General features: G+C 38.2%; 3 protein-coding genes and 1 non-coding gene across 4 annotated transcripts; all 4 read right to left on the bottom strand.

The window, feature by feature from the left end:
- Window positions 1-2,765: 2,765 nt before the first annotated feature.
- OR6X1 (olfactory receptor family 6 subfamily X member 1) lies at window positions 2,766-3,704 on the bottom strand. The gene has a single exon (XM_017661150.3). The coding sequence runs from the start codon at window positions 3,702-3,704 to the stop codon at window positions 2,766-2,768; it is 939 nt and encodes a 312-aa protein (XP_017516639.2).
- A 47,458-nt stretch (window positions 3,705-51,162) lies between these two features.
- Window positions 51,163-51,266, bottom strand: LOC118967385 (U6 spliceosomal RNA). Its single transcript, XR_005054373.2, has one exon. It is a non-coding gene; the product is annotated as a U6 spliceosomal RNA (small nuclear RNA).
- A 518-nt stretch (window positions 51,267-51,784) lies between these two features.
- On the bottom strand, window positions 51,785-52,732 carry OR6M1 (olfactory receptor family 6 subfamily M member 1). Its single transcript, XM_036992611.2, has one exon. It carries the CDS (start codon window positions 52,730-52,732, stop codon window positions 51,785-51,787), a length of 948 nt encoding a protein of 315 aa, XP_036848506.2.
- An 11,759-nt stretch (window positions 52,733-64,491) lies between these two features.
- Window positions 64,492-65,463, bottom strand: LOC108397633 (olfactory receptor 6M1-like). The gene has a single exon (XM_036992610.2). It carries the CDS (start codon window positions 65,461-65,463, stop codon window positions 64,492-64,494), a length of 972 nt encoding a protein of 323 aa, XP_036848505.2.
- Between the last annotated feature and the right edge of the window lie 6,626 nt (window positions 65,464-72,089).

Raw genomic sequence — 72,089 nt, 5'->3', positions numbered from 1 at the left:
TTTTGCAATGGTCATTGCTCTGGTTTGTATCAGTATTTAAGGGCACAGTTCCTAATAAAGCCATGATGATATTGCAGGCACTTCATATACAAAGACTTGAGCTGGAAAATGATTTCCGAAAAGATTCTGAGAAATTGAGTAGTGAAGGAGCTGCTTAACCTTGTCTAACTCTGCATGACCCCCAATTTGAATACCGAGCCCTTCTTCCAGTAACTAACGTATTATGGAACACATCTTGGAAACACTGCCTTACTTAAGTGTGTACATTTTCAGGAACAAATTAACTCAAGAGCTCATTGCCAAGGATTTGGCCCAGATGTATCCGGGACAACCTTGTCATTAGAATTACCAATGGTGAGAAAGTAATTAACATCCAGGGATCCAAGTAGGTGGTTTTTTATGGTATTGTTGGGATGGGTCCTGATAATTTCTTACTCTCTTGGAGCAGGTTGGGATATGTACGTTTTGGAAAGACATTTGGGTTCTAGAACCCTAAGGTACGATGTGAAATCTCAAGCTCTTCATGTTGGCCCTGCGGCCAGGGTCCTTTCCCTCAGTGCAACTCTCCAGCTCCTGCAGGCACTGCAGGTAGACAACACTCTCCTTCGTGGCTTTGCTGACTCTCCTGTTGGTGAAGGAAAGTCAGATCTAAGGCAGGGCTGCCTACAAATCTTGTAACGCATTTCATTCTTGATGCCCAGGTGTTGAAGCTTCTCCGTTGGACAGACTTCTTAAGTCCGGTATTTCCACCTCCCACAGCTGATTCTTCAGCAGACTACAAAAAAATGTTTGTCTTTTTTTCTAGCAGAATCAATACCAGGCACACTGCTTGGTACAGGATACCAACACATCAATAAAACATGAGAAATGCATGAAAAAATGGTATCTATTTTGAGTTTCATGAATTGAAGTCCAATGGTACTCTTCACATTTATTCTCTCCTTTATAGAATTTGATAAGGTATTTTTATGTCACCCTCTGTCTGCCATTAAACAGGTAATGCTTAAGACAATAGGCTAGACCCAGGAAAACTAATGCTTATGAAAGTTGGAGGCAAATTTAAAAAATATTTTTAAATATTTAAATATAAAATATTTAAATAATATAACCCATGTGTTCCAACTCTGAAGATCTATGTTCCTTGGAGTCCAAGCCCAAGTCACTGAGAGTCTGAAGTTCTTCCTAAAGTTTCTGCATATTCTGTGGCCATTGCTGCGAGCTTTTCTATGGGCTGTCTCTAATCAAGTGACATCATTCCAGACATGAAACTCAAGTCTTTCTTCGCTTTCACATGCAACACACACACACGTGCACACACTCACAAATGTGTGTGACATAGACATACTGTTCATATACATGTTCAGCAATGTAGGAGACTTTGCTGAGGGTTTGGGGGGAAGACAGATTAACATTGTAGAATGAATATTGATGGCTTCAAATTGAGTATTAGGCATCCCCTCTCTTAAAATGCTTCTTAGGCAACCACAGCTTTGGAGAATTTCCACTGGCTTCTTCTCATGCATTTTTTTTGCTGTATTCCATCTTTTTGGCTCCTTTCTCCTCTTTTTTCTGCTATTTTCATCTTGGAGGAGCATTAGATATTACCCTTTTAAAAAAAACTCACTCAGGGCAATTTAAGCCATTCTTTTGATGACAGGGCTCTTGTTAATACTCATGTCCGTATGGTCTTTCTCTTTGCCTTCTAATGATGGGATCCCTTGCCCAGCACCAAGACATTTCTCTCTAAGAGAAAATCAGGTAGATGGTTTAGATAATCACATTTTCACCTCATTACCCTCTGTTTTGCATTTGCAATTTTCAGTTCAATATTAAAGGAATGTTCAACAATCCTTTTTTTAAAAAAAATCATAGTTTTAATAGGCTTTTAATGGTAGCCTTTCTGTGCTGTTGGAAGAGGGACATGTATAACCCTCATTGTTGCAAACTGTGACTCCTGCACCATCATTCTATAAAAAACGTTTTCCACCAGATGTCTTGCCAGAGAACAAGGTTAAACCCATAGGTTTGTCACCTGCCTTGAGGGACCTTACATGCTAGCCCTAGTTTCACGCCCTGAACTTAATATAAACTTGGGACTGAATTTTCCAGCAAGGAAGCCCTCCTAGTTCTATAGGCTCTGAGAGTCCTGTTAGTTTTTTAGGCATGTGGCCCATCTAGACTGAAGCACAGAAGCTGGCATAATCCAATAGGAAATTTCCTCTTGGATTGATATTATCTGGACATAAACACCTTTAGGTGTATCTAAAAATTTGCACTGTAGTCCCCTTGAGATGGAACTACCCTTGAGGCAATCTCAAACAAAGACCTGATTCCTTTCAAACATTTTTGGAAGACCATTAGAAATGGTTAACAGACTCCAGGGGCTTTCTCCTACTATGAAGAAGATGAGGACTAAGATCAGGTGTGGGATGCCATATGCCTTTGAGAAGGAGATGAGGCAGAGGGAGTTGTTCTCAACAAAAGGGAGATGAGTTCCCTTACATTTTTTTTTTAAGTCACTGACAGTTGTCCCTGACTTCAGTGATGTCTACTTTCAGCTTGTGATTGAGAAAGTCCAGAGTTCTACCTCATGCATCCAAGGGTATTCTGGGATTTCCCGGTTTTAGAATTAAGCCACTCCTTGTTGTTATAGGGGACCCTGACCTTTGTAGGCCACTCTCACATCTTTATCTTCTCCCCAGTCCTCTCTCACATTTACTTAACTTCTGTATCTGCATTAAGTTCATTTTGATGTGTTGGATGTTTTAGTCTTGATGATGAGTGTTTGCACAAGACATCGCCTTTCTTAGGGCTCCTTGCACCTCCTTGTTTCTAATTGTATAAATAAAAGGATTCAGAAGGGGTGTGAGGATAGTATTTAGCACTGACACCATCTTATTAATCTTAAAGAAAGAGTGTGTTGTCGGTCTCAGGTACATGAACAAAACAGCCCCGTAGAGCAGGGAGACGACCGTCAGGTGAGAGGCACAGGTGGAGAAAGCCTTCCGGCGGCCAGCGGCTGAAGGAATCCGTAGGGTGGTGGATAAGATACAGATGTAAGAAATCACAGTGAAGAAGAGTGACCCTGGGATCACCAGGATGGTTGCCAAGAGACCCAGGAGCTCCAGAATGCTTGTGTCTGCACAGGCTGCTTTCAGGATGGGGCCAACATCACAGTAGAAATGATTGATGACATTGTTGCCACAGAACGGCAGCTGGATGAGCAGCAGCGTCTGACAAAAGACAATGGTGAAGCCCACCCCCCAGGAGCCGAGGGCCAGCTGCAGGCAGAGGTTTCTAGTCATGATGATGGGGTAGCGAAGGGGCTTGCAGATGGCTAGGTAACGGTCAAAAGACATGACGGTGAGGATGAAGAACTCAGTGGTGCCCAGGAAGAAGTGGAAGAAAGCCTGCAGCAGGCAGCAGGTGGTGCAGATAGCTGTTCTTGCCACCACAAAAGTTTCTAGCAGTTTGGGCATGACCGTGGTGGTGTACCAGATCTCAAGAAAGGATAAGTTGCAAAGGAAAAAGTACATTGGAATCTGTAGCCTGGGCTCAGCACAGACAATGGCAATGATGAGCCCATTGCCTGCAAGGGTTAGTACGTAGATGGAAAAAATCCCTATAAAAAGAGGGATTTGTAGTCCTTGGATACCAGGAAAGCCTAAGAGGATGAACTCTGTGATTGCTGTGCCATTTCTCATGGCCCTTGATGTACTAGAAAGACAGGCAAGAAGGTAGTCCCTTAGAATCTCACACTAAATACAGGTCCGCCACACACACAAAAACGAGGATTCTGATTCTATTTAAGGTCCTGCAGGGCACTTCCTTCCTTCACATACAGCTACACACCAAGTACTCCTTTCTAACTAATGATTTGGCTTGTTCCTCTGTCAGCTAAACCAGCTTTGAATGGACTTTGAACGTACTAGGTACACTGAACAATCAATGCAATGTGATGGTTTATCTGTCAATAACTCTGATGATTATTTCAAATGAACAATGTGTATATAATAATCTGTCTACATAAGCCCAGTTGTGGGTTCATAAGAAGTTCATCCATACTCTCAAATTCTGGAAGAAAATTCTCGGCTTATGTTACAGATATGTTTAAGAAAGCTGATTTTATACATATATGTGTGTGTATTCATATAACTAAAAATCATTGCTGTTATAGATTAGTGGTAAGATGCAACTTAGATGTTTTTCTGAAGAATCCACTTCCAAATTCTAATTCAGACTTTTTTTTAAAGTAGACTAAAAAATATTCAAAACTAAATGGATAAAATTGCTTAGCGAGTAGGGAAATGTAGTAAACTTTAATTCAAAATTCTAAAACCAGGCAAATTAGGGGCTTTCTATAGAGAAGCACCTAATAAATGTACATTGGATAAAGAATGGTAGTCACTATTCTAAAAAAGTGGAAAGGTTAGCAAATAGCAAACTGGAAATCCTAGAGCATACAGTTCTAGCTAAAGCTTCCTTTGTGACTAAATATCTTTTCATGCCAAATAAAGCATTCCTAGCTGGATATGCAAATTCATAGGCTGAGAACTTTCAGCCTACTAAAAATTCACTAGAAAATAGTAAAAAATACCTCCTATCTTATTGAAGATATTCTGCCATATGGTTCTTCTTTGCAATGGGTAAGATAAATTACTGTGAAATGAATTGTTCAGTTTTCAAAATATATAGGAAACTTAGCATGAAAGAGGCAGCTCATAGTTCATTGACATGTTGCTTACTTCTCTTTCGTATGAGAGAACACTAGTTCTCTGAAATACTTCCATTTCCTCCCACCTCTTTTCTAGACCAGGAAAAGATTATTTTTTGTTTATAATGTCACAGCCCCAGTTCTTTCCTGTGAAGCTAAAAGAGGCAGAGAAGTATTTGAGTTTGTTCTAATGGTCAGTATAACTGGCCATGAGCCTGGTCCCTTTAAATGGGGCAGATACAGATTCATCTTCATTCCCCATGCAGGGGAGAGTGACCATCTCTCTGGGCCAATGCAAAATCTTTAAGGGCTAAACATTCCACCGTTTCGAGAATTATCTATCTATTCCATAAGCATTTATTGAAATCTTATTAAGTAGCAAGTCTTACAAGAGGATTAAGAAACTTGTTTAGATAAACCATATGTAATAATTACAATAAAATGCAGTGGGTGAAGCGTGGAGTTGTGCACAGATTGTTTAGGGAGCACCCAGAAGGGACCCCTTAGCCAGTCTGGAATGTTCTCCAGGAAAGAGGTACCTAAGTTGAGTCCTAGGGGACTTCAATAGGAAAAGAGTGGGGTAGGGAGGGGAAAGGCAGACAAGGACCCAATGTTTGTGAAATAGAATTAGGGCACAGAATCCAATTTGCATTGAAGCTGGAAGTCAGGTTTGTCTAGGCACTTCTGATGAGCTAACAGGTGGGGCACGCCTCCTGTGGGTTAGTTTATAAGATGGATTCATGAAGCTTTTGGAGGGTAGAATCTTGTGTTAGGGAGTTTGCTAACACGGGGCAGGTGTATGTGTGTGTCAAATATGGTGTCAGCCTTCTTCCCCAACACCTGTACACAGTTACCTATACGTTATGGAGGAAGGGGCTGCATGTGGTGACTGAGCTCTTGTGAGAGTCTGGTCAGTGACAGCGCTGGTATCCAGGTGACAAAGGGAAGGCACATACAAGGAGATACAGATTCTACTTTTGTAAGGAGTGGGGTTTGGCTTTGGCACCATGAAAACCCAGGAGTAGCGGCAATGGTGTGAACAGAAACCATACCCGCGGAAGTGGCAGTAGGGCCCAGCAGGAGGGATGGAGAGCGAAAGAGAGGTCGTGGGAGCCAGGCTAGTGTTCTGGACAGATGCCTGGACTCGGAGGTGAGCAGATGCGAAGTTGTGTGTGAATTTTAGGGGACATTAGATGTCTGAAGTTTAGCAGGCAGGTAAAAGAGGTACTTAGAGAAATACAGGAAAGTAACCTCAGGAAGCAAAGGTTATAGAGTTGAAATCCTGGATCAAGCAGTGTGGTCTATATGCGCACCCCATTTAATTGCATATTCTAGACTCTTGCTTCCTGTAGAAGAGTCACAATATACAGTCAAATCGTGTTCCTCCTCATTTCTCCATATCAGTCAGTTACCTGGCCCTGTTCATGGACCTCTTTATTTGTCTCCAGTCTTTTCCTTCTTTCTATCTGGCGTAGGCTGCTTTTGTTCATTCCACTGTCTTTCATTAGGATCAGAATACAGCCTCCTGCCAAAGTCTTTCCTGTTCATATTTCAAACAGTAGCAAGGGCGGTCCTTCTAAAACACTTCTGATCGTGTCACTTCCAAGAATCTTGAGGTTCAAACTCAACATAACATTCAAGGCCAGTGAAGATCTGGTCTTACCTACGTGATCTTCCAACCTGATCTGCCATTTTCCCATCCTCTTTCCCTGTTCTATTAAATCCATACGTATTGAATTATCCAGGTTCCGACTTCAGCATACTATGACCCCGTTTTGTAAATAAAGTTTTATTGGAACCACAGTAATTAATTTACATATTGGGTACAGCTGCTTTTGCCCTATACTGCACATTTAAGTAGTTGCAAGAGAGACTGCATGGCTCCTACAGCCTAAAATGTTTCCTATCAGGCTCTTAACAGAAACAATTTGCTGACCTCTGTTCTAGAAGGTGCCTCCTTTCTTTGTCTCCAATCATTGTGCCTGCTGTTCCCCTTCTTCTCAATCTCTGTGTTATTTGGCTAACTCCTATCTGACGTCTAAATCTCAGCTGAGGAGCCACTTCATGGGCAGCCTTCTCTGCCTTGCATCTCCAGTCTATTTAAGGGGGGCTGTTCCTACACGCTTGCACACATTGGGGCATATTGATATCTGAACACTTACAGAATTGTGTTTAATGTTTGCCTGTCTTCCTCCATAAACTCCCGAGGACAGCAAAGTATCTGTAGGGCCTAAGCATAGGGCTCAGCACAAAATAAATCCTCAATTAATTTTCTTAATGATTATATACATAGTAGTTTGCTGACACTGTGTATTCAGTTACCCATAAGCTTATAAAATGCTACTATCTATTATATTTCAAATGCTGGTGATATGTTATAATAGGGACTGTTTGCTGAATAATCTGTCTCCGAGTCTGCTGCTGACTCCAGCTTTTCTTTATGTACATTTTGCTGCATGCAAACCTTTCTGCTCCTTCTTTTTCTGAGCAGAGATACGTGTTTCTTACTCTTCTGGCTCTTCTCCCAGCTCTCCAGACTTCCTTGAGTACAGACAGTTTTCTTAACCCGCTTAATCACTTAATGCTCAATGGTTCTGAGATGGAGTTGAGTGATTTTTTTCTGAGCTTTGTAGTCGCTATCAAGCCTCCTTCATTTTCCTTAAACTTTTCATAGTCTCAAAAGAAGAAAAAAAAGTAGAAAAGAATTAACACGCTTCTTTTCTGGATTTGGGCTACCGGCAATATGTCCCAAGCCCCAAGCCTTTTTTTTTTTTTAATTGTTGATAGGAGCCAATTTCAATTTTTCAAGACTTTGATCATGTGGTCAATTTGAAGATGCCCAATAGTGTATAACCTCAAAGCAGAGCCAGAACATATACTATGAGATTCACAAAGGGAAGAGCGTCAGGAATCACTAGGTGGGGGGCTGTGCTAAGCTAGAACGTGAATAAAGAGAGTCAGTCCCAAGGGTTGATGGTTCTGGTCAGGAGGCAGTGAATTAAGATTCCTTTTATTCTGGAAGGTCCAGGTCCAAGTCACTGGTATAACTTTTCTGCATGAGATTGAAATTTATTTTTAGGATTTATTTCCAGGCTTCAAGGCATCAAGGCTAGCTATATCTGTTTACTTTGGAGAAGAGCAAAACTTTATTCAAAAGAGTACTCTTCCCTCTCTGTGACAAAGCAATACTTGCATTACTAATGATTCCCAGGGAAACACTTCTGGTCCTGAGGTGTGTTCTTGTCCAAAAGTGGGCTGCGAGAAGAGGAGAGACTGGCTATATATATAAAGGTGGTGTCACTGAAGCAGAAAATTTTCCTTTTTTTGCACTAGGAAAATGAATCTAGAATTTAAGACAAGTAGTGTTGCACATCACTGAATTCTATTCATAAAGCTTTCAAGAAATGGCAAGATTTCTTCAGCGTTTAGGAGAATTGTGTTGAAAGTAAAAAATGAGTCAACTTACACTAGGTCAAGATTTCTTCTCTCAAAATAATGACTTGTTAGTGGGGCACTTTCATAGCTTCCTCTGGGACATCGATCTCCATGGACGTGCTCCAAAGACTCCCAGGAGACAAGGAAGGTCTTGCTAAAAGTTCATTCGTAAGTCAAGCTGAGGAATTTGCAGTTTTCTGAATTCTAATTGGTGCCAATGGCCCTGCACTCCTGGGACAATTAATCAAAGTCTGAGAAGCCATGTTTTTTATGGTTCTCCGTTACTCCAAGAAATCAACAGTATCTTAATAATTAAATGGGATCCTCTAATTAAATAAATCAAATCAAGTATAAGATATTTGATTAACAATATGAAAAATGGCTTGCAGGAGTGCAAGAGTGAACTGAATGGAATTGTATTTGATTTTCTTGTGAACTATCTTACAGTGATAAGTGAAACATCAGGGTCCTAAAGTGTTGAGGGTCATATAGAGAGTTGATGAGTATTGTATGTATAAACTAATTGTTGGGGGAAACTCTCTGAAAAATAAGGAAAATAAAGTTGGAGTTGTAACTTAAAAAAAAATTTAAAGAGATAATTTACATAGAATAAAATGCAGTCATTTGAAGTATACAGTTCAATGAGTTTTGACAGATGTACACACCCATGTTACCACCACTTTGAGTAAGATTTAGGATGTTCTCATGTTAGGCAGGAAAACAGATATGAGCGGTGTGGAAAGAGAATAATTGGCCAGGAAAACCCACTAGAAGGGACTCAAAGAGTTAACCAGATAAAAGTAGAAAGCTCAGAAGGCCAGGAGCAACTTGGCCTAGAAGTTTGAATATTCCCCAGATAAAGAAAAGTATCTCAGCATAGCCTGTATTTTCACTGCGTCAATTAGAATATACCATTGGAAGATTTACTTTAGCACCTGCTGAAAGGCCCAGCTTATTCAGGAAGAATTCTATCTTAAAGCTAAGATTGCATTTTAATCAAACGGACGGTGGCTCAGCCCACCTTGGAGGCAGGGCAGACTGTCTTAATTGATATGCTTCCAGACAGATGCTGATATCCTGGAAAGGAATCAAAGCAGTATATTTCTTCTGTTAAGTTAAAAAAAAATGTCTTAACAAAGATGAACATTTTGGGACAATTTGGCTGGTCCGCACCTGGCCCTGTGTCGCATTCCTGAAAACCTTCAACTGCCTGTAAAACCCCAGACCCTAAACCTTTCAGTGCACTTCTCTCTCTGAGGTCGCCTGCTGCACTTTTTCTCTCTTTGAATTTAAGTAACTTTACATAAAATTTTTACTCTGCTTCACTACTGTGTCTCCCCCCTTCAGTTCTTTGTTGTGGCGGGGACAAGAACCGAGGAAAATACACAACGCTCCCCCCAACACTCACAACAAAAAGTTCTTTTGTACCCAGACTACCTGAGATGCGTCTCTCATACCTCAGCAACCACTGATCTAATTTCTATATCTATAGATTAGTCTTGGCTGTTGTATGATTTTATCTGAATGAAACCATACAGGATGTATACTTTTTTGTGCCTAATTGGTGAGTAGTATTTGATGGGAAACAGGGCATGCTGCCCCAAAATATAACACTTTGGCATGTTGATTATTTTGAATTAAAATTACTTAAGAGATAGCTGGCACAAGGACACTGTGACTGTCCTTTGTCTCCCTGAAAGCAGGGAATAAATCTCCCATGTGAAATGTACCCTCTTTGAACCTCGAGGTACAAAGACATCCTTAGAATCAAAGATGGAGAGTCTAGTGCTGAGGGGGCTGTGTAAACAAACCTTGTTACTTTTATACCCATTTACTACACCGAGTCCAAACTTCGTTGTCTTGTCAATTCCTCACAAATTTATTGTTTCTTTCCCTGAAAGTATAAAAGCAGCCGTTTTGGTCACTTTGAGTTTAATATTTCCATGAGCTCTTATACATATGAAATTAAAATTTGTTTTTTTTTTCCTGTTAATCTGTCTTGTATCAATTTAATTATCAGACAAATGAAAGAATCTAGAAGGGAAGAAAGGAAAAGTTTTCCTCCCATATTCCATTGTATGAATATACCACCCCTTATTTATTCATTTATTAGTTGATGAACTGCTGGGTTGTTTCAGTCTTGATTGCTATGAATAAAGCTGTGGTGAACACTCCGGTAGGAACCTTTTTGTGAGCATATGTTTTTATTTGTTTTGGGTAAATAATAAGAAGGAATTTTGAGTGTATGAAATAAGTATACAATTAATTTTTTAAGAAAGTGCCAAGTGCTCTCCAAAGAGATCGTACCATTCTCTAGTCCTGTCAACAAACATATGAGAGTTCTAGTTGCTCCACATTTCACCAACTTTGTTATTGTCAATAAAAAAAAAGACAATTAGAACATACCATTGTAAGATTTACTTTAGCACCTGCTAAAAGGCCCAACTTATTCAGGTAGGGTTTTCTCATTATTAATTTCATATGAATTTCTGTGATGACTAATGATATTGAACAAATTTTCATATGCTTATTGACTATGTATCATTTATGAAGAATTGATTTAATCTTATGTCAATTTAAAGCATAAGATTAATTTTCCTTTTTTAATTGTTATAAAAATTCTTTATTCCAGGCACAAGTCCTCTGTCAGACAAAAAAATTGAGAATATTTTATCCCAGTCTGTAACTTACTATTGATTTTTTATACTATATTTTGATACACATATGTTTTTGATTTTTGAAATCTTATCATTTTTCCTTCTTATGGTTCATTTTTTTTGTATACAGTTCCCAAGATTCTTCTATGTTTTAGATTTTGAGGTCCATGATTTATTTTGAGTTAATTTTTAACATTACTTGCAGTGAAGGTCTGATGGCAAAGATTTTTCTCAGGTTTTTTGTTTGGTTGAAATTTATTCATATGCCCTTCATTTTGAAGGTTATTTTTACTGCCTAAAAAAGTGTAGGTGGACAGTTTATTCCAACCCCCACCCGTCATGACTCCAAGCAGTTTAAAATATTATTCCATTGTCTTTGGCCTTACAGAGCTTCTAGTGAGACATCAGTGATATATTAGGTATATTTCCATATGGGTGTGTTGTAATGTGTCTGTGTGTTTTAATCTCTGATTGCTTTTAAAATTTTTATCATTGATTCTTGGAAATTTAATTATGATATGTGTAGGTGTAAATTTGTCTTGCTTGGTCTTTATTGAGCTTCATAAACATGTAAATTTACATTTTTCATCAATTTTGAAAAGGTTTTGTCCTTATTTCCTTGAATATTTTTTCTTCAAATATTTTTTTTGCTTGCACCCTGTTTTTTTGTCCTCCCATTATACAGTCATTGGAGTTCTGGATATTGTCCCAAAAGCCATCAAAACTCTATTCATTTTGTTTTTAACTTTTATTCTCTGACCGACATGCAGTTTAGACAGTTTTTATACTTATTCTTCAAATCCTTTTATTTTGAAGTGCCTACTAAGCTATTAAACTCGTCCAGTGAATTTTTCACTTCAGTTCTATGTTATTCAGTTATGTTTCCACTTTTTTATATCTTCCATTTCCTTCCTCATTATATTCACATTAACAAAATCTTATCAGCTATTTCAAATACCTTGTTGATAATTCTATCATCTCTGTTACTTATGGGTGTATTGCTAGTAACTGATTTTCCTCTTCATTTTGGATCACATTTCCTTTTTATTTTTTCTAGTAAGTTTTGATTGGATGCTGGACATTATGAATTAGTCATAGGAATGGGAGAACAACATAGAGAATATAACAAATAGTATTATAATATCTTGGCGTGGTAATGGGGAACTACACTTATCATGGCAAGCTATATAATCATTGAGTCACTATCTTGTACACCTGAAACCAATATAATATTATGTATCAACTATATTCCAAAAAAAATGGTTGAATGTCTGTGTCTTGTTTTTTTTTTCTTTATAAGTATTGTTATTTGTTCTGAAAGGCTGTCAATTTGTTTGTAGACTTACTTGATAATTTCAAGATTTTCTTTGAGAGCTTTGGGAGAGCACATTAGAGTAGATTTTATTTTAAGGCTAAATTCTCTCTACTGCTAAGGCATGGGGTTTCCTAAGGCAATGAGGGTTCAAGAGGTCCTTTCATTCTGGTTTCTTGGATCTCAAACATCTAACCCTCTGCAAGCTCAGTAGTTGTTCACCTTTCACGTCCACAGTACATGTTCTTTTGCTTACTTGTCTTTCTCAGTAGTTGTTCTTTGCCTGGGCTTGTGGAGTCTCAATCTTTGCATGTGTATACACCTTATTATTTTCAGCTATAAAGTAGAAGACACTCCTTTGTGTGTTTACGGTGATTTTTGTTTACCTAGATCCCTCCTTTTTTTGTATTCTGCTCCTTAGCTGCTTCAGCATCTTTAAACTCTGAGCTCTGCGCCCTCCTTGGCTTGTCCTCTATCATTTGTGTCTAATAGACACCTCCAGGTGGAAAGCTCTGGCTATCTTAGCACTCAACTAATTTGTTTCCCTTGTCTCGTTGATCAACAACCTCAACTTCTTGTCCAATGTCTGAAAATAGTCGCTTCATATATTTTGTCTAGTTTTTCTGAAGTGCTTATGGTGAGAGGGCTAGTTTAGTGGGGTTAATTTACTATGGCTATTTATTGAATTCTTCCAAAATATTGGAATGGAAATGTGAAAGTGCAGCGATCCCTAACAGATGATTTATTCAGAATTGGAAAGACTTGAGATGATTCTAAAGTAAGGAAGGTAGTGTGAGGGGAGGAGAAGAGGTGGTCTTCGAGAAGAAGATTTTCAGAGGCAGAAGTCAGAGGAGGAAGCACATACCTTATTTATGTGTGCAGTTATTAGTGTTAGTTTTTTGTTAGTGTTACTTATATTCCTTTTTCTTTTGTCATCTCTCAAATATTCTGCTTTCTTGGGTGACTACACCTCCCTTCCCCCAACCAAGTCAGTCTGGTACTGACTTACCGTATAGTAAAGTCGATTCCACTGACTCCCTCCGTTTTGGGGCTCTCTTCTCCCTTGTCTTTTATGACATTACACGCTCTTGTCTTCTCCATCCCTTTGTCTTTCATTCTTGAGGGAAGTCTCTCAGTTTTTCTTACCTTATTCTTTCTTTTGTGTAAAGCTAGTCAGCCCTAATAATGACCAAAATGTATTCAATTAGCTATATTGTTCAAATGAAAATTCTTGAGGTCCATGAGTGGAATAAGATAATAACACCCTACTGAACTCATCTATATGTTTTGATTAGATTATCCTTTTGTTATATAATTATATTCAGCAAACTTCTTGTCTATCTTGTAATATTTGGATATTTAAATCAGATTCCTGGATCACATATCTTGATATAATTCAGGTCTGGGAGTTCCAACTTGAAACCCATTTATACTTAGAATATTTATAAATATATTTGGTAGATGAGGTGGTCCCTGAAATGAAGTGAATTACAGGGAAACACTCTGCAAACTCTGAGAAAAATAACCACATGTAAGAAATCTGTTTAGGTGGGTTTTCTTATCAGTGGGGCAATTGTAGAGGAGACAGGGATGCTCCAATACATACAGGGTGGAGCTGTGGCTGTCTGCCCTCCTGACCCAGAAATCTTTTTCCTGTCCTCATGTTACCAGTCCAGTGTGATTGTGCGCCGGGAATGAGAGGACTGGGCTAAGGGGAGAATTTTGTTACGAGGGATGCTAAGAGCGCTAGGCATTGTTTCTGGGAATGCTCACCAGGCTGACCACCTGGTCGTAATGAAAAGAACAGAACTAGAGATTTTTCTAGTGAGCCCTGGAACATGTGGTCTAAGGACAAAAACAAATAAAAAATAAGAGACTTAATTCTCCCTGTTGAAAATAAGGGAAGGGGCCGCTCTTTTCTCCCTTATGTTGGAGCACTTACTTTTTTATTTTGTTTTATTTTATTTTGGTATCATTTATCTACAATTGCATGAAGAACATTATGTTTATTAGGCTCCCCCCTTCACCAAGTCCCCCCTACAAACCCCATTACAGTCACTGTCCATCAGCGTAGCAAGATGTGGAGCACTTTACTTTAGAAAACTTCTTATTGTAATTTCTTTCTTTGTCTTTTTAAAATGTGTGTAAATTTTTGTAGACGTTAAATAAGCCTCTTGCCAACTTTATGACTCAGAAATATCTTTCTCAGGGGCCTGGGAGCTATATCTTTGAAATGTAAACATCAAGGGTTACAGCACTCTGTCCCACAGTGTCTGTGGGAGCGTAGGAGTCTAACTTTCCTGGGTACCTTGCTCCAAGTTGCAAAACTATCTCCCGTCATAAAGATAGAAGTTTATTTTTCCTCTGGCTAAAGCCAATTAGCTAATGCAGATGGCCACTCCAATTATCAGATGAATCTAGGAAGAACCAAGTGTTCCAAATAGTGCTGTCAAGTCCTCTTACTTGAGGACCTGTTATTGTTTATCTTGAAAACGCACGTGTAATAAAAATGGATTTTGTTTGCTTGGTTATATGAAAGGGCGAGATTTCTTTCTGTCTTTGCAGGCTCTTAATAGATTGCCCGTGATATGCATTGCCTTCTGGTTTAATGTTTGCTTAACAATAGAGGTATTTTCTTTCTCTACGACCTTTGGGGAGAGATTTTCTTGGGTTAGGAGATTTTTGGTTTTACTATTTCCCCAATGGTGGGCAGTGGAGGAAAAACAAGATTTAATATGTTCAGAGCCAAACATGTACTGAGTGAGATGTGAGTTTTTGCCCTCATTGGTCAGTATTTTGTTGCTTTTAAAAACTGTGGTTTGTTATGCTGCCTCCCCCCAGTTTTAAAACATGTATTAATTTTTTTAACCTAGCCTGTATTTGTGAATCAGTCTTCTTTTTCTTAAGGATGGTCTTCCTAGAGTATATGCTTAAGCTCCCACAAGTGTTTTACAAACATGAAAAAGATCGAACCATCAGCTACCAGAAAAATGACTTGTGCTACAGTTGCCTGTGAGTGGGCGGCCATCAGTAAGAAAAATATGTCGGTTCTCCCTAGCTCTCCAAACATAAATGCCAGCTTTTGTTTCAGAACTCAGGTGTCTCAGAGTGGCTCATGAAATTTCTGCGGTTTCAAGAAAATTTTCAGGTACAGAAATGGGAAATGGTGTATAGGAACAGGAGGGACTTAGGAAATGTCCCAGTGCATGTTTAAAAGTCGAATCAGGTAATCACCACATTTCCAGGCTCGGAGCATTATTCTGATGTGTCGAGTTTCTGCCCTGCAAAGCTTCAGCTGAGATTACAAATTTGAGTACAAAATTTGTGGTTGATGCAAGTTAGGAGGAAATATGAATTTCTCAAAGTAAAAAAGTACAGATGAAGAATACTTTTTTAATTATAAAAAAATGAAAAATAAAATAAAAATAAAGATACAGATAAAGCAAATATTGCCATTGTGCTTACTGTGTACCACGTGCTATTCTAAGAGTTCTTCTAAGTTTTAAGTCTTGGTAATCTTTAAAACACTGTGCGGTAGCATTATTATTATTTCTATCTTATAGATGAGGAAACAGAGACACACAATAGTGAGGGAACTTGACTGAGACTATACATCTAGTAAATGACAAATCTTAACCCAGGAAACATGGTTTGAGTTTGAGAAAATAGCATTGCTGCAAGAAGATGAAACATTTCTACATTAACAAGTATAAAAGGAACCACAGAGAGGTACTGACACAGAAGGAAAAGTCAGGTCCAAATATATTCCTGGATTCTGCATGCCTCTTTGCCATAGCTAGAGAATCTCATTCTTCATCTCATTTCCATGGCCGCACCTCACCTGCAGCAGGAAATAGGTAAGCTCCTAAGATCAAGTGGTTCAGTTTCTAGTCTCAAAAGTTCTGAGGACTGACTGAGCTTCTGGCTGAATCCTGAGGCCCGTATTTTTTCTTCCTTTCCTAGCCTTCCACCAACCCAAAGTTACATCTCTAATGACTGGGCTTCTGTTAGATCCCCTGTCAGGTTGAGAGTCTTGCCTCCAATACCATCCTGGTAGCTGGAAATTTTCCTACTCTTTGATTATCTACCTGCATGCTGAGTGTCTACCTGCTTGGCTCCCGGAGTATCACCTGCCTCACATTCTCTGTTATGCTCTATTCTCATCTCTTGGGGTCCTCTGAAATTTTATTTTGTTCTGCCTGTCATTCCATCAACGGATAGGTTAATTGCCAACTTCAGATTCTTTCCAGCTTATCCTTTCTGCACTCAATGACCACAGATCACTACTATTTCCTGCAGTCTGGCAGAAAAAATAAGTGAGATAAATAAGATGTAGCACATATATAGTAAAATGCTTGGAATCACAGTGATCTATATAAAGCCGACAAAACATTCACAACATGTGTACAGTGATTTTAATTTCCCACTTTCCAAGCTATGTCTCTAGTTAATTCCATAACAACTCCGTGAAGTAAAGAAGGTACAGTCAATATTTTTATAAGACAAAATCTATAGTGTAGTTCTATGATATGTAAATATTAGGCACAAATGATATCTTTGCATTTTTGTAACGAATCATCATTTGTTGTGGTTTTGAATTTGCTTGTCCTCTAAGTTGGTCACAGGTAGAGTAGTCTTGGTCAAATTCAGTGTAAATGGTAGGAATCAGAATATGTAAGCCTATAATCGTCAAGCATACTACTGTGTTTGACTACAGAGAGATGTCCAGGGATTGCCTTCCATAAATAAAGTCAGACTATAAAATATTATATGTGTTAGAAGTTTGGTGGTCACCTATCCAAAGCATCTACCTCTGGTATCTATCTGAAAATCCACTTTTGGATATCTGAAAATCCACTTTTGGAGAGTAATTATTTTTGATCTTGGATTATTCTGAGTCTTCTGTAGTTCCCCTTTAAATTCAATGAATTGGGTAGGTAACACTTAAAGTTATTACTTGCAGATAATTAATGAGGATTTTAGCAGTTAGGGAAGGAAAATAAGCACGTGGAATTGCCCAAAGTGTAGGGTAAACAACAATGGTAAGAGGAATCCAAAAGTGACAGAAACATGGACTTTAAGTAGTTTTAGAAATTGGAGGGACATTTTTAAGGAACCATCCCTGGCTACAGCATTTTTGATACTATATTATTGTCAGATAAGAAAGTAAATTTGGCTTCAGCTCTAACTTCCCAAAGAACCAAAAAACAAGCAGGTAAACCTCATTCCCTAATCTCAAAGCTAATATTTAACCATTAGTAATAGTAATTTTTCTATATACATGAAGTTTATTTTTACTTCATCAATTAGCTTTGGTATATGGTATACATGGGGTTTGAAATGTCCTTCTACTTTACCAAGCTGTCTTACCCCAAACATGAAAAGTCTACCACCTGGAAGACTCCAATCAGTATTCATTTTCTTCACAAAAATTTCCCATCTATGCTATCTGTACATTAGTTTTCATGACTTCGTAAATAAACATAAACATCTCCAAAGCGAAGCGCTCCATGTGATTGCAATCCTGGACAACACAGGGACATGGTAATGGTCACTAAAAACAACCAGACGTTGGGTCAGCAAGCATCTGCTCCGCAAGAACTTAAGCCCTCCCTTACATTCCTTTCAGATAGTTTTCAGGCAAATAATCCCTGACCCTACCATCCCTTCCACATCTCACAATATGACTGAACAAGCCTGGTATATAGAGGGCACACAGTTCATTCAGAGTTGTCTTAAAAATATAAATAAGTGAAATAAAATCAGATTGAAAAAAAAAAGACCACTGGAGGACGTGTGGGGAGGTGGAAAAGTATGTGAGTGTAAAGAACAATTCATCCTGCATCTGGGCGCTCCCCTGCATCCTCCCTCACCACCCAGTTCTCCTGCTTTTCTGTGGGACAGTGGCTTACTTTATTTCACAGGACACTTAATGTCATAGTCTAGACATTTAACTTGTCATTTGCAGAGAAATGAATTTGAGAGTGAAATGATTTACGTGACAGAACATGCTCCCATCAGGATCCTGATGGGGAGGAACTTATCTCCCAGCAAAGTCTTTGGTGTCTTCACATGAGACCCTCCCCTACCTGGGCAGAGTTTGGGCAGCTTCTTTGAGCCCTATCGTCCCCTTTTCTGGCTGCTCCTGTCTATTTTTCTACCTAACATTCATAATGATTTACATGATGGAGCCTTATATTTTCAACTGTTTTCAAATTAAGGACAAGGAAACTGGACCTGGGAAATCTCTTTCCCGAAACTCTTCCTTCTTATATCTTTATAGGAAAAATCTGCCTTGTACACTTGTTCTGGCTCACTTCACCCTGTGTAATTCTCTTTTTGCAGGATGTAGGAGTAAAACCGCCACCCTCCCTGTTAAATTATGGGTAGATATGCACATCACCTCTGTAATTAAGAGCAAAGGCAATAACCAAGGACACCACCACCACCACCTGCACCTGAGATGAATAAACAATCCCTCCTACCCGTCCACAAGAACGCAAACGAGGTCATCGCGTCTGCTTCTGTCCCTTAAAATGAATGAAACTTGGAGCAATTCCTAAAAATTACTGACTCCCTAACAAAACCAACTTTGTTCCTAGCCTTGGCAATGTTGATGTGTAAAGATATGTGATGATATCTGTGGATGTAACAGTTCTTTTAGAAGATTGTCATTTCCCACTAGGAACAGGTTAGCTGTAAACTTGGTAACTTTGGTATTTATTTTTTCTTGAAATGTCTGTTGTACTTTTTCTTTAGTGAGCCAGTTCTTTAAAAGTCTAGACTCTCTAGTAAAGTTTGCAAGTAAATGTGTTTCATTTGGTTACGGGTTGGGTTTTTTCCTCCTTCGTTCATGTCCCCACTAAAACAAAGAATTGAAAGGCAGAAACACAGTAGCAAAGCAGAGTGTAAGTTTTATTTGAATCCACTCCAAGCGAGGAGCAGGCCAGAGTCAAGGCAAAGTCCTTGGTCTGGTAGACGGCAGGCTTGTATATTGCATTCTGGTTAGGAGGCGCCTCTGACAAGGTGGGGCTTGATTTACAGGTCTTCTATGTAGTCATCCCCTCAGTGCACATGTCCTTTCCTCGTGCTGAGGTGTGATGTGGGTACTTCCGAGTTCCATTCCATTGTGCCCCCATTGGAATCCGGTTGGGGAGGAAGTTGTCTCCCTGCGAAGCCTTTGGTGTCTTCACATGGGACCCTCTACCTGGGCAGAGTTTGGGTGGCTTCTTTGAGCCTTATCTTCCCCTTTTCTGGCTGCTGCTGTCCATTTTGCTACCTAACATTCCTCACAATTTTCTAAAAACTCTTGTCTGAGTCCTTCTTTGACAGGGTAAAAACTGTCTTCACTATTCTTAGGGGTCCCCTTCCTTCCACCCTTCCTTTCTCTATTGCACACCAGTTGGATGCTATATACTGTATTTAATTCATATATATGGGGATTCATACAGATAGGAGACTCAAAGACAGGACCAAGGCGGGGGTGGGGGTGGGGGTGGGGCAGCGTTTATACCTTTTGGACAAAGAAACAAATACATTTGTAAGGACATTGACAAGACAAAGAGGTTTGAGCTGGGGTAGTAAACTGGTGAAGAAGTGACAAGGTTTGTTTATACAGTCTTCTCAGCCTTGAATTCCTTGTCTCTGATAATAAAATTATCTGTCTTCCTCCTGGTACAGGGAGGGTACCTTTCACATGGGAGATTTATTTCCTGCTTTCAGGGGTACAAAGGAGAGTCAGTGTCCTTCTTATGTAACCTTACTTCAAATAATCACCATGCCAAGTAGCATATTTTGGGGCGGCCTGCCCTGAACTCCGTCAGGACAAATTTATTAATTTAACAAAAGAGCATAGATACAAATAATCACAAAACACAAATGTACAGGAAACACAACTGCAAATTGGGCTGAAACAACAAGAAAATAAATAACAGTGCTGGTTGGAAGTAAGTTTAAGATTATTCAAGTCTAGCCCTTTTGTTACATAGATAAGAAACTGACCACAGGGAGATTAAATAATTTTAGTCAATGCTGTACAGTGATTTAGTGGGTGGACTTGACCCTGGTTTCCTGAAGCCTTCCAGAACTCTCTCTGAAATATGTCCCTCATGCCTTGCATTGCAATGCCTCTCTATAAGGGCCCTACACATACAATACAAGGTTATTGTTGTCTATGTAATTCATTCACACACTATTGGGATTATACTTTCCAAAGGATTTGAACCCAAAAGGAAGCACTCAGTTAAAAAACTAAGATCAGTTGTCTCTAGTGAGAGAGGTAAAGGGATTTTATATACCTCTTCAGTTTTACAATTATTCTGATGATGACCATGCATTAATTCTTGGAAAATATGTTGAAAAAAGGGGAAAGAAATCTCATTTCAAAAGTTGGCAAAAGCCTTAAAAGACAGGAATCATGAAATTGCAGGGAGGGGAAGAGTGGCTGGTTTGGGGAAAGTGGGAAGGAGTGAAAACTGGTGGAAAAGAATGTTTTGGGTGGATTTGTGTTCTGGCAGGAGAGGAGTCACATCCTGAGAACTTGGCAGGAAGAAACTTCAACCCTAGAAACTTCTGGAAATATCTTTCCAACAGCTGCAGGCAGGCCTACTTCAGCCAAGCTGGCCCTGCAGCCTGCAGACCTTGAGGGTGATGGAGTTTGGGGGCCCATGTTTTTAAAATCTACATCTTCAGGTCTTACTTTAAGAGACTGTGTAAGATGTGACTGGGTTGAGTTTCCTACGAAATGAAGTTGAGCAAGCAAATAGCTTTGGAAGAGTGGTTTTTACTTGGACCATAAACATTTCTTCCAAAGTACTATTAGGACAGAAGGAGAGGGCACTAGGATTCCTGTGAGGAAATTGTTGGACCCAAGAAGGTTATGGAAGGTAAAAAAATGAAGCTGTGGACACAATGAATATTTTAATGATTACATTGTTTTATCAAAGGTCCCTTAATTTTATCTTCAAATGTGAGTGTTCACACACGTATTTGAGGCTACAGTAAAGTTCAGAGGGAATATATTGGAAGAGAAAAATAAATGGAGGGGGCTGGAATGGAGGGAAAGGACCTTAATGGTAGAGTGCCATCAAAGATGTTAATTAGTTTTCAGGTAGCAATTACCTTAAACTCTTCTATCCCCCACCAAAGATACTTGATCATTGTGAACTAGACAAATCTCACATTAACATTTATAATGACAAAGCAAATCACACAGTGATCTAATGGCCAAAATTAAAGGAAGGGGAAGGACTGGGAAAAGGAAGTTGGGCTTGTAGTAAGAGTATCATTTCTTTAAAGCACTTCTTTTCACTTTCTCATTATTTACAAAGAAACTGAAATTCTCCTTGAAAATAGTTTTCATCCCTCAGATTCTGTGGCATAAGGATGCCATTCTTAGCAATGCAGTTATTTAAACAGAAGTTCATCACTAAAAATAGTTTATTTGGTGTTTTTATAATGAATGTCTATCTATATTGGAGTTCAAATGGAACTGGGATAATTATACATGTTTGCCTGATATTATTCCACAGGTCCCTGAGGTTTCATACATTTTTTAATTAAAAAATGTCTATTTCATTGATTTCTATTGATTTGTCTTCAAGGCCAATGATCCTTTATTCTACCATTCCCTTTTACTGTTAAACTCATATAATTCAAAAAATTTTTTATTCCAGACATTTTGCTTTTCAGTTACGGAGTTCCCATTTTTCTTTTGAATATTTTGATTTCTCTGTAAAAAAATTCCCATCTGTTCATTCATTATGACCACATTTTTCCTTTAGTTAAAATATTCTATTTATAGCATCTGTTAAAACTGTAATGTCAGTGTCTGGTTCATCTATAAGTCAATTTCTATTGATCACTTTTTCTTTTGATTATGGATCACATTTTTCATAGATTTAGGGAGTTTTGCTTGTATTGTCATATATGGTGTGTACTGGAAAATGATAACTTAAAGAGTCTGGATTCTATAATCTTTCCCTGAAGAGCATTTAGTTTTGTTCCATCAGGAAGACAAATTGTTGACACATTATTTTGAGCGTTTTCAGGGCTGGTCTGTTTTGGTTTTGCCCTTATTCTTAGAGCAACTACTGAGTCTTGAGCCATAGCTTCTAATCCTGTGCTAATGGCCTTTTGGGAATTTCAGTGGAAACTCCCAACTTTTTTACCCACCCATTTAACCTGATGGAATTTAAGCTCCAAGCTTTCTTTGTGGGGAGCAGAAGCTCAAATTTCAGTTTCTTAGCTTTCCAGATGTTGCTCTTCACCGGGCTTCTTGGAGTATGCCCTGCACATGCGTATTTTTAGAGTTAGATAATAATTTGAGGGAAATTTATGTGCATATTTTTGAGCTCCACCATCTGTTGCTGTTACCATATGAACTGTTTGTAAATGTGTCGGCTTCCCTGTTCCAGTGGCAATCCTAGGTATTACCCATCTTTTGAAAATTTTGCCAGTTTGATATGTAGAGAAGTTACTACTTCAATTGACATCTCCCTCATTTATAAATAAAGTACCTATGCTTTCATATGTTTGTTGGCCATTTGCAATTTCTCTTCTGTGACCTGCTGGTTCGTATAGCTAGGACATTTTTTTTCTGACAGGTATTCTTTCATTGTTAGGTAACTTTAAAATAGTAGAAATATTAACTTTTTCCTGTTATGAATTTTGCAAATATTTTCCCTGCTCTATAATTTGCCTTGGATTGTATTTTCTTTAACCATGCAGAAGTTTTACATTTTTATGGTCTTAAATCTACTGAATATTTTCTTTAAGTCTTCTGTGCTCCTTGAATTGATTAGGAATGTTTTCCTTCACCTGAGGTTCATTACCTTTCTTTCAATATTTAATTTTCTCTTATTTAATGTTACGTATTGAAAAAGTATTTAAGCAACAATGGGAATCTAAAACAAAATTGTTCTAGTCCCATCTTCTAGCAAAATCAAGGTTTTCATTGGTCCAAGGTTTTCATATGGTCCTAAACCATAAACAAATACACTTTTTATAATTTTTGAAGAAATGCCAACAATTTTATATTCTATGTATTCATGTCACATTATGGCATAACTATTTTTCAGTTTGGCTTTCATCTTTCTTTTTTGTAAAAAGTGTTTTCATAGGTGTTCCTGTCAAAAAATATTTGGCAATTTTTATATTCATCAATTTTGTTCCTCCTCTTTTAAAAATTAATTATAAGGGGAAAGGAGGGACTGGGAAAGGGAAGTTGGGCTTGTCATAAGAGTATCATTTCTTTAAAACACTTCTTTTTACTTTATCATTATTTACAAAGAAACTGAAATTCTCTTTGAAAATAGTTTTCATCCCTCAGATTCTGTGGCATAAGAGTGTCATTCTTAGCAATGCAGTTATTTAAACAAAAGTTCATCACTAAAAATAGTTTATTTGGTGTTTTTATAATGAATGTCTATCTATATTGGAGTTCAAATGGAATTGGGATAATTATACATGTTTCCATTTCCTGCTTCTCTTCCTGGGAGAACTACTTCCCAAAAATTGAAGGACATCAATCCCATGCACGTTTTTATATTTTTGTAGGTATATACGTATCTGTTAATAGTATACAGTGTTGTTTTGCATGTTTAAAATTTAAACAAGTGATATTTTATTACAACTGTTATAACTTGTCTTTTTCTACTCAATAGTCTTTTTTAGATTTTTTGAAGCCAATACATAAAAATCATTCATTCATGTTAACTACTACTACATGACATTCCAGATAGGTATAAAATAGAGTCATTTACTTAATCACTGCTGAACAGATAGATCCTTTTCAATTTTACAGTATTATAACTCATGTAACAATGAAAACTATTGTACCCATTTTTTTCTTTTTTTGCCCAAGTCTTGTGCAGAGTGTGTTTATAGGTAAGATACCTTGGAGTAGATTTGCCTGTTTTTTAGGTTGCTGTGGTCTGAATGTTTGTGTTTCCCCCAATCCATGTTGAAATCCTAATGTGAAGATATTCAAAGGTGTGACCTTTGGGAGGTGATTAGGCCATGAAGATGGATCCCTCGTGAATGGGATTAGTGCCTTATAAGAGAGACCCCAGGGGGCTCTCTCATCCCTGAGCCACATGAAGGCACAGCACGAAGATTGACATATTTGAACCAGAAAGTAGTTCTCACTAGATTCTGAATCTGCTGGCACCTTGATCTTGGACTTCTAAGCCCCCAGAACTGTGAGAAATAAATGTTGGTTATTTAAGCCATCCCATCTGTGGTATTCTGTTATAGTAGTACAAATGGACTAAGACATAAGTATTTATTTTCCTGATTACTATTGAATTTAACATCTTTTCTTATGGTGTTTTACCTCTGTTTTATTCTGTAAGATGTGCCTATTTTTCTGTGAGATTGCTTGACCATTTAAAAAATAATTCTTGGTATAATCTGCACACAATTTTTTTATTTGTGTTGCAAATATTATTAACTACTGGTCTATAAATTTTCTCCTACTCCACACTTACTTTATGGGGTCTTCTATCACACAAAAGTTTTAATTTTAAGATAAAAAATATTATTAACCTTGATCTACTCCTTCTGGTAATATTACAGACCAGGTATTTTGAAAGTCCCCTGCTACAAACCTCTGAATAGCTGGATAAAATATTAAGTTAACAATCTACTCTTTTAATGGCATGCATGAACTTGCCAGAAAGTAGGGGAACCCTCTGAGGCCAGGGAAAAGTGGGCACACTAGACCAGCTGCGCTTCTGGCACCTCTTGACACCAGGTGGCCTTGAGTTTTAGTTTGGTGGAAGTACCCTAAAGTAGAGGAGACAAAGCCTTGCACCTGTGTAGGGCATGGTGGCAGGACTAAGACCAAGGTAGGGCTACACACTTGGAAAAGAGTGAGCTGGATAAGAAATCCATCCTACTTGTCTATTTTGACCTTGGTTATGGATTGAGGGAAAATAGCCATTTGTGAATTACTGACCCTGCATCATTATTCTTATTTGAAAGAAGATAAGCAGTAAATGTTAATTTCAAGTAGACCTGGGTGGATAGTGTAGTGATCCAGGCAACTGGCAGAGTGAATGCAAATCCTCTGTAGAAGAAGACATTCTCAAAGCAGGCCTAAAAGAAATTCCCATAGAGGTATAAGAAATATAACCTTGTAGTAGAAAAGCTGTAAGACTCATGAGAGTACAAGGCACCATTAATAAGAGTGAACAGAAACAATAAGCAGCAGACCGAGGCTCAGAAGAACGTTGGCATCAAAATGTCAAGAGTTATTGGATTTAGAAGAATGTGTGGTATGTATTAAAAAATGAGAGGGATTCAAAAACATGGTTAAAGAGCTAGAAACAATGAAAAAATGATCAAGTATATATGAAAAAGACATAGATGAGGCTTATAGGAAAACAATTAGGTTTAGCAAATTAGGGGCTGAGTTAAAGAGGGGATTAATATAGCTGAATAGGTTACTGAATTGGAAGATAGGAAAGAAAATACTCATAATGCAGAGATAAGAAAATGGAAAACATGGAACAGTAAATAAAAGACACAAAGGGTGGAGGCAAAGATCTGCTAACTTTCTCTTAGAGGGGAAGATAATACATATTTTAGGTTTTGTGGACTTTCTGGTTTCTGCCACAACTACTCAAGTCTGCTAATGTAGCCTGGAAGTATCTATACACAACTTATAAATTGGTGTGGCTGTGTTTCAATTGTAATTTTTATAAAACCAGGAGTACCCAAGGGTTTGCTAACAACCATTTAACTACAGACATAATATGAGAGAAACAGGAGAATGGGGGGAAGGTAACATTAAAAGAAACTAATCATTAAATCATTGAAAGATGAAAGACACCAGTTCTCACATTCAGGAATCCCAGTGATGCCCAAGCTAGTTAAATAAAAAGAAAATAACACACAGACATATAGAGTGAAACTGCAGTGCACCAAGGATAACTGGTCATAAAATGAGCAGGGAAAATATTAGCCATGAAGGAATGAAAAATAGACTCTTGACGATTCCAAAGCACAATGGTGGCCAAAGTGTGAGAAGCAATTATACCATTTTAGGATTTTACATCCAACAAACTAAAAAGAAAAACAGAAACATTTGCAAATGAACAAAAACAGTGCATTTGCCACCAAAGCTCTCACTAAAGGAAACTCTAATAAAACATCAAATGGGAGGGTTTAAAAAGACAAAGCTCTCAGGTTAGCAAGTAGAGGAGGCAGGAGAGAAAGTGGAGATAAGATGGTTTAATGTCTTGTATTAGGAGAGGAGGGGTATGGCTTGAGACATTTTAAATGTGCATTTAAAAATTTCAAGGATTCCCACAGAAGGCAGAAATAAAGTGTAATAACTTTAAAATCAGTAGGTGGGAAAAAAAAACACACGGAACTGAAACCTTAATTTAAAACAAAGCAAAGAAGGAGAAATGAAACATTGAAATGGACAGATGGAAAACAAAGGATGTAAATAAAAATAAATTCAAATGTGTCAATGATAAAAAGAAATGTAAATGAATTAAACCCTTCAGCTAAGAGATACAGAGTAACAGACTAGATCTGAAAAAAGGAACGTACTTTATTTGTCATTTGCAAGAGACACACCTAAAATAAATGGACAAAGAAAACTCAAAAGCGATGTACTAGGCAAATACGAAAGAAAACAAGTGTAGCCTTATTTATATGAGACAGAATAAAATTTAAGGCAAAATGTATATTAACTATATAATGATATTACAGTTAATTCACTAGAAGATAGATTTAACAGGAATCTTACCTTTCATGCACCAAATATGTAAGTAAATAAAACTTGAAAAAGTACAAAGAGATAGTGATAAATTGGTCATTATGGTGGGAAATTTTAACATCTCTCTCCATAATCAGTAGATCAAGAAGACAAAAATGATAAGATTATAGAACATTAAAATATTACAACAATATGCTTGACTTAATGAACATTATATAAAACTCTTCACACCCATATTAGAGAATATATATTCTTTCTGGATGCTCATAGCACATTTAGGTATAAATTAGACTATAAAACAAGTTCTAAAAAAATACTTAAAAAATCAGGATTATACCTGATCACACCTTCTCAGACTATAATGAAATTAGAAGGAAATAAAGGATAATAAAAAAAACCAGATTAGTAAAAACATCCCTTACCTTGGAAATTTTAAAATCATACTTCTAAGAAACACTTGGTTGAAGAAAGAAATCATAAGGTATAGCAGAAAATGCTTGGAGCTGTATAATAATGAAGATGCTACACACCAACATATATGAAATATAGCTAAACATTATATAAAGGCAATTTTATGATTTAAATGCTTAGAAATGCTCTGAAGAAAAGGAAAAAGATGAAAAATTCATGTGGCAAGCAACCGATTTAAGTAGTTATGGGGGAGAAAAAAGAACAAAAAATTCCTGGACGCATGTTATCTTGTGAGATACTTTATTCAAAGAAGGGAAATTGATTTATCTGATGAGATGGGAGAAAGAACTGAACTCTTTGGCAGAGCCCTTCTGGAGTTGTCTTTTTTCACCTTGCTCCCTTCTGAGAGGGTGTTTCAATCTGCTTTCTCACCACCTGTAAGCTTCTTTGAGCAAGCATTACCTCTGCTGAGGCAGCCATCTCTGTTCACAGCACTGCTAGTGACAGGATCACATGACCTCTAATTCTTAGATGAAGTATGGCAAACCAAAGACATGTTCTCTTATCAACTCCATCAGCAGTAAAGGTCATATTTCCATTTCCAATGGTCTCTTGGTTTCATGCTGTAAATGGTCTTTATTTTTTTCTTTTGCCAGTATTTATGATGTGGGAATTATGTGCAGGGAATCGTTGTAGGTGTCATGAGGAATACATTTAGACAAAGAACACTTCTTTCTACGGTGTTTGCTTTGCATTGTAGCTTAGCCTTATTCTGAAAGGTGAGCTCATGGCAGGTGGAGGTAGCCAATTAGCATCCCACTGTCTCTGTCAGAGGAGGATTTCTGATGTCAGCAGTCATGTAAACAAAAACCTATAGTGGGAATGGGTGTAGTATGATGCAATATGGGTAACTGGTATGCTGAATTTTATTTTTCAGGTAAGGAAATTTTGTCTGGCTTAATTTTTAATTTTTTCTCTATGTGGCAATCAACTCATATATTTAGGGGCCCATATTAATATCCTCATCTAAAGGATTTGAGGAAATTGAAGGTGATTCATGAAAATGATCCCTTTATATGCAGTACATTGAGGGAGCTGGAAAGGGACACCCACATGTAAATGAAATATGTAAACCTCTCTCTCTCTCTTTTTTAATTGAAGTATAGTTTACATACAAGCTTATATTGGTTTCAAATATATAAATAACACAGTGGTCCAACAGGTAAATCTCTCTTCACTGTATTTTTTTAACTTCTGCTCTTTCCAAGCTTTTGAATGTCTTACTTTCTCTATCTGTGATCACCACAGGATGCGTTCTTCAAATGCCTCCCAAGTTCTTCTGGTCCTCTTAAATTGTGCTTGGACAGTGGATGATTCTTTCTCTTAACTTGCATTTCTTATTTATGTTTTGGACATTCCTTATCTGGCCAGATGGGGTCATAGCATGGAGGAATAGCCATTTCTCTACTGAAGACATTTTTTTTGCCTTCAGTATTTTTATGGTACCCATTTGGGATATAGTTAAATGGATATGTTACTGGTGGGACGTGTCAGATTTCCCTGATTCTTGTCTTCTCAAAAGAAAGAATTCAGTTGAGAGACCAGATAGCAAGAAAAAAAGCAGCAAGGAATTTATTGGGTTATAGAGAAAAATAACATTCTCAAGAAAAGAGAGCACGCTGTCTGGAAGTCAGAAGCAGCCCTGCTATTAGGGTTAGGTTTGGTTTTATTTTTTCTGAAGATGGCAGGAAGTCCTGCCCTGTATGGTCCTTTGATTGACAGGTTGATTGACAGCTCTCAGTTACATAACCATGCTGGGGTATGTGTGTATATATGAAATATATATACCATGTATATATGTATATTACATATATATTATAGATATGCATTTATTATGGTATAGATATATTTTTGTGGTATTTACATATGGTATACTTATATTTTTCTCAGAGTGCAGGAACCTTACCCATAAGTACCTAAGCAAAGTCCACAGGGGGGCTAAAACCACACTGCTAATTCAATTTAGATGTTATTTTAATGAGGTGGGGTTACTTTCAGACAAGGGCTTCAGACCTTGCTCATGGCCTGTAATCAGGGGAGCCCCTGTGGTCCTGGGCTTCTTGACAAGCTAGGTACCCTTGACTTTCTGGACCTCCTGATAAACTAGGTATTCTTGACTGTGGGACTTGAAACTAAGGACTTATGGTTGGCCAGGGAGGAGTCTTCCTTGGCGATGGGCTGGCTCCTTTTTCCTGCTTATGTCTAACTAACTGCCTACTCTAACAGTTACACCTGGAGTTCTTTTCCTTCTCTGCATTTGTGATATAGGATGTATGAAATCTGATGTTTTATACATATATATGCTAGATATTGGGAAAGACATATCTTTCCTAAAGATGTTATAAGCCCCCAGAGTCCTCTGTGCACTTTTTGGTGCTAATTGGCAAGTATATTAGTCTGCTTAGCCTGCCATGTGGAATACCACAGAATAGGTGCCTTATACAACAGAAATTTATTTTCTCTTAGTTCTGGAGGCTGGAAGTCCAAGGACAAGATGTTGGCAGGGGTAGCTTTTGGTGAGATCCTTTTTCCTGGCTTGTAGACTTTACCTTCTTGCTGTGACTTTCCCATATGACCTTTCCTCTCTGTGCACACTCCTGGTGTCTCTTCTTCAAAGGATACAGGTCACATTGGATTAGGTCTCCCCTGATGACCTCATTTAACCTTAATTACCTCTTTAAAGGCCCTATCTCCAAATATAGTCACACTGAGGATTAGGGAGTCAACCTTTGAATTTTGTGTCCATAATAACAGGGGATATATGCTATAAGCTCTCCTGAGCCCATGAGAAGAAAAGATCATAGATAAAACTCCTGAAGAAAATCACTGAAAGTTTTACTTTTCTTATCTCATGGCTCCATTATTTTCTCTAGGTTATTGGTTTTTGCAAGTTGGGAGGAACTAGGGGTGAATGGAGAAGGATTTGGAAAAGATGTTGCCAAGGAGATAGGCTTAATCTGTATAAACATCAGACTTCTGCTTTCTGTCAAGAGGGTGAAGCAACTTGTGTTTCTGACTCCCTCACAAAAACCAGTCCAGGAGAAACTCAAGGAAAAAGAGGGAGGCATAGTTTCCACAATCCAACAGCAATTAACCAGAAAACAACAATAAAGCATGACAAACTCAGAGGAGACAGTTTGTCTTTTTTTCCTGGGTGTGTAATAGACTTTGTCCCTAGGGCAGGAAGAGGCGGCATTGTGAGGTTAGATTGGGAGAATGTTTGTTAATTCTCTCTTGCTTTTCTCCTGTGAGAAAGGTGCTCACTGGTCTGAACTTAGTAAGTGGCCACAGAGTCAAAGAGAACAGCAGGGTGAGGCTTTAAGGACGGTCTTGCAAGATGGGGTGTCTGGTGAGCAAGCACCAGGGGGTTACAGCAAGCAATTTATTCCTTAGCATGCAAGTCCCTCCCCTGGTTCCTCTCTGGCAGAGGAGTGACTCCCTGGTACATGTTCTGACATGTAGGCTTCTTGTTAATACCCTTTTGTTTAAACGTTAATTCCTCTGGGAATAAATCACATTTAGTTTCATGCCATTTCTAACACTTCTGCAGTGTCTTTAGACAGTTGTTTTCTATCATGACAGAAATAAATAACAGCCGAACCATGAAATATAAGGCAGTGCAAAAACCTGGACTGAGGAGCTGATGGAAACAGGTGGAAATTGAGCAGCAGTATAGAGGCCTTCATGCTTTCATCGCTTCCCTGCAACCCATCAAGCCTTGTGTATGACAGCCTAGGGAAGCCACCTTAAGTGAAATCCGGATTAGAGGTGTTGCCTGATGGAACAGCAGCAATTAGAAGAGGAGATAGTAGTTCATGCTGGCTGTTCTTTTCCACCTTAGGGTCTCAATTTTCACTTCTAAAATCAGAAGTCAATTAACTTTTCCTGTAGAGTTCCAGTTGTTGGGTCCGTGCAATCGACCTCCAAATAACCGGGAGACGCGTGGATGCAAAAGCAAGAGCATTTATTGGGTAGCCAGCATGCTGGGGTCTCACACTCGCAGGTGGAGACCCCAAAGTACAAGTTTGTTCTTCTTTTATACTCAGGAATGGGGTCGTGTGCAGAGTGAGCTGTGCGCAGAGCCGGCTGTATGCAGAACGGGCCTAGATATGATCTGACCTTCACTGCAATTGGTCTCAACTTGTTCACCAACCATTTGGACCGGTTCCTTCTAGGTGGAGTGACACTCCTGACTGCCAGGTGGGCGAGCCATCCACCTTCCACTGGCCAGGAGCATCTGGCCAGCCCTGGCAACTGTGTTGGTTAAATTTTTGTAACTCTTGTAACTTCTTCTTGATGTGACCTGTCTTTTACAAAATGAAGTCACTTATAAAATGGAGTAGCTTATGTCAAGACTCTTTAGTCAGGACTCTTCACCAGTTAGTAAATATTTTAGACTTTGTGCACCACAGGGTCTCTCCTGTAACTACTCAGCTGTGCCCTGTAGTGCTATTATAGCCATAGGCAACATGTAAATAAATGGGAGCTTCTGTGCTCCAATAAACTTTATTTACAAAAATAGGCAGTGGGTCCAATTTGGCTCTTGGGCCAAAGTTTGCAGATTTACATTAATCAGATTGAAATAGATTAATGCAAGACCTTTGGCACTTCACTAAAAAGCATTATCAGAAAGAGAAGTTGGTGTGTCTAGGCATACATGAGTTTATAGGCAAACAACAGACAAGAAGGAGTTAAGATTCTTTTTAAAAAAAGATAAACTGAATATATACCAATGAAGTAGAATTACTGATAGAATGGAATTTAAAATATGCAAAATAAGAATACACAGGAACATAAGGGAATACACTAGAAAGATTAAAAGGAACAGGAAATCACAAGCAAGAACCAAGTAGGAAATGTTAGTATTTAAAATACAATGATTAAAACCAAAATAAACAAATAAATAAATAAATAAAAAAAACCAAAAATAATCCCCAATAAAACACGGATGAGTTGGAAGGTCACATTAAGGACTCCAGAAACAACAAACAGGACAGCATGACAAGACAGAACATATGCAGCAAAAAAAAAAAAAAAAAGTGGAAAGAGGTTGTAATTAAGGAAATAATGGAGACACAATCCCCAGATATAGAAATAAATAAATAAATGATCTCTAATTGACAAGGCTTATAGAGTACCAAGCGGAAGAGAACATTGAAACTCTATCCATAGGAAATACCTCATGAAAAGGAAGGCTCCAGATAGATTAAAGTTCTCACTGAAAATACAAAACAAAACAAAACTGTAAAGCTAATAGAAGAAAATGTAGGAGAATGACTAACTGTGGGGAAAATAAGTTCCTAGCCCAGGACAAATTACCTTTGAAGCCGAAATCAGTCAAAGGGAGAAATAAAGTGGGAGAAATGCATTTATTGCCTACAAGCAGTTGTTCACTTCTGCTCGCCCATGTCTCTAGTGACCCAGCTGTAAAAAGGGACCCCACCCAACCTCTCTGGTCCAGATATGCCCTTGCTTCCCCCACCCTTGTAATCACCTATTGATACGGAGTTGCACTAAGGCCAGGTGAGAGATTCTGGAAATACTGCAATTTTACCCACAAGGACTTTGTAGTCTGAAGTGAGTACTTTGGTTTTGATGTCAAACTAAGGTTCAAAATCATAAGGTAAAGAATTGATAAATTAGATCTACATCAAAATTAAGGATTTCTTTTCAACAATGTACCCTATGTTCAAGGACAGGTTTATATATAAATGACCAGCTGGGAGAAGATACTTGCAATTTCTACAGACAATAAAGAATTAATATCCAGAGTACTTACGGAACTTCTATAAATCAACAAGAATGTGCAAAGGATCCCCATTAGAAAATGAATAAAAAATAGGAACAGGTAATTTACAGGAAATCCAAAGAATAGTATGCATATAAAAATATTGTCAAATTGATCCATAATCAGAGAAATGAAAGGCAAAACAAATAAGAGTAGACAAAATAGTGGTGTTAAGCAGACAGTAGATTATTAAATCACGGTTAAGAGAAATGGACTAGATATAAAAATATGCTTATATCCGTGAAACAGTTCTCAGTAGGAAAAAAAAGCATAATATGCTATATAAAATAATGTGATTTATGTAAATTAAAAATATGCACAGTGTCAAAGTAAAAATTGTACTAAAAGATGAGTGTAGTACAGAGCTCAGCTCCTGGAAGGTTCATTCTGGGTTTGGCAAGACCTAAAAATGACAAAGGAGTGCTGGAAAGAGGGTTCATACCAAACTTTATTCTCACAGTGGCAAGTTGAGGGCTGAAGTCACGTCCATATCTGGGGGAATCTGTTCACAGGTGCCCAGTAGACACCCTTTTATACCAGCATAGACAATAGTGGCTCATTGCCAACATGTCTGTAAGCTTGTGCCGGTGCAATAGGCCAAGTGTTATGTACGTATGAGACAGCATTGCACGTGTGCAATGAGTACAGGCAGAAGACGGCATAGCAGGTGCACGGTGGGTCAGGCAAGTATCCTGGCAGTAGTGACTTCATTTTCCCTACAGCAAGGAAGAATTCATTGAAGACATAATAGTGGAGAAATGCCAGTACCCAGTCTGAAGTCAGTTCAGCTGAAACAAAGGGTGGAAGGATTGTAAGTCCTAAAGTGAAGTAGTGAAAAAATACAAGGGAATGTTGGGGGTGGGTTGATCAGCGGGATAGGTCAAGCACGTTGAGTTATTCTTGACTTTGCAAATGTTTTGTCTGGGCTTAGGCCATATGTATTTGCTAATTGGCCCCCTTTGAAACTAGGCTTCCACAGAGATGGGGAGATAGGGAAGATGTTCTTTGATGCTTACATTTCAATGGAAAGGCTCCCAGGTCCTTGAGAGGGATGTTCCTGGGTTGTAAAACTGGCAAGAAGCTTTTATGAAGATTTAGGTTTCAAAGGGGGTAGAGAAAGAATTTACAATTACAATTTTCTAAAGTAAATGCTCTAGGAAAAGGGAAATGGAGCTCTAGAGTTAGGGGTGTTAGACATGGCATAAAACTAAACGTGATTTATTCCCAGAGGAATTAACATTTAAACAAAAGGGTGTTAACAAGAAACTTGCATGTCAGAACATGTACCAGGGAGTCACTCCGGCTGGGAGGGGGAGGGGGATTAAGAGAAAGAGGGCTGTGGGTCACTTAAAAAAAAATGCAGAAAAAGTTTAAAACCAGCCAATAAAGTTAAGACAAAGGTAAAGAAAGCTTAATATGGATATAACTTGCTTAGGTGACATCCAGGAAAGAATGTGAACAATGTAGTACTCAGCCAATGAGGAACCAGGGGAGGGACTTGTGTGCTAAGGAATAAATTGCTTGCTGTAACCCCTGGAGGAAGCCCACACAAAGTGACGTGAAGCTCAGGAGAACATTAAGGCCATCTTGACCCGCACCAAATGACAATATTATAAAGGAACCAGAAAAGTAATTCTTGCTTGTTGGGAGAGGCCAAAAAAATGGTGGTGGGGAATGAGGCAGATGAGAACCTTGCCTACATCAGTGCTGATAGTGTGTCTTGGTCTGTCACATATGATTAACCAATGAATTTTCTCCATCTGAGGGAAAATAAAAGGTGGGGGTGAGGGGGGAGAAAAAAGGAGGGAAGGTGGAAGAAAAAAAAAAAGAAAAAAGCAGCCCAGAATATTTGGATGGTTTCAGTGATACTTTGCTATCAGTTTCTCTTGGGTGTTAAGGGCCATTGTGATAAATTGGTTTTCCAATTGTTAATCATAGCAGCACAGTCAACTTTATAGGAAAATTTCCCTAGGGCTGTTGCTCCTTAGTATCTCAAAAGCTCTTAGCAATGCTGATACCTTTTGAGAGTTAACCAAACTTTCCATCACCTACTTGCAAAGCAAACCCTGGTTTTATTTCTTATAGTTTTGTGCTTTCTTCCTTGTCCGCTCTGTTCCGCTCACTTGCTTTCTTCATCCCATCATGTAAGAGGGCCAGTCAGACATCTAACTATTCCTTTATTGATTAATCCTGCCTATGAATATTGAACCAGAAAATTTTAGTGCCTTACTACACAACATGTGATACACAAATACACAGCAGTGCATCTTATGGGAGTTTATTGGAAATGCAAAACACCGAGCCCCCTCAAGAGCTAATAAATTAGAATATGCATTTTTGACAAGTTCTTTAGGTAATTTGTATGAGTATTAAAGTTTGTGAAGCAATGTTATCAGTTTGGATGAAACCCTGATACCATGGAAAACATAACCAACTTATTTTTATAACTGAAGCAACTGAGTAACATAGAAATTTAGTGACTTGCATGAAGTCACTGGTCTTACTGGTCACTGGACTGTGATTGGAACCCAGAATAGCTGATTCTCATTCAAGGGTTTTTTCTAACCCACATTGTAGACTGTCATTTCCAGGTTTCCCAGAATTAATCTCTTCTCAGGTCTTTAGTTCTCTAATCTGTATTAGTTTGTCATCAGCCTCAGCTGTTCCTGTCAGCTGCTCTTATTTCAGTCAGTCTCTGTTTTGGTCCATATGTAGGAGAGAGCTGTGTGTTCCTTCTGCCAGTGCCCTTTCTGCCATTGTATAGTTACAGTATGTTCTCAAGCATAAGGAACAGAAAGCTCACTTAGATATACTATCAATATGCCACGTGACTCAGACCTGAATCGCAAGTTTATGTCACCTATGCCTTAATAATATTTATGGAAATAGGAATACCTTAATAAGTTTATGGAATTGGCTCATGAATGCCCTCCTAGTCACTCTCAAAATAGGATACTTCTGTTTTTCACTTACTTGAAAATTATTCTTGGGTAAATCAAATTTCAGTCTTCCAGTCTGTGAACCCAATTCTGCTCCAAAACCAGAACCTTTTTAGGTTGGCAGTTGGAAATAAATTGCTGTGTGAACTAAGTTGTTGACTATTTCAAATATCAGCTATTTTTAAGTGTTAAAGTCTTCATCACTAAATTGCTGTTATCCAGTAGACAATCTGGACACAATAAATTGCTCATGTTTGTTCAATACACTTCTCTCAGAATTTTAGGATTTGGGTTTAAGTTGGAAATCATTAGAGAGAATGATGGCTGGGACCCATGATAACAAATTCTCACATTTTGTGACCAGCTGTGCAGCAGCTGCAGCCTCTCCTATGAGTCCCTAGAGTGAAAACCCAAGAAAATGCTCTTTGTTATTTGCCTTGGAGCCCATTCTCAAAGTCCTTCTTTGATGGGCTGGTTTGGATGATGTGAGATCTGCCAAGACTCCTCTTACCTGCTAGAGGAGGAGATGCATGAATAAAATGAGGCTCAGTTCACACCTTGAGTTAACACTCTAATATTGGTCTTTGATATCTTACCACTCTGATAGCCTAAAGAAGCACAAAAGGCAGTCAGCACACAAAAATCAATTGCACTTCTATTCACTGACCATGAACTATCCAAAAAAATTTTAAGTAAACAATCCCATTTATAAAAGCATGAAAAAAAAAATACTTAGGAATAAACTTAACTAAGGAGGTGAAAGACTTATATGCTGAGAGCTGAAAATACTTGGTGAAAGAAATTAAAGAAGATGTGAATAACTGGGAAGCCATCCATGTTCACAGATTGTAAGAATTAATATTAAAAGGTCCATCCTACTCAAAGTGATCCAGATTTAATGCAATCCCTATCAAAATCTCAATGGCATTTTTTTAAAAGAAAAAAAAAATCCTAAAATTCATATGGAATCACAAAAAGAGCCCCAAATAGTCAAAGTAATCTTGAGAAAGAAGAACAAAGCTGGGGGTATCACATGTCTTGATTTCAAAATATATCACAAAGCCACAGTAATCAAAATAGTATGGTATTGGCATAAAAACAGACATATAGACCAGTTCAGAACAGAGAGCCCAGAAATAGACCCACAGAAATACACTCAACTGATCTTTGACAAGGATACCCAAAAGGGAAAGGGCAGAATTGTCAGCAAATGGGGTTGGGAAAACTGGATACCCACAAGAAAAGAATGAAACTGACTCTTACACGGAGTCAGGAGGTGGCCAGTGGTAGGTAGAACATGGCATGTTGCCCCGGGTAGAGATTGGCCAGGCAGGACACTGATACCAGGCATTGTGGTCAGCTGGCCAAGCTTGACACATAAGAAATCACTCCCTGGATGGCCAGCCTGAGAAACAAGGGCGTTTTCTGATCCCACAGTCCAGCCCTAGCAACAAGTCCCAGGCAACCATGTGGACTTCCTTCTTGAGGTGCTTGTAAACCCCTACGCGCTGCAGCCCCAACATCATCCTCTCTTGAAGCCCCTCCTGATTAGCAAGATCCTTCTTCTTTTCACTCCTCATTAAAAGCTTTGCTGGTTGCTCCGTACTCTTGTCTGCTGGCTTCATTCTTTATGCCTCTGAGACATGATTCCCGGAAGAAGAGTAACTTTTCCACTAGTAACACCACCATACCAAAAGTCAACTAAAATGCATCAAAGATTTAGCATAAGCCCTGAAACTGTAAAACTCCTAGCAGAAAACAGGAGAAAGCTTCATGACATGGGCTTGGCAATGACTTCTTGAATGCGACAGCTAACACACAGGCAACAAATCAAAAATAAACAAGTGGACGTCTATCAAATTAAGAAGCTTCTGCACAGAAAAAGAAATGATCAATAGGATGAAAAGGCAATGAACAGAATGCAAGAAAAATTTGTAAGCCACCTTTCTAATAAGCATGTGCTATTTCCTATAACTCAATAGTAAGAAAACCCCAAATAACTGCTTAAAAAGTGGGCAGAGGGACTGTATAACCATTTCTCCAAAGAAGACATAAAAATGGTCAATAAGTATATGGAAAGATACTCACCATTACTAACATTCAGGGAAAACAGGGAAATGCAAATCAAAACCATGAGATAAAATTTCACACCAGTTAGAATGGCTGTTATCAAAAAACCCAAAAGACAACAAATGTTGGTGAGAATCTGGAGAAATTGGAACTCTTGTACACTGCTGATGGGAATGTAAAATGCTGCAGCCACTATGGAAAATTGCGCAGGTCCCTCAAAAAATCAAAAGTAGAACTACCATATGATCCATCAATTTCACTTCTGGGTATATACCCAAAAGAATTGAAATCAGGACTTGAAGAGATTGCTGCACTCTGATGGAGCTCAGGGCAGGCCACCTCAGAATGTGTCACTTTGGCATGTGGATTATTTCAATCAAGGGCTGACAGACTCAATAAGAGCTTTTACCTTCCCTTTCACTGCCTAAAATAATTTAGATAGAGAAATGTACCAGGAAGAGAGCTATTACCCAAGATAACTATTTTTACATAAGAAAAGACTTCTCCACAGGTCATGGCAAACATTTGTTTACCAAACATTTGCTCTTCCCATCTTCCTGTGCATTGAACTCCTCCCCTTTGAAGTCTCAGACTCCTACCTTCTTCTTAACTCAGGATGGCCTGTGAACCTCAACTGCCTGACCCTCAGAGACTTTGTGATGGCTTTATGGGGCTCCCGTATGTCATGTTGTAACTCTGGGGGGAAAATCTGGGGCCAAATACCTCTAAAACTGAAATCAGTCAAAGGGAGAAATAAAGTTATGGAGATGGACAGCTACTTTCCACCCCTTGGAAACACCTAGTGATACACAGATGCATTAAAGCCAGGTGAGAGATTCTGCAAATATTACAATTCTACCCACACATGTAATGTTAAATTTGTTTTTCTCTTGTTAATATGTCCTATGTCAATTTAATTATTAGGCCAAAGACTCTAGAAGGGAATAACTTGCCTCCAAATCTGTGTTCATTGCATTGCTATTCACAAGAGCCAAGATATAGGACTAACTTAAATGTCCATTGATGGATAAATGGATAAAGAAAATTGTGCTATATCAACTCAGTGGGGTATCATTTAGCCTCAAAAAAGAAGATTCTGCCATAAGAGATGAATCAATGTGGATGAACTTAGAGGACATGAAATAAGCCATTTACACAAGAACTGTATGATTATGTTAGGGGGACATTGTGTGTTTTTCTCAGTTCTTGTCCTGGCTGCAACAAAGAATTGAAGGGCAGAGACACAGTAGTGAAGCAAAGTAAAAGTTTTATTTAAAGTTACTTAAAGAGAGAAAAAGTGCAGGTGACTTCAGGGAGGAGAGGCACCTTGAAAGGTTTAAGTTTTACTGAGAGAAAGTCTATGCACTTAGAAAAGTGTGGGCAGCCTCAGAGAGAGGTGCGCACTGAAAGGTTGGGGGTTCACCCTTTTAAGGATTTTTCAGGAATGTGACAAAGGGCTAGGGGAGTGGATTTGTTAAGTGGTCTCAAGATGTTTATCTTTGATGAGACATTAAGTTTCTTATCAGTCCTCTGGGTGATTTTGAAAAATTAGCTAAACACAAGAAATTTACTGCTCTGGTCGCCCCCCCCAGGATAGCAGCTTCTTGGTTTGGAAGCATATCAATTAAGACTGTCTGCCCTTCCTCCAAGGTGGGCTGAGTTATTGTCTGCTAAAGCGTATCTTAGGAATCTTACTTCTTAACTTCTTGGATTTTAAAATGCAATTTGAGCTTTAAGATGGAATCTTCCTGTCTTTATTATACTGTTCATAGCTGGGACTTTTAGTAGGCTAAAGTAAATCTTACAATGGCATGATTTATCGACATGATGAAGGCATGGGCTATGCTCAGATACTTTTCTTTGTCTGGGAAATATTCAAACATTCAAGGCCAAGTTGCTCCTGACCTTTTGAGCTTTAACTGATTAACTCTAACTCTGAGTCTTTTCTGGCTTTCTAGTTTTAACTGGTTAACTATTAGTCCTTTCTAATGGGCTTTACTGACCTTATTCCTTTTCCACCCTGCTCATATTTATTTTCCTGCCTAATAATTCCACTGATTTTCTGAGATTACATCTTGATAGCCCTAATATTCTTTCAAGGGCCCTTTTAAACTCAGGCAGTTTCTGTAAACATTATTTCCTAGTAAAAATTAATATAAAATTTCTGGAGGGCAATTTAAATCTAAAAAAAATGTTCATATTTTCAAGACTAAATAGTTTTAGTTCTAGAAATGTCTCTCCTAAAAACAAACTAATATATGCAGAAAATTTCCCTAAAAAATTCAAAGAACTTTAAAATTAAGTGTTGTACATCTTAGGAGTTGTAAGTCCAGTGAAAGGAAATTTTGGGGCAAAGTGCCTCTAAAACCAAAATCAGTCGAAGGGAGAAATAAAGTTTAAAACCCATTTATTGCTTACAAACTGCAGTCTGGGGCTATTTCTCTCTCCTGCTTCAGCAGAGGCTAACCAGCCCTCCCCTTAAACTCTCAGGTTCAGATAAGCCCTACAGTTGCCCAGGTGATTACCAATGGATATGGAGATGAATTAATCTCCACCCCTGAGGAATGCCTATTGATATGCAGATGCACTAAAGCCATACTTCTCTCCACCCCTGAGGATGCACTAAAGGCAGGTGAGATATTCTGGAAATATTACAGTTTTACCCACAAAGTTCTCATTTTTTAGTTTATTCAATTTCTCCCTTGCTTTAGGAGGTATAAATTTAAATGTCTTAATGCTTACAAGCTCCATTTTCAGTATTTGCTACTTCTTAATGCCTTAAAACATGGAAGCATTTGAAATTCTATTTGTTAAAAGTTTGGTTGAATATTGCTGGCTTGTTCTGAACAAAATGCAACCAAAATTTAAAGGTTTTTCAAACAGTGAAAAATCAAACTGATGACAGAAACAAGACAATAATTCTGCTGAATTATTTTTTATGTATATTCATGATTAGCTCTTGACAGAAAAATTATATTTGAGTCACTCTCCCTGTGTATGTATCAATTTTTTAAAATTAACAAAAAGGCAAACTTGAAACAAATTGTAGGTCTTTTTATTGTTGTAATGTTTAAAAAGTGACACTGAACTGAACAAAATGCATTTTCTGAAAAATTTGATTAAAGTACATGGGTACGTATGAAAATATTCATTCTATTGATGAATATTTTCAGTATTTAGATAATGGATAATAGGTTATTTTAATGTACATAGCATAAATTATCTTACACTTTTATAAAATTGCTTTGTGAATATGCATTTTAAATATAAATATTTTGTCTAAAGTTTATAAAAAATAAATATTTCAAAGCCCTTGAAGATTAAACAAAGAAAAGAAATACAGAAAGACTCCAAGAGAAAGCACGCCAGAGAAAGAAGAAATATTTGTAAGACCTAGGGCCACAGGCCAGTGAGGGCTCCACGGCCCTGTGCCCTGAAACAGTGATGTCTTTAGGTGGGAATTATAGTAGCGGAGGGGCCCTCATCTTCAGTAGTGGGAGACTCCAGCCTTCTCTTATGGCACTAGCCACATGTATGTGAAAAAGGGAATCCAAAGTTTCTTAAACTCAAATATTTTAACTGACTCACCTATCACATCCACAGCACCCCAACACGTAGGCCCTATATCCTGATTGGAAATGTGTCATGGAGTACAATGTGAGCAGTGACCCTCTGGAATTGCTAATACAGTGAATTTGTTGATTGTTCCTCCGCTGACTAGAGGAGGGAGGACATTGGATGGGGTGGGGTGGGGGTGGCTTGTGTGTCTTGCACTCCCCCTTGTGGTTGGAGTGTGTTACTAATGAAACTTAATTTTCAGATTTAACCAAGGGGATCAGGAACATCTTTATGGTATTTAATTATGAAAACAAACAAAAAAGTGATTTTCTTAAAGGTATTTAAAAGGCATTTCCAGGAGTAAGGGACTTGGTAAATTACTACATTAAAATAATGGATTTTCATGGATTTTTACTTTGCCACTAGGATATATCTATTACTGAATGCTTTTTATTTCTGTTTGATTACATTGAAGAACCATGGGTTAAATTGGTAAATACAACAGTATCAGAGAATTTTCCTAACATGTATTAGTCACTTTCAAACTTCTAAGACATTCTTGAACACTGCATTTCCAAGAATTTTAATATCTTACTCTTCTTTGTCTCTGTGTTATGTTGGGCACAAGCCCTAGTACACTCTGCCCTGGATCTTTCTTGAATTTATCCAGAGAACAGTTGCATGAACTGGAAGGGATGTCACAGTTCTTAAGGGCACCAAAGTCATCTCAGATATTCAAATCTACTGAACTGACTGAATCGATGCTGCCTTAATTCTGTCTGACTTAAGTGCATTAGGGGCCCAAATGGAGGCTAAGAATGTGTGACACACTGGTGGGCAAAGAATTCAGAGTCAATTTATATGAGAATTTTGGCTGGAGACAGTGGGCACCTTTGGGAAGCTCTGGAGGAAGGAAAGATAAAAAATGGTATCTGTTTCAGATATCGGTTATCTACCCAAGCCATGTGGATTCATTTTTAAATCTTATAAACAGAGGGTCAGCATGAAGAAAGTGATGGAACATAAGCTGTCTTACATCTGCAGGATAATGGGGATTTTCTTAATTTCTGCTCAGGATACAGCTTAGTGCCTCTATTACAGGGATATCAGAGAACAGAGTAGCATGTCTACCATTTCAAGGGTCTGTTGTTTTGGGTTCATTGGAAAATGGCTCCTTTGTCACTGATTTCTGCTTTCTGGCAGGTAGACTGCAGTGACCACGAGAAAGCTATGCCTTCAAGTGGTTTCAAAGATGGTGTAAATCGGCACAGGGCAGCCGGAACCCGGTGATATTAAGTGACAGCTCATAGCTATACACGGATCATCCCTTGGGGAAACAGTTGGTAGTAACTGCATGGGAGAGTGAGAGCCTGTGGTATGCATCTGGGTGAGAAGGGAACGAGCCAGTGACATCTGGACTTCTGTTGTGACTGTCTTTGTGTCTCCAGATTGGTGAGGTCAAGAGGAAATTGGGACCCACCTTCTACATGGAATCCTGCGTGCAAAAGAAAAGGTAGAAGAGCTAATGGAAACTGTTTTGGGCATTTCATCTTTCGTTCATGCATACTGAATTTTGGGCAAAAGCATTTCCTACAAAACTCTTTGTCTAATACCTTGAATAATGATAGCATCACGGCCAACTCTTATAATAATGGTTGTTAGCAAAAAATAAAGCAATGCAAACAAAGACTTGGAAAAGTCATGAAGGTGTAGGACAAGGGGAATGGCTACGATGATGATGGTAGCCTCAACAGTCTACCATTTGGGAGTATTTGCATTATAAATGTTTGTAATCATTTTTAATTTTAATCCTTTTAATGTTTTAATCATTAAATCACTGGACAGGCACATGGAACATATTTATAATAGCTGTTTAAATATTCTTTGCCTGATGATTCCCATCAGTTCTGGGTCTCTTTTGACGACTGTTCTTCGGGTTATGTATCACAATACTCTGCTTCCAAAAACTATTCTGTTTTGGGATGCTGAATGGTATGTATTTTGCATTGTTAAGTCACAGCTTTGGTTGTGTTCTTTTAGGGTATGTTAGATTGTTCTCCTAGGCCTTCAGTTACTTGTGGGCCAGGTTGACCCTCTGAATCTAGCTTTAACACTCTTAAGAAAGAGCTTGGTTTGCTTTTGCCCTAGAGATTACTTATCCCCATTACTCTAAGGCCTCACATCTTAAAAGGTCTTTCCACTGTAGCTGGTAGGAACAAAAATTGGTTCCATCCCTATGTGGTCACTGGGAATTCCTTGGCTGACTAATTTCTAGAAGGTCCTTTCACACCTTCAGGTAATTTTTTTTCATGCGTGCTTAGATCTGTATTTAGCCAAAGTCTCAAGGGGGTCCCTCTGTGTATCTCCAGTTCTTTTTCCATGCAACTCTCTCATGTCTGGTTTTCTTCCATGCAAATGCAAGTTACCTGGCCTCCCCAAGCTCTGATCTCTGCTTAGTTCAGAGATGCTGCCAGGCTCTGGTGGAACATCCTGTCCCCAAACATTGCTTCCCAGAAACTGCCTTCAGGCTTCTGGCTGGGACAATGGTAGGGTTCTTTATTTTTATTTTCCTTCTCTCACTGATCATAGCCCCACACTATTTGTTGCCCAATGTCTGAAAATTGTTGCTTCGTTTATTTTTGCCATTTTCTAGTTGCTTAAGTCAAAGGATTAAATAAAATCTGAACTGCATACTCTAACATGTCCAAAATCATAAGTATTAATTCCTTTATTTTTAGAATGTGTCCTATCATTCATAATATTTTCTTATATATTATTTTTTCCCCTGAAATTACAGTGTGAATTACTTAGGTGTACAGATCACATCTTGTTTATCTTTGTGCTTTAACACTCCCCATAGAATTTTATACAGGGTCCTGAAAGGATAGCTAATATTTATTCAATGAATTACTGATAGAGTGTCTTGAAGTTTATCTTACAACAACACTGCAGCATAGACATTATTATGCAATTCATTTTATTGGTAAGGAAACTGAGGTACAGAGGCATTAAGTAACTTGCCCAGGATTGTACTGGTAGAAAATGTCAGAATGAAGATACTAATCCAGAGACTGATACATTGATTCAATATGTATACTTAACTCATTTTGTAGGAATACATACCTATCTGAAGAATGAGTTCTTAGTATCTGAGGAAAAATGACCATCATGTACATGAGGTCATTATGCCATAGCATGAAACTAAGAGTTGCTTTTCTTCCTTCCAGAGCCAAAATAAAACCCGAGAGAAGATTTAGATCACAGACAATTCAGGTGACTGAGAAAAGGACCAACAAATTTGGCCTTTAATTCACTTGTTGGGCCCCTGTAAGTCCTCCTTGTTTTATTGTTAGATGTTTGAGGCTCATAAAAAGCACAGCATTTAAGCAGCTGTCCTTTGTTCGGGAGCAAAGTACTTCTCCACAGACAGGAACAAACTCCATTTTAGTGACTAATTCAATCATTCGATTCCAATATACTAACAGATATAATTAAGTCCCTATGATAAGAATCCTGATAATTATAATAACAATGATCATATTAATCATACTGTGTGTTTACATGATTAAAAAAATAAGTATCAAGTACATTTTAAGGCAATTTTATGGCAATACACAACATTTAGTCAAGGCTCTTTTTTATATTTATATTTTTTATTGAAGTATCATGGACATAGTATTGTATTGGTTTCAGGTATACAACATAAAGATTCAATATTCATATACATTACAAAATGCTTGTCAAGGTAAGTGTAGTTACCACCTGTCACCATTCAAAGTTATTACCATATTAATGCCTATATACCCTATGCTGTACTTTTCATTCCCACGGTGACTTATTTATTTTAAAACTGCAAGCTTGTACCTTCTGATGTGCTTCACCTACCTCCACTATTCCCCTCTCCTGCCTCCCAGCAACCACCAGTTTGTTCTCTGTTTTAGTGTCTTCTTGAGCAAGAGCAATGATGTACATCTTTTGGTAACAGTGATGCCGGGGTTCTTGTTCACGAAGCCGAAGAATGAGCTTCACAAACACTCCAGGTAGGAGAGCAAGGTACAGGCTTTTATTTAGAGATAAAGTGAGAGGACAGGGCTCCCGGCTCATGCCAGGAGGGGACAAGAGAGTCTGTGGTTGGCTCATTGTCTAGGGGTTTTATATGCGGTTGAGGATTTTCAGAAATGAGGGTAAAGGGTTAGGGGTGCAGACTTATTGAGTGGTCCCAGAATGCTCATTTTTGATGAGTAATAGAAGAAATGTTCTGCTTTGATTCTTTCTCAAGATAGCAGTTTCCCCTCTGGGAGCATGTCAATTAAGACCGCCTACCCTGCCCCTAAGGTGGGCTGGGTTGTTGCCTGTTTGCTGAAGTAAGTTAAGAATCTTACTTTTTAACTTTTTGGGCTGTTTATAGTTGGGCTTGCTTACTAAATTATAGTCTTTTTCCTAGGTTGCAGATTACTTGGTTAGGATCAGAGAAGGAAATATAGCACATAGGTGTTAGGGTCCAGGCTTCCGAGGCTTCCCCAGAGAACAAACTACACAGGCATAGAGATGTAAATTCAAGCAGTCTTTATTCAGCCAACTAGTTGGGGTCCAAGTCAGCCCGAAGCAGCGGGTCTCAACAAGGACCCCGAGCACTCAGAGCCAAGGGTTTATATAGCAATTTCAAAGCACTTAACTCATAGCAATTTTCTATAACTATACATTATTCTTGCAAGACATATATCCTGGGGTTAAGCAAGGGCAGGGTAAGACTACTCCTCAATGGTTAGGGAGGTTCTGCACGATAAGCTTGGTATGTAAGATTTACTGACCAAGGTTAGCTGACCAAGGGTCACAGCTGCCCACCACCCGGTGCTCATGATTAACTTGTTTTTCAAGGCCTTACCCAGTTCCAGTTTTTCTTTCTAAGTCACATACTCAGAAAATGGCTTCTAGGCCTTTAAGATGGCTATGCTTATGCTAACCTATTTCTATTCTTACATAGGTACGTTAAAAGAAGCTGGGCCGTTTAGCAGGCTAAGGTAAATTTTACAGTGTCATAATTTAAATTGATACAGTGAAGTCACGGGTTATGCTGAGACACTTTTCTTTATCTACAGAACACTCAGACATTCCAGGCCAAGTTGTTGCTGGCCTTTTGAGTTTTAAATGATCTCATTGAAGATGTCTATATTCCTAGTCTGGTATCTTTACCCTAGAGAATTAGTGTGACTCTGACTTTGCATAATGCTTATCACAGAGTTTCAATAGGGACTTTTTTGCACATTGCTACATTGTTCTGACTGTAATTATCTTGCTCTGCTTTTTCTCCGGAGGCCCTCCCCTTACTCTGGCTGATCCCACAGTCCCTGTCTCAACAGGTGACCTGCCTGAGTTTCCTTAAGTCCATGGTTCTCAAATGTTGGCCCACTTCAGGGTCATCTGGAAAGCTTATTGAAACACAGATTGCTGGGCTTCATCCCCCGCCCCGCGATATCTCAGATGCAGTAGGCCTGGGGTGGTGCTCAGGAATTTTCATGTCTAATATGTTCCCAAATGATGTTAATGTTGCTGGTTTGGGAACCAACTTTTGAGAATCAGAGTACTAAGCAACACAATCATTTAGTTTGTTCCGATTTCAGAGGTTCCCTTTCAAAAAAAAAATATAAAGAGTCTCTAACTTTAAACTTGTCATGAAAGGAATTCATTGGATGAAGTAAAAAATAACCCCTGGGTAAATCATGTGTGGTTTTACTTACATGTAATCAATACATATTGCTTTTATGTAACCATTTCCTTAGTGATATGGGATGTTTAGTCCTCTTGTTGGGGGGCAGCGTTGTGTATATTCCTTGGTTCAACAAGAACTGAAGGGCAGAGACACAGTCATGAAGCAGAGTAAAAGTTTTATTTAAAGTTACTTAAAGAGAGAGAAAAGTGCGGACGACCTCAGGGAAGAGAGGCACCCTGAAAGGTTGAAGCTTTATTTAAAGAGAGCAAGTCACACTTGGAGAAAGGGGGGTGTGAGCGACCTCATAGAAGATGCGCACTGAAAGGTCAAGATAAATTTTTGAGGCTACACTCTTAGAAAGTGCGGGCGATCTCAGAGAGAGAGGCGCATTGAAAAGTTTAGGGTCTGGGGTGTTCTGGGTGGCTGAGGATTTTCAGGAAAGCGACACAGGGCCAGGTGCGGACTGGCCAAATTGTCCCAGAATGTTCATCTTTGATAAGACACTAAGTTTCTTTTTTTTTTTAACTTAACTGAAGAAATGCACTGCTTTGATTCCTTTCCAGGATATCAGCTTCTGTCTGGAAGCATATCAAGACTGTCTGCCCTGCCTCCAGGGTGGGCTGAGCCACTGTCTGTTTGATTAAAATGCTAACTTAGCTTTAAGATAGAATTCCTCCTGAACAAGCTGGGCCTTTCAGCAGGCTCAAGTAAATCTCACAATGGCATGATCTAATTGACACAATAAAGCACAGGCTATGCTGAGATACTTTTCCTTATCTGGGGAGTATTTGAACTTCTAGGCCAAGTTGCTCCTGGCCTTGGAGCTTTTTATTTTTAACTGGTTAACCCTTTGAGTCCCTCCTAGAGGGCTTACTGGCCTTATTTTCGTTCCACCCTGCTCATATCTATTTTCCTGCCTAAACTCTGGCTGGTTGGTTTGGTGGTTCATTCTAGTGCACTGTGCTGACGATGGGGCTCCCCGCCGGGCACTTGCACGGGCACCTGATGCACAAGTTCCCGGATGATCTCTGCTCTCAGTGGCTGACGGCTACCGTGTTTGCCCCCCCTCACTCTTACCACAACCTGGGGGCTTTGTTGTATTTTCATATAATCCTCTTCTTCCAAATATCCACAAGGTTCCCACTGTCCTATCCTTCAAATCTTTATTCCAGCTCACCTTCTCAGAGAAGGCTTTCTGAACCACCTTATTTACAACTGAAACTCCGCCCTCAAACTCCCTTCCCTGGTTAATTTTTCTTCACAACGTTTGTCACTGTGTAGCTTCTCTTCTAATCTCTCTCTATATATTACTTACTGCGTGTCTTCCCCTTCTGTCATCTCAACCCACTGGGGCAGAGATATGTCTGTTCTGTTCTTTCTGGCACTCAAGCAATATTTAGTTAATGGATGAATGAAAGAGTAATTTCCTTTGAGCTATGTACCTTAATGTTAGGCAGGAAAATAGATATGAGCTGGGTGGAGAGGGAATTAAGGCCAATAAAGCCCACTACAAGGGACTGAAAGAGTTCATCAGTTAAAGCTCAAAAAGCCAGGAGTAATTTGGCCAGGAATGTTTGAATATTCCCCAGATAAAGGAGGGGACCTCAGCATAGTCCTTGTCTTTATTGTGTTAAGCATGCAGGCCCAGCCGTAAACAACGTAGTAAAAGGCAGGAAAGATTCCATCTTAAAGATAAGATTGCAAATTAAAATCCAGGAAGTTAAGAAGTAAGATTCTTAATTTACTCTTTGATGGACTGAGCTATTGTCTGTTTGCTCTGCTCCCAGACCAAGACTCCAGTATCTCCGGGAGAAATCAGAGCAGTAAATGTCTTGTGTTAAGTTAATTTTAAATATTCAGAGATCACTTAACAAGTCTGCACCCCCCAGCCCTTGGTCACATTCCTGAAAAATCCTTAAAAGGGGGAACCCCTTACCTTTCAGTATGCACCTGTCTCTGAGGTTGCCCACACTTTCTAAGTGGGTAGACTTTCTCTTTTTCAATAAAACTTAAGCCTTTTGGGGTGTTCCTCTCTCTGAAGTCGCCAGCACTTTGTAAGTGCGTTTTTGACTTTTTTCCCAATCTTTCAAGGGTGCCTCTTCTCTGGGGTAGCCCACACTTCCCTTTCTCTGAGTGTGCTCCTTTTTGTCTTAAATAAACTTCTCACTGCTCAACTTAAACATTTTCTTTCTGCACTTTTCCAGTGGTGTCTTTGTTACTTTGCTTTGTCATTCTGATCCTCTGGATTTCAGCTCAAACCTTCACTCTCCCAGTCCTTTCTCAGACAAGTAGGGAGGGGCTGCTGAGAGCTCAGACCTGGGCTTGCAAATTACTGTCTCCTAGGTGACAGGGAGCTGCAGCTTACTGTCATGCTCTTTAGTAGCCTGCCTGAAAGTCTCCTTTCTTCACCTACAGGAAGTTTGCAGAACATCATCTCACCCCATCCAGTGCTCTGGGGCTCCCCCAAATTCTGGGGTGGTAGGGACTCAGTTCCCATGCCATGCATACTCAAGTGGACACTGAACGCCAGGTGACACTGGCTTAAGGAGTTAGCAGGGGAAGTGCCCCATGCTGAGTAGCAGTTCAACGAACCTCCTTTATTATTCTGTTCTGTCATTCCCTGACACTCGCTTTAATGAATTCCTTCCTCACCTTGTACTCTGACTTCCCTGCATTTCTGAGTGGAACTCCCCCCAGCATTAACACATTGTATTATTCTAGGAGGGATTTAGTTCATTTGCTCTACTCTGCACACATTATCAAATTTATACTTTTCTGTGGTCATTTTCTACCTGAAGTTAGGTGCTAACTTGTTAAGGAGGGCATTGGGCTTTCTATCAGGAGGGACTGTGACAATATCCACCTTGTTACCTGGCATGGTTCTACTTCTGAATTCATCCATTCCTATTTATAAGTGTGTAATACAAACTTCTGCTGACATCTATCCTGATGTCCCCAGTGTCCTCGCCTCTGTCCATCTCAGGTAACCCATCATATTGGTCATGACCTGCTCTCCTGTAGCCTGTACTATTGTATTCCTCCAATCAACATTTTAAAAAGCAAATAAATACATCTCCTGTTAGAAAACACCATTTTTTAACCCATGTTTCCTTCATGTTACGATAGTATTCATATTCTCAGCCATAGTTCTTGAAAGTGGTGTCTGTATTTATATTCTCCAGTTCTTTATATCTATGCACCATTCTGCCCACTCTATTTTGGCTTTTACCCTCCAAACCCTATTAAACTTATTGCCAAAATCATTCATGTACCAAATATATAAGATGCTTTTATGTCTTGATCATGCTATACGAAACATTTCCCCTTTGTCTTTCATCCTATTTCATGCTATCATACTTTCCTGTGTTTTTTCTCTCTTGCCACCCATTCTTAATCTAACTTGTGAGCTGTCTTCATTCATTACCCCCCTGGTGCTCTCAGCCACTTCTGTGGCTTTAAGAACCGTTAATATATTTGATGATTGCTTAGACCACATTTCTAGCCCATTATCTCTTGTCTAACTTTCGTATAATAACCCAACTGACAGTTGGTAATTGGGTATCCCACAGGAGTGTCCGACTCAATGACCTGCCCTTCCTGTGTGTCTTGTGTTCTGTTTCTCATTGAATATATCCACCTTTCACTCAGGTTTTTTTTTTTCTTGAACAATAATTGATGTATAACATCCTATTAGTTTCAGGTGTACATTAGAGTGATTCAATACTTTTATAATCTAAAAATGATCCCCACAATAAGTCTAGTTGCCACCTGTCACCCCAAAATATGGAACGCTTCTTGAACCTGCATGTCACCCTTGTGTCGGGGCCTCACTGATCACTGTGTCATTCCAATCTTATTACATGTGCCGCTGAGGTGAGCACCCACTCGGGTGAGCAGGCAGAGACTTGATATCTCCTGAGTCTTACCTCTTTTTCCTTCACTCCTTATGTCATATTTCCTTGATGTAATAGAAGTGAAAACCGAGTCTCCTGAAATATTCAAGAGTGCCTAACAAGAAGCTAAAATTCTCTAACCTACATGTCTCACCACAACTACTGATTCTTTATTATCTACAATTTCATTTGGAGATGGAGACAGTGGGGCTCAGATACATTGTGACATGTCAAAATCACCTGGAAGATAAACCAGTTTAGCCAAGACTAGGTTTGGAGACCTCTGAATCCCAGTGAGGTACTATTTCATGCTTTTGAAAGTTATGAACATCCAACATAGTTCATGGATTAGTTTTTCTCTGCAGACCTAAGTACAGTTTTCCTTCAGTTTGGTATGCTCCTTGCTCATCCTGTCATTCCTCAGGTGTCTGGAATGTCAGCATGGCGCTATAGTCACACAGACTGAATGTGTGGGAGATAAGAAATGTTGTGTGATGTACTAAACACTATTGCCACGTTTTCCTTAGTATCGAGGATGTGATGCTGTTCACTGTCTCTCTCAACACTTGCTTCACCTTTTCATTCCTCAAACTATAAATAAAAGGGTTCAGAAGAGGAGTCACTACGGTAATGAGGACAGCAGCTACCTTGTCAAAGTCCAGGGAATAGTTCTGATTGGGCCTCACATACACAAAGATGTTACTCCCATAGGCAATGGACACGACAGTGATGTGAGAAGCACAGGTGGAGAAGGCCTTCTGACGTCCTTGGGCTGATGGGATGCGCAGGATGGTAGAAATGATGGAGGTGTAGGACCCAGTAGTGAATGCCAGGGAGCTCAGGATGACAAGGGCAGATAGGAGAAAGTTTATCTTCTCTATGAGGCGAGTATCTATACAGGCCACCTGTAGAAGAGGGGCAATGTCACAGAAAAAATGATTAATCTCTTTTCTACAATAAGGCAGCCTTGTCACTACAATGGTTGGTACCAACACGGACAGGAAGGCCCCCACCCAGCAGCTCAGAACCAGCAGGAGACAGACCCTGCTGCTCATGATGACGGTGTAGCGCAGGGGGTTACAGATGGCCACGTAGCGGTCAAAGGACATTACGGCCAGGAGGATAAACTCCACTGTCCCCAGAAAGAAGTACAAATATGTTTGAGTGATACAGCCAGCAAAGGATATGTCTTTCTTCTCCCCTAGGAGGCAGGCTAGCAGCTTTGGGGTAACAACAGTGGTGTATAAAATATCCAGACAGGACAGATTACTGAGGAAAAAGTACATTGGGGTTTGTAGGCGATAATCAGTCCATATTAGGAAGAGGATGATAATGTTTCCTATTGCTGTTAATGTGTAAGTCAACAAGAGAACTACAAAAAGGAATATTCGAAGCTCCAGGAGAGTTGGAAAGGCAATCAGAGTGAATTCCGTCACTGTACTCCAATTTCCCATGGCCACAGGTGCATGACGGGTGGGGTCTCCCTTAAGAAACAAGAAAAGGAAAATCAGCTTAGGAGGTAGTTTTCTAAATATCTGTCGAGACTGTATTGTGGAGAGTGCCTTAAACTGGGAAATGAGTCATGAGATATAGTCCTTGATCTGAAAGTCATTATTTTGCATCCTTGAGAAAGTCAGACACAACTTCTTCCATAAAATGAAGGATAAAACTGGGTAAGAAAAACTGTTTCCTTTTAGTCATAAAATTCTGTTCATTCTCATTAAAGGTAATTTCTGTTCTGTTCAATGCATCCAGCTTCATTTTCCCAGTGAAAAATGTGCTAAAATGCAGACTCCTTCTTAACTAGAACTCCCTTCTATTCTGTAGATTACGGTCACCAGGGAGGAATTCTTTTTACATATTTTCTAGGCTTTTCTAGAACAAATTTTCTTTCACTTTGGCAGTTGACACCGGTGACCTGCCCTGAGTGAGAGATAAAGGTTGATTTTTTTTCCCAGTATTTCTCTAATTTGGAAAGTTGTTTCCTCACATATATAGCTATTTGGAAACAGACCAGTGTACCTGAAAGGGACAATGACTCACAGTTCCAACTAATCACTTTAGATGACATGTCGAAAGGTAATAATGGGTATCTTCTCTGTAGGTTATGCCCTAACTCCTTTAAGTTTTAGAAGTATGCAATATATACTTCACATATGTAACTGGTTACTTAAGAGGACATTATACAATGTGATGAACTCAGGTATACATTATAGACAGGAAGATAAAATAGGGGTAATTCAGCTTACTTCATTCACTTGATCAGTTGAGACCATAATATTGTACATCAAGATTATCCATTTTGTTCTTTATCCCAGTATCTGAGAAATGGTTCTTTTGCATAGATTTTCCCATTTCGGATGAAAACTACCCATTTTAAAATTCTGATCTTAATGCTTCTTTGTGTCAGTTTCACTGAGCTCCTCCTTAATAAATAAGTGACGGCCACTCCCCGCATTTCCTTTTCCCACCTGCCCTCCTACTTCCTCTCCAAGATTAAAATGTTTGCCTTCCAATTTCCTTTTATATTTGAAGTGTTTCCTATTACAAAAAACACATTTTCTAGCGCAAAGAACTAGAAAATGCAAGAAAGGAAATTATAACCTGTAATCAAATCTGTTAGAGATATAGTGACATTTTGGTGACTGAATCACCAGACTGTTTCAAAGTTAAATTACATTCATATGTATCTGAAATAAATCATACTAAATACTGTCTTGTAACAAACTTTTTCTTCTTTTTCTTTTTCGATAATAATCATGCTTCCATGTCAATTACTAGAAATCTATATATTTTTAAAAAAACATCTGTTTTGAAGTATAACTGATGGATGAAGAACTGCACATATTTAATGTGCACAATTTGATGAGTTTGGACCTATGCAAACAGCCATGACACCATCACAACAATCAAAATAACAGACATCCAACACTTCTCAGAGTTTCCTTTGCACAATCATTGGGACCATGGTATGTTTAGCTAGTTGCTTAGTGTGAGTAATTTAGATGGTCAACATTTCTTTCTTATATGGATAGTGATTCAATGAATATTTTTGCATATAAATTCCTTAGTAGTTGTCTTATTATTCCTTAGAATACTCTTATTTTCCAATCGGATGTTTGTTCTATTTCTGTCATCATATAAAAATCCAAGAATTTACAATTTCATAAAATGAAGGGATAAAAATGGATAAGAAAAACTCTTGTTTCCTTCGAGTCATAAAATTCTATTCATCCTCATTAATTTCTGTTCTGTTCAATGCATCCAGCTTCATATTCCCAGGAAAAAATGTGCTGAAGTGCTGACTCATACTTTAACTAGAACTCCTTTCTATTATTCTGCTGTCTATAGACACTGAAATCTTACATATTTTCTAGCCTTTTCTATAATAAATTTTCTTGCACTTTGGTAGTTGACCTTGGTGACCTGCCCCGAGTGAGAGATGTAAGTTGATCTGTTTTTTCTGGTATTTGGTGATCTCCGGAGTCTCCCAATTTTGAATGTTCTTTTCATTAGATTTTACCATCCTAGAACAACTGATCATGTAAAATCCCTTGTAGATATCTTTTATGGGTTCTTTTTCTGAGGTAATAGGTCTACGTTGTACCTAAGGCTAGATGGCTGATACTTCAATGAGATGAAGCTGCTGTGCCCTTTTCTGTTTTTAAAATCTCTTTTTATGTTCTGGTCTTCAATTTTTTCATCTGAAAAATTAGAATCGTTGGCCACACATTTATAAGATCCATTTAAAATCTGTAATTCCTGTAATTCCCTTTTCAATTCTCTTCTCCACTTCAAAGATTCTAATTTCTTATTTGTTGGTGAACAGGTTTTCCCAAACCATTCTGTTAATACCTAACAAGTAGCTAATCATAACTACATATACCAATATAGTAGCAAATGAAATCTCATGTGGACTGTCTGCTTGAGGCATTCTGTTGTCTGTTTTGTATGTATTTTGTCTTATCATTTCCATGAGGGTATGCAACAGGCAAATGTTATTTCACTTTTTAAGTTTCAAGCATTAATTAGATTAACATTAGAATTTGAAAATTTTCCAGTCCTAGTTTTAACTATTTAACTTGGTTGTATTAGATTAAATTCGTCAGTTGAGTAATAGTTCCTTCATCTGAGAAATAAGATGATTATAACATGCAAAATGAGCTTCTGGGAGATTTAAATTAAATAATATGTGTGACAATTTCATGCTAACAAGACATGGCTGTGTTCGGAAAGGGCTGGGGTAGAGTTAAGAGAGATAACGATTAATTGTTTCTTATCTGAATAAATAGTAAATTATGAAAAGCTTTAATTTATAACTGAGGATTTACATTACATTTCAGTGCACACTTAATCTGACTCTCCCCAGATGGGCATCTGACTGCACTAAGAATATAACAGATCAGAAACTATACACAAGGAAATAACCTTATCAAAAGTGATATATTAATAAATAAAACATATGTGAAAAAGTGTACTTACATTTCACTGATTGTATAGATATTGTAAAATTCTCTCAACACATTTTGCATTTGCAGAAATAGTAAGAGGCTCCAACTTTGATTATTATGCATATGAATTAATTCTAAACATTGCATTTTAATTTTTTTTGCCAATTCTATTCATATTTCTGGCTCATTGAAATAACTCTTAAAGACAATATAAACTTTACTAGGTCACTGAAGCACCTAACTCCAAAATGTGTCCTTCTGATTGACATCCTCACCACACACCCATCCAGCCACTGCTTTGATGACTTCAGTGACTAGGAAATCACTATCTTGCTTTAGCACTGGCTGATTGGAAAGCTCTTATCTTGAATGGAAAATTCTTTCTATGTAACTTCCAAATACATATTCAGGTACTGACCTTACAGACCAAATACTAACCTTTTTCACCATGACAGCCCTTAAACACCTCTGCAGTGTAGACCTCCTCCTTGCCCACAACCTCCCAGTAACTTCAGCATAACATGAAGTCTTGAGCCTACTTTTGCAGAGAGAGTGGTAGACATGTTAAGTGGCTTGAAAAAGTTGCAGGAATGAATCAGTCATAGCAGGATTGGAGTAGATCTTCTCTGACTCCCTTTCAAAAAATTTATCCTAGAAAATAATTGATTCTTAAGTCTCAGGTATTTTTTTCCCATACAGGAAGGCTATATTTTGTCTCTTTAGTTAATGCCCAATCCTTTGAATTATTTAGTAAGCAGGCTGTTTCATATGTAGAATGTCTAAATGTATGTATAAATTTATATGTAAAATATAATTCATTCTCCCTTTACCTGCAGAATCCTTCTTAGGCCATCCTTGCCAAGCGATGGCCCACTGAAGGCAACTCAGTAATCTGTTTGGTTTCTCACTCCACCCTCATGGTTACTAGAATATTGATCTTTCCATTGAAACTTTTACTAAATGTTCATGAATACTCTGAGTCATTAGATTAAAGGTGATTTGAATATTTTTTAAAAAGTTGCCCCATTCCTTTTCTCTATAAAGCAAAGCTTTCTTTTTTTGCATGAATTTTTTCCTAAGAGGATGAACTGGTTTTCTTTATAGGCTTATTTGCCTTAGAGATTTAGATGACAGCAACTCTTGGGGATACAGGTCAAAGGAAGTTGATTAATAATATTGTTATAAAAGAATGTTGGTTCTGAACTACCTAATCACAAGTTTTACAAAGTTTTAGAAGGTGCCAACTAGATCTGTTAGGGGCTCTTTGGGGATTTCCTCAGGTATTTTGCTTTATACATTTAGAGGAAAAATAATACTTAAAAAAAATTGACAGGGAAGCTAAAAACAGGGAACTTAATCCTTCTTAAATTATTGATACAATGGGAAGCAATCCCCAACAATGAATAGTCTAGAGTTTCAGATACCATCTAGTACCTCTGTGTCTATGTCAGCATAGAATTTCTAAAAAGTTTTTAAAAAAGTTCCAGACAGCTATAGTAAATTCTATTATGTTTTCCACCTCTGTCCTGTGTCTATTCAAAAAGGTAAGCCCTTGTACAGAACTCAGTCTGGTTCAGCTGTCTTCCTCCATCCTTCTGACTTATCTCTAGTCACAAGCTTGCCATAGTCTTCCACTATATTCTCTAATATTTATATTTTTAAAATAAAAATTCCTTTAGACATTCATTCTCCCTTTACCTAAAAATGCTGTACCTTTTGGTCTTAACAAAAATATGACTTTCATGTGAGGCTACTGATTGCACCGAGGTCCTTTCCATGTGCCAGAGGGTTGGGGTGCCTGGCTGGAGGAACGGGCTCTTTGCTAGTGTAGCTGGTGGTGGAGGTGCTATTTTGCTCCCAGTTTCCTGTCCAAATCACTATTTCTCTACTTTTTGATGAAACTCCTCCAAGGCTCATATTATAGAACCTTATACATTTTCTTTGTTTCTGCACTTATTGCCTGACTTTTGAGAAAGAAGTAAACAGGCATCATGCAGTGTTCAGAGAAGGCAATGATGGAGGACTTTCTTTAACTGAATTTAATTGAAATTTCATGAAAATCACTGGCGACACAGAAGTTTTGTTTGGTTCATGGTTTTGCACTTCACCCTAAGAATTACTATCATTGTGGGAAAACTTAATATCCCTGTGAACAGCTCCTAACATATCCTAATATTTGAATTTCTTAATCTTACTTCCAATGAGTATGAACTGCATTGCTCTTACATTATCAGCTCCATTATAACTTGAATTTGCCATTACACAGACTCACTCAATCTCTGAAATCCCAAACTCCAAGGTGTCAATCTTGGACCATCATCTTCCAATTCTACAGCTTATTTTTTGTCCCTATACATTGACTCCATGACCTCATCCAGGTCTCCAGCCTATGGATGACCCCATTTTTATTCCATGAGCCCTTCTGCCTGATGTATATGTATCTATATATATATATATATGTATTTGTAAAGATATATACCTATATATATGTATATTTGTAAAAGATACTTATGTATATCTGTTTTGTAAAAGATACATGTTTGTATATATATGTCTATAAAAGAAATATGCATTTTAAAATGCATATATACATTTTTAATATATATTTATGAAAAATATGTGTCTACAAACATATATATTCTACAGAGAGAAAAAGGGGGAGAGAGAGACAGAGAATATACAGGTCCCTGCAGTGGAATGAACACCTCCAAAATGGAAGCTGACATAAAAACAAGAGCCCGGGGGCAATATCTAAAAATATACTTCAAGTAATCCTGGGGAGGTGTAAGGCTAAAATTTTGTGCAGCCTTGAAACATCTTACAGCCTCATAGGGTCCCAAATGCCTAACTGAGTTCCCCGCTTCTGCCAGATACACTCCCGCCAGCAGGAAAGACTCCGTCCTGGCTACTCTCTTAAGAGCCAGACCAGCTGCCTTGTGCCTAGTCCTCAACTTACAGGACTCCAGTCCTTGCCAGCTAAGCAGTTCACTTGACTCCAGAGCAAAGCCCCATGTGGGCCTGCAGATATGTGGCGTGCTCCTCTTTCAGCTGTGAACATGTGTGACTAATGAAGTCCTGTTGATCTTACCTGTCCCATGTCAAGTGTCATGTGGGGTGAAGAGTAGGCACATGAGATTGGCAGGTGCAACACTTCTCTTCAGCCGTGTGTGTGTGTGTGTGTGTGTGTATGTGTTTCTATTTGGGGTACCCAGAAGTGCTGTAAGTTGGGGAGCTGTTTAGGGGATTTCTTGTGAGGAAATGTATAAGAAATAATAAATGGAAACAGTGAATTGGACAGGATGGCATTTCATGATTGCCATTTAAACTTTTTGTTCTCCATGCTCATCACTTTAAATACCCGTCACCAAAACTTAAAACAAATTCCCTATGCTTAACCATTTACAACAGGACAATCTGTTTTAAGGAGCCCCTTAATGGGGATAAAATAGGGGTAGGGGTGGTCTGGGGTTCAGAGCAAACCTTTTCATTTAGACAAGTCGAGGGTGTTACTTTATAATGAACATATGTGATTTTAGAAACATTTTCATGAGCATTCCTAAATTTTCCCTCCCCCAATTCTACAAATAATCTTGTGTCTTATTACACAGAGTTTGTTATAACCTGCTACCTTCTGAATTTATTTACAGAACATTCTCCTAACATTTAGTAAGCACTCAATAAATGTTGATTGAATGGGAAACTCGATGCCACAGAGGAAATAATCTACAATTGGCCAACAGAATAGGTAAGCTCTATTTCCAGCTGTGATTGGGAAATCTCACCTGGACCTCAGGTTTCTTGTCTGTAAAATGATGTTAGCAGGATGCTCTCTGAAGTCCTCCCACCTCACGTCTATGATTTAACGTCTGTGTCTGTGGAAAATACCACAAATGCCCTTACTGCCGTTTTTACAGCAAAGGGAACCAGTATTACATAGGAAGTAAGAGCATGGGTTTTAAAGTCAGAGTTCTTGGTTGGACTCCACTCACTAGCTGAGGGACTCTGCAACAGTTATTTAATCTCTCAACACCTCAGTTAATTCATCTGCAAAGTGGGAATGTTACCTCTGTGAAGTTATCTAAAAGAGAAATAAAATGAAGCGTGGAAGATTTTTGGAGGTTGCCCTGCACATGGCGAGTGCCCCGCATTTGAGTTAGCTGTGACTGAGTGTTAGTGTTTGCAGGAAGTAGCAATGCTTAGGGTTTCCTAAAATATGAGCGCTTGTCCTAAAAAACACATGCCTAGAATGGAGAGGTTGGATTTGTGATTGCAGTTATGACAGGCCTTTATCTATATAGATTGTGGAGAAATACCTTTCTGTCTGGAATTAAGCTGCTTAGCCCGGGGTTTCTAGACCTCTCCTACATATTAAAGGGGTCTGTGAACTTACACTTGCATGAAACAATTTAAATTTCTGAATATATGTGCATTTTTTCTGGGCATAAGATTTTCCCAGTAGGACTTACTTGATTGTATTTCAGATGCTGCTTTTATTTGAATTATCTTGCTGGTATCTTATTTCTAACTCTGAAATGGCAGGAACCCAAACACGATATTGTCAGTGACTGAACTTATCAATCATATCACAGCGCCTCCTCCAGGCTAGTCCTGTGGCCTCAGGCAAGCCGAAGATCAGTGCGTGTGGGATAGTTTACCAAGGGAAGAAAGTGGAGAGCAAAGAAGAAAGGGGATCCCGAACACAGGGTCTAAAGAAGTAATTACACATCTTTGCCTTGATATGTCAAGACGAGTCAGGAAATATGACCTGGGAGGAATTTCGCAAGTTGAGTCATGATATTTTATCTTTCAGTGTGCTGCCAGCCTTAAATATTTTTAGTCACATTAAGCTTTCCAGGAAATAATTCTAAAAATAATTTATTTTCTTCTATTTATTTATTCTCCTCTGCTCTTTTTGGCTTTACAACTCATGACTGTTCCCCACTGTACCTGATATGTTTTAAATTTTATTCTATTATTGTTGTAACTTTATTTTCTACTTTTTTTCTACATGGTTTTTTAAAAATCTTTTAATTATTCATTTTCCCTCTCACTGAGAAATCTTGGCAGTGGTCTGCTTATCTTAGAAAACTTCCCTGAGAACTGAATTTTGGTTTGTGTTTAATTTTTTTAAATTTATATGTAGTTAATTTCATTTATATCTGAAATTATCTTTATTACTTCCTGTTATCTTTATGAATAATCAACATCAAAGTAAAAGAATGTATTTAGGTGATTTTTCAGAGTTTATGAAGTCTTTTTGTATTTTCAGTTTCAAGACTGTCCCAACATGCAGCCCTAGCTGGATACCAAAATCCTATTTAAATTATCTGATTTTCAGGATTATCTTTTCTGTATTAATGACACCAGAGCAGGCTTTTGAAGACAGGAGAATTCATTTAAAAATTAAAACACCACAAAACACAACTATATTCATTTTTGAAGTATATTCATTTTTATCTCTTAGTGATTCAAATAAAAAAGAAATATAGGTAATTAAAATATGTATTTCCTAGTAATTTGTTGTTTTTCACAAGTCCTTCCTAATCTGGGGCTTCTAAATTCTTCTGGTTGCAAGTGATCAAAGACACTGTTTAGGATTCAGTATTGATTTAAAAAACCATCTGTGTCCTGTTCTTTGTTTTTCTGTTCTGGGATCATTAATACTAGACATGCAACTTCATTAAACACAATAACAGCACATAAAGATGTCTATTTTCTAATTCCCAGAATCCATGAATGTGTTACTTTGCATGAGTAATTCAACGTATGAATCTTGAACTGGTGATCTCTTGGATTTTGGGGTGAGCCAACCCGACCAAATGAGTCCTTAAAAGGGAAGAATTTTGTCTGGCTGAATTAGAAAGGACTTGCAAGGAGGAGGAGAAATTTGAAACATGAGACAGACTTGCCCCACTGTTATGGGCTTTGAAGGTGGAGGAAGGGGGACCATGATCTATCGTCTGCAGCCCCTTCTAGAAACTGGGATTGACCCTTGCTTGATAGCCTACAAGAGAACAGGACCTTTGAGAAATATTCTGTCAACAACCCAAATGAGTAGGATATGGATTTTCCCCTCCTAGAACTTCTAGGAAGTAATGAAGCTACTGATCTTGGCCTGGTAAGACCTATATTGGATTTATGAACTGTAGCTACAAGACAAAAAATTTGCATTGTTTTAAAGTTGCTAAATTTGTTGTGGCAGCAATTGGAAACTAATACAGTACTTTCAAATTCCTATTGTAATTGGTCTCTAGTGTCTGATTATGAGTACAGAGCAGAAAATTATATGACAGCTTCATTCCTGGTGATATTTTTCTACCTTATTTTGATCTCTAAACATTTGTCTACTGCAGTTACTTATAGGCTATAACCCTTTATAATATTCTGAATTCATTCTTAAGGTAGCACTTTCTTGAACTGTTCTCTCATGACATAATCCATGTCAGTTCTTAAATCTTCATCTTTATTCATGTGTCATGTAGCTGGAAGGTCAATGACCACATTGGTAGTAGCCCTTTTTGACCTTAGAGAGGCCTGTTGTCTTCTTGTTCCTATGGTCTCTTTTTAGACTGTTTGTCCCCACAGCTCCTGCTCACTGGTTGCATAGATAAAAGGCCATTTAACTCCTTGCTAGCCTCTTTCTCTTAACTAATAAGTGAATCAGGAGAAGGCGTCTCACTCCAAATAGACCAATCAGATTCTCCTTCCAGGCATTTGGATTTGAACTGAGATGTATTGAATATATGTATTTAAAATTAAATACATATCCATATAAATTTTAAATACATATCCATATAAATTCCATGCATATCAACACATTTAAATGTATCATATATATATAATATATGTATATATATATACTTGCATAATAAGTACATATTGAGTAAGTATATACATGCATTTGAGAATGATTGAAGTAGCCATTCTCTTCTGAGTGCACAGAGATGGGGAGGGAAATAGCCTTCAGAGAAACATGAATCAGATATATATTAGTTTGTTGTGGCTGCTGTAAGAAATTACCACATCCTTGTTGGCTAACAATAATGCTGAAGTATTCTACAGTTTTGGAAACTAGAAATCCGAGATCAGTTTCATTGGGCTTATGCTTGGGTGTCTGCCAGGCCACCCCAGGGGGTCTAGGGAGGAAAGAATCTATTTCCTTGCCTTTTCCAGCTAGTAGAGGTTCATTCCTTGGCTTTTCTTTCCTCTGTCTTCAAAGCCAGCAGCAGAGCGTGTTCCCACCTCTCTCTGCTTCCATCGTCACATCACTTCTGTGCGGCGAACCCCCCTCTACCTTTCAAGCAGTGACACGTGCCATCATGATTAGGGCTCACCTGGATAGTCCGGGCTAGTCCAGGGTGACCTCCCTCTCTCAAGCTCTTCAGTCACATCTGCAAAGTCCCTTGACCATACTCACTTTAAATGTTATTTACAAGTTTCAGGGGTTAGAATCTGGATATCGTTGGGGGCCACTCTTCAGCCTCTCACAGAACATACGGGGAAAAACAGTAATACGGAGACTGTGTGACCCCAGAGAGTGCTAGAGAGACATCAGAGATTCCGAGGGAGGAGAGGACTTACCTTGGTTCCTTAAGGATTTCTAGCTTCCGTTTCTAGTCCCTTAGCAGGTCTTATGATTTCTTCTTTTCTTGGGTTCCATGTGCTACTCTTTATTATTATTATTATTATTATACATAGATGTTTTACTTAAGATCGCTTGATTAGTTTTCTGTTTTTATTTCCCCGAACCAAATGCATCCTACAATACTGCATATGATGATGGTCACAATGGCCAATTGCCACAGATCAATCTAGACTCATGGTCACTTATGGCCTCTTATAAATTGGTTTTCCTTTAAACCAATTGCCTCTCACAGGCTAGCCTGACGGCATCCTGTTCTGCCCTGCTCAGCAGGTGCGCCAGACTGTTAGGGCAGACAGAGTATTCTCTGGTTTCAGAAAAAGTGGACACTCCCAGTTAACCCCTTTTTCTCCTCTTAAGAGTTTCTTTCCATCCCATACTTCAGATATAGTAACGTGCTGAAGGAGACTGGAGATCACATACTCTAAATTCTGACATTTACCAGTGGTGTAATTTGAGGCAAAATGCTTAACCTCTGTGAATGTTGGTTTGCATGTCTGTGAAATGGAGATAATAATACCAGCCTTTATGGTTGTTAAGAAGTTAAATGAGATATAAAACCCGACTGCGGTACTCTTCTTGCTTGTTTTTTTTGTTATTGTTATTATCATTATTATCTGCCCCATTTAACTGTCAGAGATGAAGCCGACCATCTTCAAACATCTGAAAAGACCCAGTAAGAAGGGTTCACTTTTAATTATACGTGTTACATTTTTAGAATATTCTGGTTAAGTCTATAATTACAAAAAGAAAAAGGAAAAGCACAAACTATATTCCTTATTTCACAGATGAGAAAAATAAGGTTCAGATAAGCAAAGTGTCACCTAATAAAAAAGTGATAAAACCAGACTTAAAATTCATGCTTTCTGACATAAGTACTTTTCATTAACCCACAGTATCTGTGTGTGAGATGGTCCAGTCAGAGTTCAGAACATGTTATTTCTCTAAGGTGGAATTTCCTCCTTAACTGGACCTTAACTACAATACCTTGTATCTCATGTGGCACCAGGCCCTTTTCAAAACTTACTATGTCTCATTGATTTTATACTCTTCAAGCATGCTTTTTTTGGGCTCATGTTGAGTCTGAGAGTTGAAATTAGCCATTCTTAGCAAACAAACATTAAGTTTTCTGGTGCAATAAGGTCTCAAGTTTTCCTGTGCAAAAGAAGATGATTTTGTTGACTGCTTCTCTCAAAACGTCCTTAACCTTTTCATTCCTCAGACTGTAAATGAAGGGGTTCAAAAGAGGGGTCACCATTGTGGTGAGGACAGCTGTCACTTTGTCAAAATCCAGTGACTGGCTCTGGCTGGGCCTCACGTACATGAAGATGTTGCTCCCGTAGGCAATGGAGACAACGGTGATGTGAGAAGCACAGGTGGAGAAGGCCTTCCGACGTCCCTGGGCTGAGGGGATGCGCAGGATGGTGGAGATGATGTAGGTGTAAGACACAGTGGTGAGAACCAGAGAGGTCAGGAGGACAAGGGAGGATAAGAGGAAGTTTACCATCTCTATGAAATGAGTGTCGATGCAGGCCACCTGGAGCAGGGGGGCGATGTCACAGAAGAAGTGACTAATTTCCTTGGAACAGAAAGGCAGTCTGGCCACCACAATTGTTGGGCAGAGTACTGAGAGGAAGGCCCCCACCCAGCATCCCAGAACCAGCAGGAGACAGACCCTGCTGCTCATGATGACGGTGTAGCGCAGGGGGTTACAGATGGCCACGTAGCGGTCATAGGACATGACTGCCAAGAGGATGAACTCCACTGTCCCCAGGAAAAAGAAGAAGTATGTTTGGGTCACACAACCAGCAAAAGATATGGTCTTCTGGTCCTCTAGGAGACAAGTCAACAGCTTTGGGGTGACTGAGGTTGTGTATAAAATGTCCAAACATGACAAGTTACTGAGGAAGAAGTACATGGGGGTTTGGAGGCGGTTATCAGCCCATATGAGGGAAATGATGACCGTATTTCCTGTTAGCGTGAGCGTGTACGTGAGCAGGAGGACCACGAAGAGGGAGACCTGAAGCCTGTGGAGAGCAGGGAAGGCGGTCAGGGTAAATTCAGTCACTGCGGTGCCGTTGTGCGTTTCCATGGCAGGCGATGCCTGGTGGGCAGCACGTCTCTTAAAAGTAATAAAATAAAGAGATGAAAAGCAACTTTAACAAATCTGAACTCTCAATATCAGCGATAAGATAAAGTAGCAAAAGCATTGCAAGTTATTTGTTTTCATCTACCTTTGATCCTAAAACATGTAGGATTTGGGTAAAAAACAAGACTTCTAACCTCAGTATTATTGTATTTAGAATTTTTTGCTAGAGCAGAAAACAATCTGGCTTTTGTTAGATGATCTCTACTCTGAAGAGCCCACTGTGTGTAGAAGGAAAGGTTCTGGACCATGACAAAGGCTTTTTCTTTCGGGGTATTTTTCTTCATCACCATTTCTGTGCATCCTTTAAAAACTGCATAAAGTTGCACATTTACATATTTCTAGTTTCTAGATTTGGTCAGAAAAATGTGGAATAATAGAAAAAGTATAGCAGTTTGTGGAATCAATGAACCTGTCTTGTATTTCTTGTTTGGCCATTGTAGTTTTTTGATTTTTAATAAGATTGTTAAGCACTCTGAGTCTTATGTTCTTCATCGCTGAAAGGAGTGGAGCTATCAAGCCTGATGCAAGGTCCTAAGATAGAGCCTAGCTCAGTGATGTCTGTGTACTTGATGTTCAACAAGGGTTTGTTAACCACATAGGGCCTGGGGAGGGTGAGCAGAAAAGGACCAAAATGTGGCATCGGGTGAGGATTAGTGGTGGTAATTTGTGATGTTTGCTGCTACCAGTAAAATATGGAAAAGTTTAACTGTAACTGCAGTACATTAAACATGCTCATTTACATATTTATGGTAAAGCTGTAAGACTTGACATTTGCCATCTAAATCTTTGGGAGAGTAGTTACTCTTTAATTTATAAAATGTGAACAGATTTAGCAAGACTCCAAGTGCTTAATATATAAATATGGATAATTACATAATAAAGTATACTTACCTCATCTCATACTGATTGTAGAACAGGTGGTATTTTCTTCATTCAAATAAGTTAAGAATCTCCAATTTTGGGTATTTTATTTTTTCCATTGCATTCTATTTGTTCTTTAAATTCTATTACTGCTTCAATTTTGATTTCTGTATAAATCTCTTTTAATCTTAACTGAGATTCCTCCTCATACGATACTTAATCCCCTTGAAAGCCATGCCAAATGGTCATTCAATTTTTGCTTATATACTCCATCCTTCTTCTTTTCAATGAGAAACTGTGTTTTTAGAAACTCTGATTACCTTTTCTTATTCCTACAGAAAAAGTTTAAGTACACTAAGAATAAGTCCAGTTATTACACTATCATTTAATATTTTACCTTATAATCCAGTGTATCTCAGTCAAAATATTCTTCTGGATTTCAAGTAATATGTATTCTGAATCACATTTTTGCCAAGGGGGCCCAATGGTTAGGTTTGGTGATGAATCAAGAAGTCATACACAATTGAATGAAGAGCCGGTCCTCTGACTTCTGTTTTAGATTCTGTCAATAATGACTGAAAGTTCCCCAAATCCTAGACTTTTTTTCAATTGTAGATATGTAATTTTATGTCCAGGGAATTTCTGTTTCTTCTGTGGGTCTATCCTCTATGGTTTAATTATTCAAGACCATAGAGTGTCATATTAGAAGGGAATTCAAAGGGCATATGAGAAAGCCTGGCCCTATAATATTGTGCAATTCTCTAGCACGTTGCTTTCCAATGATGTGAAACTTACTATGTCTTGAGGCCCATCATTCTACTTTAAGCCCTGATAGCTGCAGTTCATATTTGCAGTCACTGAAATTTGTCTCTAATCTTTCATCCTTTGGTTAAATCCCTTCTGTTCATTCATCAGGCATATTGTGACTCGATTTCAGATCTATTCACCTTGTTTACTTTTACCAGAAAATACTATTACCTTGCCTATATTAAAGGGACACAATTGGATGAAGTACGATGCTTTATTTTTTGTTCACCTTTAGAGATTTGGTTTAGGATGGCACTTGAGATCATGGCATAAGACAAAGGTAATTATTATTATGGCAGCCACAGAATGGTAGAATTGAAGTAACTAATCAGAATTACAAAGTTACAAAGAGAGTCCCCTGGGGAACTCTCATGGGTGCTTATTCTATTTATTTAAAGACAAACTTAGACAACTGCTTTAAAGCCTCAGGGAACCAGAAACTTGGAAAACTTGAAAAATGCATTTTCTGAAATGTCTGTCATGTGTTGAAATAAGCTTTAGCTGCTTTTCAAACATTAGTTCCATAGGTATATATGACAATGTTCATATTCTAAAACCCATTTTATTGAGATATGGCTTACACATAATAGAAAATTCTGTTTAATTTGTTTAGCTTTGACGAATATGTATGCTCAAGTAGCCACCACCACTGCAACAACAGCTTAAATTTTTCCATTACCTTAAAATGTTTCCATGTGCCCTTTTGCAGTAAATGCTCTCATCTCTATACGTCAGACCCTGACAACTAGTCATGTTTTTCTGCCAGAGTTATTTTGAATTTTTAGAATTTATGTAAATGCAATCTCATGTCATGTAGTCTTTTTTGTTTTCTTTCACTTAATCTGGTGTTCTGAGACAAATCCAAGTGTTTCAAGTATGAATAGTTTCTTTTGCATTACTGAGGTTTATCTATTATAGAGATTGTATAGAGATTTGTCACTATTCACCAGATGACAGACTCTTAAATTTTTTCAGTTTTTGTTGTTATCAATAAAGCTTCTATGAACATTTGAGTACATCATGTTTTTAAGTGAATATTTATTTTCATTTTCTTGGATTCACTGCTAGTAGTAAAAGTATTATATTTTATTTCAGTATGTTTGTCTGTACAAGAAACTGTGAAGATGTCCTCCAAAGTCATTTATGAATTTCCTTTGTACTCGTAATCCATGACAGCCCAATAGCTCCACATCCATGTCAACAGTTGGTAGTGTTGGCTTTTAAATTTTAGCATTCTAGTACATGCATAGTGAAATCATCTAACTTATTTTTATTTTTTATTTTTACTCAGGTATAATCGATAAATTAAACTGTACATATTTAGGTTGTATAGTGTGATGATTTGACATACATTTTGTGAAATGATTATCACAATCAAGTTAATGACACATTTTTCACCTAAAATAGTTAACCTTTTTTTTTTCTTTTTTCAGTGAGAATGCTTAAGGTCTAGTCTCTTAGCAAATTCAAACATACAGAACAATATTATTAACTATGGTCACCATGCTCTTCATTGGATCCCCAGAGCTTATTCACCTTATAACTGAAAGCTTGTACCCTTTGACCAGCATCTTCCCCTTCCCCCCATGCCCCAGTCCCTGAGAATCACTCTTCTACTCTCTGTTTCTATTGTTTGACTTTTTTTGGATTCCATATGCATATGCAGTACTTTTCTTCCTCTTTCTATGCAATTTCATTTAGCACAACATCCTTTAGGTTCAACCATGTTGTTGTAAATGGCAGCATTTTCTTCTTTTTTAAGGCTGAATAATTTTCTATTGCATATATGCTTTAAGTTCCTTATCTATTCACCTATCAGTGGGCCCCATAGGTTATTTTCCTCTCTTAGTTATTGTGAATAATGATCCAATGAACGTGGAAGAGCAATAGTTATTTGAGTTATTGATTTTATTTCCTTAGGATATATACCCAGAAGTGGAAATGCAGGATATTTTGTTATTTCTATTTTTATGTTTTTTAGGAAACTCCATACTGTTTTTCAACCAGTTTACATTCCCCTCAGTGAGCTTGGGTTCCCTTTTCTCCATGTCATTGACAGCACTTACTATCTGTTGTGTTGTCGGGGTATTTTATTTATTTATTCTATGAAAGTCATCCTTGTGGTGTGTGGTAAAATCTCATTGTGGTTTCAATTTTTATTTCTCTAATGATTAGTGATATTTTCCTATTTTTGCTGGCCATTTGTATGCTTTTGGAGAAATGTCTATTCAGTTGGCCCATTTTTTCAATTGCATTATATGTATATTTTTTTCTTTTTCTTTTTTTTTTTGCTATTGAGCTGTATCCTTATATATTTTGGATATTAACCCCCATCAGACATATGCTTTGCAAATATTTTCTCACACTCCATTGGTGCCTTTTCACTCTGTTGGTTGTTTCCTTTGCTGTGCAGAATATTTTTAGTTTGATATAGTATCACTTTTTTTTTTTTTGAGAGGGCATCTCTCATATTTATTGATCAAATGGTTGTTAACAACAATAAAATTCAGTATAGGGGGGTCAACGCTCAATGCACAATCATTAATCCATCTCAAGCCTAATTCTCGTCAGTCTCCAATCTTCTGAAGCATAACGAACAAGTTCTTACATGGTGAGCGAATTCTTACATAGTGAATAAGTTCTCACATGGTGAACAGTACAAGGGCAGTCATCACAGAAACTTTCGGTTTTGATCACGCATTATGAACTATAAACAATCAGGTCAAATATGAATATTCGTTTGATTTTTATACTTGATTTATATGTGGATCCCACATTTCTCCCTTTATTATTATTATTATTTTTATTTTTAATAAAATGCTGAAGTGGTAGGTAGATGCAAGATAAAGGTAGAAAACATAGTTTAGTGCTGTAAGAGGGCAAATGTAGATGATCAGGTCTGTGCCTATGGACTGAGTATTAATCCAAGCTAGACAAGGGCAGCAAAACATCCACGGATGCAGAAGATTTCTCTCAAAATGGGGGGGGGGTGAGGTTCTGAGCCTCACCTCTGTTGATCCCCAATTTCTCACCTGATGGCCCCCCTGCGACTGTGCCTGTCTTAGGTTGTTCCTCCGTTGAGGAATCTTACCCGTCTCTGGCTAACCAGTCATCTTCCGGGGCCATACAGGGAAATGTAAAGTTGGTAAGTGAAAGAGAAGCCATATTGTTTGAAAAGGTTAGCTTTTTACTTCTTTGCAGATTTATGCCCTGTGGCTTCTATGCCCAGCACTTGTCTCGAGGTATCTTTACCACCTGGAGGAATTATGATACTCGGTAAATTCGATATGAGGCACGAATTCTACTTAAGGGTTGTAATTAGGAAGGAAGAAGAAAAGCTATAGAGGTAGCAGATGGAAGAAAACATGGGAGGATTAGTATCACTTGTTTACTTGTTTTTATTGCCTATGCTTTTGGTGGCATATCCAAATAACATTGCCAAAACCAACGTCAAGGAGCTTATTCCCTCTCTTTCTTTCTTTTGTTTCATGGCTTCAGGTCTTAGAGTTAAGTCTTCAATCCATTTTGGGTTAATTTTTGTGAATGGTATCAGATGGGGTTCAGTTTCATTCTTTTGCATGGGCATATCCAGTTTTCCCATAATCATTTATTGACGGGATCATCCTTTTTCAGTTGTGTGTTCTTGGCTTTCAGGATTAGTTGACTATATATGGGTAGGTTTATATGTGGGCTTTGAATTCTGTTTCCCTAAGTGTCTGTTTTTATGCTGGTCTAATATTCTTTATATTACTGTAACTTTGTAAGATAGCTTAAACTCAGAATGTGTGACAACTCCAGCTTTGTGTTTCATTCTTAAGATTGCTTTGTCTGTTCAGGGTCTTTCATGTTTCCATATGAATTTAGAATTTTTTTTTATTTTTGTGAAAATGCAAGGAATTTTTTTAAGGATGGCATTGAATCTGTAGATCACTTTGGTTAGAATGGACATGTTAACAATATTAATTCTTCTAACCCATGTTCATGAAATATCTCTTATTTGTGTCTTCCTCAATATTTATAATCAATGTCCTATAGTTTTTAGCATACAGGTCTTTCACCTTCTTGGTTAAATTTATTCCTAATACTTTAGTTTTTGGGTATTATTTAAATGGGATTTTCATAATTGAGATTTCTGGTAGGTCCCTGGTAATGTATAGAAATACAGCTGATTTTTTTATCCTACAACATTACTGAATAAGCTTATTAGTTCTAAAAGGTTTTTGTGGCATCTTTAAGGTTTTCAGAATTTTTTATCTATAAGAGCATGTCATCTGCAAACGAAGATAATTTTACTTTGTCCCTTCTGATTTTGATGCCTTTTATTTCATTTTCTTGCCTATCTGTTCTTCCTGGGACTTCCAGTGTTGTGTTGAATAGAAGTGGCAAGAGACGGCACCCTTGTCTTGTTCCTGATCATAGAGAAAATTTTTCAGCTTTTCACCATTGGACATGTTGGCTGTGTGTTCATCATGTATGGCCTTTATTATACTGAGCTATATTCCTTCTGTACCTAATTTGTTGAGAGTTTTTTTTTTTCTTTGAGAGGGCATCTCTCATATTTATTGATCAAATGGTTGTTAACAACAATAAAATTCTGTATAGGGGAGTCAATGCTCAATGCACAATCATTAATTCACCCCAAGCCTAATTCTCATCAGTCTCCAATCTTCTGAAGCATAACGAATAAGTTCTTACATGGTGAACAAATTCTTACATACTGAATTAGTTCTTACATGGTGAACAGTATAAGGGCAGTTGTTGAGAGTTTTTATCATGAAAAGGTATTGAATTTTTTCAGTTCCTTTTGTGCATCAACTGATGTAATCTTACGATTTTTATTCTTCAACAGGTAATACGGTGTATCACAGTGATTGACTTGGGTATATTGAACCACCCTTGCA

This window comes from Manis javanica, chromosome 6, assembly GCF_040802235.1.
Source record: "Manis javanica isolate MJ-LG chromosome 6, MJ_LKY, whole genome shotgun sequence".
Taxonomy (NCBI): domain Eukaryota; kingdom Metazoa; phylum Chordata; class Mammalia; order Pholidota; family Manidae; genus Manis; species Manis javanica.
This window is presented reverse-complemented; position numbering and strand designations above follow the sequence as displayed.

Excerpts from the sequence above, each read along its gene's own strand:
- OR6X1 (XM_017661150.3), bottom strand. The coding sequence starts at position 3,704 with ATGAGAAATGGCACAGCAATCACAGAGTTCATCCTCTTAGGCTTTCCT.
- OR6M1 (XM_036992611.2), bottom strand. The coding sequence starts at position 52,732 with ATGGGAAATTGGAGTACAGTGACGGAATTCACTCTGATTGCCTTTCCA.
- LOC108397633 (XM_036992610.2), bottom strand. The coding sequence starts at position 65,463 with ATGGAAACGCACAACGGCACCGCAGTGACTGAATTTACCCTGACCGCC.